At 41.8% G+C, this 72089-nt stretch overlaps 1 protein-coding gene and 1 long non-coding RNA gene across 2 annotated transcripts in view; both read left to right on the forward strand.

The window, feature by feature from the left end:
* Positions 1-710, forward strand: part of LOC100296529 (spermatid nuclear transition protein 3) — an 825-nt gene extending 115 nt beyond the window's left edge. The window contains exons 1-2 of the mRNA XM_002699622.6: positions 1-109; positions 292-710. The exon at positions 1-109 is cut by the window's left edge and continues 115 nt beyond it. Of these exons, the coding sequence (XP_002699668.1) occupies positions 1-109; positions 292-507 (325 nt within the window). The 3' untranslated portion in view covers positions 508-710. The remainder of the gene's footprint in view (positions 110-291) is intronic.
* A 34211-nt stretch (positions 711-34921) lies between these two features.
* On the forward strand, positions 34922-37687 carry LOC100848052 (uncharacterized). Its single transcript, XR_003033451.2, has 2 exons — positions 34922-37094; positions 37277-37687. It is a non-coding gene; the product is annotated as an uncharacterized lncRNA (long non-coding RNA).
* Positions 37688-72089: the final 34402 nt, after the last annotated feature.

The following is a 72089-nucleotide window of genomic DNA, read 5'->3' on the forward strand; positions in this document are numbered from 1 at the left end:
AGTAACTAAGAAGCCATGGCTGTCAAGAAGAGTTCCAATGCGGTTTGCTTCAAGGGTGAAAGGAAGAAAGAAGACGCTTTGTCAACGGAGATACAGAGGCAGTGTGAAGGTAAGATGACTCCAACTAAGCTCCCCATGTTCTCCATTGATTTTGCAGCCCAAGACCTCTACACTGCCCTTGCCTGGCACAAAAGCCCTCATCAGCCCACATCTCTTTTTCATGAAATCTCCCTTCCAACTGAGTTTTTATTCTCTTTCCTCAAAACTAATACCCTTGTCTTGTCTTTCCAGGCACGAAATATGACGATGAGGGTCAGAAGACCTCTACAAGGAACCATGAGAAAGAAAATCCAATCATATGCCACCCAATCGAAGAAGGTGAAGAAAACAAGAAAGCCAAACTGTTTTTTCTGTTCCTGTGCATGTAAGAAACTGAATCAAAGTAGAAAAAGATACCAAAATAGGAGGCAGAATCAAAGAAGGAGGCAGAATCAAAAGAGAAGATAAGCTCAGCCGTCCCAGAATAAGAGACCCTGGAGAAGTACAACCTGGGCAGCCAGTAACTGAATAGAAAAGGTCAGACAGTTTAGAATTGTGTCTCCAGAGGTCTGCTTTCTTAAAAATGGCCAACCAGGAAAAGACTGACTCTCACACTAACATAGTAAACTGATGGCTGTGATTAAAATAAACATCAAATGGTGAAAAGATGATATTTGTGTGTGTGTGTGTGTGTGTGAATTTTCTGATGGGAAGGTGGGGAAGGAAGATAAGAGGTGCGTACCTGAGAAGGGAGGGATATGGGGTCCCGAGAGATTGGGGAACAGACACTCAGGTCCACACTTAGATAGTTGAGGTCTGGACTGGGTCAGGAGTATGCACTGAAGATTGAAATCCCTGCTGAACAATTGATCTCAGGGTCAAGGAGAAGAGGTGTGGTGTTATTGCTTTTGTTTGCTGTGTGAAATGCCATTAATGTCTAGATTGCCAGAATCCAGATGGGAAGAGGGTTTCACATGGGGATGGTGAATGTGAAACTCCCCCTGAGAAAGACAGACAGAAATCACTTCCTGGCCACCTACCTCATAATGGGATTTGTTGCATCACTCACCTATGCTGTCAGTTAAAGTTGCTCAGAAGGCACAAAATGCTGATACAACTAAAACCACAACTAGCACTACCAAGGACTAAAATAATGTTTGGAGGGAAGAAACCAAATATTGATTAGGCCACTTTTTTGCAAAGAAATTGGTGGGAGAATTGTGTTCCCAAAGGCAGGACAGTGTGTGTGGTCCAATCCCGTGCAGGTGACAAATAGGATCACTATCCGCAGATAATTTTTTTTTTTTGGGGGGGGGGGCACTATGCAGGTTGTGGGATCTTAGCTCTCTGAAAAGTGATTGAAACCGTGCCCCTTTTAGTGAAACCACAGAGTCCTAACCACTGGACAGCCAGAGAAATGAATACACAGAATTTGATACAAGTATGAATATACAATGTAGTAAAACCTAGTCTTTTATTTGTCACCATACCCTAGCATTTCTAAATAACTACAGTCATAAAACATTCTTCCCCAATAAAGTCTTTTGTTAGTCCAAGTTCTACAAGTTTATCATAGTTAAGGCAGTGGCACCCCATTCCAGTACTCTTGCCTGGAAAATCCCATGGATAGAGGAGCCTGGTGGGCTGAAGTCCATGGGGGCGTGAAGAGTCGGACACAACTCAGCGACTTCACTTTCACTTTTCACTTTCATGCATTGGAGAAGGAAATGGCAACCCACTCCAGTGTTCTTGCCTGGAGAATCCCAGGGACGGGGGAGCCTGGTGGGCTGCCGTCTATGGGGTCGCAGAGTCGGACACGACTGAAGTGACTTAGCAGCAGCAGCATGGAATATTTAATTTGGTATTAACTTTCATTTTGAAATGTTTTAAAAGGCTCAAGGAGTAGTCAATCAAATATGGAGATATATAAGGCAGAGTCTCTGAGCAAAGGAATCCTATGTGTCTTCAGAAAACATTTTAGAAAAAACTAAAACACAGAGTTTCACCATCAGCATGAAGAGTTCAGTTCAGATTTTAAGTCAATGATATGTTATCTTTTATCTGGACTGCAGCTTCCTAAATCTTTCTGGCACTTTAAATCCTGAGAGACCCAGTTGATGATTCAAAGTCAGTCACTGAATGTGGTTTAAAATCAATAAGAATGAAAGACACCTTGGGTGTGCTGTCCTTTCAAAAGAAGTGGGAGCACTATCATGGCTTGCCTGAAGAAAATTAATTATCTAAAGCAGCTATCAGGATGATACAGGCAGAGAGATCTTATATCTACATATATGTCAGTGCTCTGATTCCAGATCTGTATATATTATCACAATTTAATACTATCACACTTTAATGCCCTTCTTTAGGACTTACTGAAATGCTTGATGTTATAGGGGAAGGTAACAGATTGCTAGGACTGAAGAGCTGAAAGTGAAAGTTGTTCAGTCTTGTCCGACTCTTGGTGACCCCATAGACTATACAGCCCATGGAATTCTCCAGGCCACAATACTGGAGTGGGTAGCCTTTCCCTTCTCCAGAGGATCTTCCCAACCCAGGTTTCAAACCCAGGTCATCCACATTGCAGGTGGATTCTTTACCAGCTAAGCCACAAGGGAAGCCAAGAATATGGGATTAGGTAGCCTATCCCTTCTGCAGAAGATCTCCCCAATCCAGGAACTGAACAGGGGTCTCCATCATTGCAGGCGAATTCTTTCCCAACTGAGCTAGCAAGGAAGCCCTGAGGTGGACCAAAAGCTGATGTTAGAGGGCTTTTTTCCTACAGTGTAGTTCTGATATATATATTTAAATATGCATGCTGAGCTAGCAGGGAAGCCCTGAGGTGGACCAAAAGCTGATGTTAGAGGGCTTTGTATCTCCAAAGTAGCCCTGATATATATTTAAATATGCCTGGGTGCCGGGGTCCTGCCCTGGCTGATCCAGGGTATTCGAAGCGGGGACGGCGTCGGCGACCTATTTATTTAAATATTTTATCAAAGATATAAAGAGTAATAGGATAAGGATAGCTCAGTAGGAAAATTCAGTGGAGAAAAGAGGCTGAGTAGCTTGGTTTACGCGGGAGACCAATAAAACTTCAAGACAAGAAGTTTGCACCACTTACGTAGGCCGCAGGCGTCCTTCCGTTCTCCCAAAGGAGAGGAGACACTGAGGCCTCCCTGGTCGGATCTTAGAAGCCCAGGCATAATTAGTAAGCATGGTGGGTTCCGCGCTCCAGATGGAGACTCAGCCAGAGTGAGAGAGAGAGCGACATGGGGAGACCAGTATTTCGAGAAACTGATCCCAATTCTTTATTTTCCAGAGTCTGTTTTTATACACTAAGATGTTATACAAAAGTCACGTGGGGACAGCAGTCCTGACTTTTATTAAAGTCAGGTGCTTCACACAAATGTATACAGAGGTCTTAGGGGTGTTACATCATCTTCTGGCCAGGGGGGCCTGCTGACAATTTACGACCTTCTCCTTGTGACAGCGGTCAGTCAATCAGGACACTTATTTCTCCAGGGCTGATTATTCTCAAAACAGACGCCACCCAAATAAAGTTACATTCCTATAGGGTGAGGGTGTAGTGGGTTTTAGTTACGGAAAGAATTTACTTAGCCTAAGGTCTAACGTGATTAATATCAAAGGTTAATACTTATTTCTTCTATATATTCATTAATGTGTGTAAGGGCAGGGGATGTGGAGACTTAGCAACAAACATTGGCTCAACAAATGAAAAACCCTTCACCAATACAATTTCTAATCAGCCCATTATACTTATACTAATAGTTTTCTAACTTTTCTAAGGAACCTGTTTTTAGAAGGTTTAAAGCATCTCGTGCCTCTCACGGTTGGGAGGCTGTGAGCAATCACATGTGGCCGGACGAGCCTGTCAGGCAGGCTAGAGAACCTTCAGAGGAGTTTGTAGGTTAAAACAAGAGTTTTTATTGACTGGAGCTCTAGGTTAACTCCTTCTCCGAAAGAGGTGGTGGGGGACAGCCCCCCGTAAAGTCAGAGGTGTAGGTAAGAGCACAAAGTAGTAAAGTAGGCAGGCTCTGGTTATGGGGGTAGACGCTCGAGGATTTCCAGGGGGACTCCTGAGGCTCGATCCTGCCTTTGCGTATGTCGAGCCTCCTTCCTCATGACCTTTGCCATGGGCGGAGTACCTCACTCTGGCCCCCAACACTTGGGTATACTGCCACCTTCCAGAAAGAAGTGAGGATGCATTGAGTGTAAAAAGGATTCACATACACTTAGGGTTAAAAGAGAAAATCATAAATAATAAGTCATGAGTTGAGAAAGGATATATCCAAGTAGGACAACAGTAAAAAATCAATATCAGACACCTGTAGTTCCCCTTGAAAAGGAATGTATATTGTGACTCAGACATGTCAAGTCCTATTGCAAAAGCTGTTTTGGATTTTGAGAGAGTTTTTTTTTTCACTCATTAGCACATAAAACAAACTCTTTGACTTCCACTTTTACAAGTTCCCTATGAATAGATTCCAACTGACCTCTCTAGCTGTGTCCATAACAACCTCTATTGACTAATACAATGATTTCTCTAAGACCTCTTGCATTCCTCTTTGCTTGTAGCCATCCTATCTTCTGTGACTCAGAAACTAGCAACCATCTAAGGCCAGCCTAATGATCATCTCCCAAAGAAAATTTCTAAATGATTCTCTTGAGTATTAATTTCTTCATGTTCTCTAATCACTTACTGTTTATTACATGAAGCTTTTATGATACTTTTTGAGTATGTATCTTACCAGAAACATATGCCAGAGAAGTAAATTGATTAGAAATAAACATTTTGGTGATATAAAATGTTATCAGAGGTTGAATTATCTAAGACTGTAAGGGAGAGAATCACTCTCTTCTGCCAAGTATGTCTAAGAATCTGTTTGAAAATATAATAAAATCCATAAACCAGAGAGTGTGTCAGAAGTCAAAGGAATTTAAATGAGGAGCTTCTTTTATCACTGGTCAAGAGGGACACCATGTCCTTGTATTAACACCACTTTGCATGACACCAAAGGCAAAAGCCAAAGCATTGCCCATGGACTCATGATAAGAGCACAATACTGCTGGCCCAGAGGCTTATCTTGCTTGGCAGAGGTCAAGAGCAAGTTTATGTTCTAAGAGTCAGAACACATCTGCCCAGGACCATACCATGTATAAGCAGGAATCAAGTGGGAGTCCCCAAACTTTACATGCTCCTGGTCAGGTCCCTCACACCAGTGCCTTTCCTACTGGCTTATCACCCATTTCTGCCTTGAGATGATCATGATTAAATTTCACCTTGCCATCTCCTCAGTTAATTGCAGTGGGCAAACTGGATACCTGAATGGAAAAGAATGAAATTGGACCCTTAACTTATACCATATAAGACTAAACTCAGAGCTGATTAAAGATTTAAATGTAAGATCTGAAACTATAAAACTACTAGAAGGAAACATACTGGAGAAGATTTATAACATTGGTCTAAGAAATGATTTATTGTATGAGACACCAAAAGCATAGGCAACAAAAGAAAAAATAGAAAACTAGGACTACATCACATTAAAAAGCTGCCTCCCCCAAAGAACACATCAAAAACACATCTATATAGAAGCCAAACTTATGGCTACCAAAGAGGAAGTTGTGGGGGAGAGATAAATTAGGAGTTGGGGATTAACATATACACATCACTATATTTAAAATAGATAACCAACAAGAACCTACTACAAAACCACAGGGAACTCTGTTCAACATTCTGTAACAACATATATGGGAAAATAATTTGTAAAGGAATAGGTATATGTATGTGTGCATGTGCAAGCTCAGTCCTTTCAGTCACGTCTGATTCTTTGCTACCCTATGGACTGTAGCCCACTAGGCTCCTCTGTCTATGGATTCACCAGGCAAGAATACTGGAGTGGGTTTTCATGGCCTCCTAAGGGGATCTTCCTGACCCAGGGATGGAACCAGCATCTCCTGCATTGCAGGCAGATTCTTTACCAACTGAGCCACATGGGAAGCCAATATACATGTATATGTAAAGCTGAATACTTTGCTGTACACCTGAAACTAACACAGCATGGTAAATCAAATATATTCTAATGAGAAGATAATATATCAATACATGGAACAATTATCTCAAAAAATTAACTGGAAAATTGCAGAAAGATTCCTGAATCAAGACTTTAAGAAAGACCACAAGGAATAGTGTAGGAAGGGAAAAGGAACATTCAAGTCCTGACCTGTGCCCCTGGAAGAGGACTCAGAATATAAGGGAGGTTACACAGGTGGAGATCTACCCTGGGTGTGAGTGGTTCAAGCTATATATTGGGCACACCAGGCCTGGGGTCTGACACAGGGAAGACAAGCACCCTTAGCTGGCTGCAGGGCCACGTAGACTAACAGGAAGGCTGTGGGAAGCCTGGACTCCCCCCTTGAAGATCACATGCTCAGGGGCTTACTCCCAAGGCACGGTGGAGAGGACAGATTTAGACCGCACTTAGGGCTTCCTGTCTTCGCCACAACTACCCACCCCTACACATGCCCTGCTTACTTCATATGGATGCTCTGCACTGGAGCAGGGGCTACCATGACGAGGCAGAGAGCTGGGATGTGGAAAGCAGAGGTGCATATGGCCCAGGGTGGCATCTCGATGGGACAGCTGGGGCCATGATCATGGAGGGCACTTACACAGGCAGCCCATTGGGAGAAGTCCTGATCTCTGATGGAGGCCAGACTGCCACAGCAGATGACCCAGTACATGCCCAGCAACCATGCAGGCTTCACCTACCCAATATCACCCCTCTTCATCAGGGCAGGGACAACAGAGGCTGGGGGAAGTCATCAGCTTGGAGGGACCAAGGGGTCTCAGATCAGAAGTTATGTTTAAGCAGGGTGGGAGAAGCTACTGCTAGTGCTAGCACAGGTGGCACATTGGAGGTAGCCTGGACCTCTGTCAGCAGCCAGCCTATAAACTATCTCCTCTTTTCCCTATGCACAGGCCCCTCTTGTCCCTCTGCAGCAAGGGTTGCAGTGCTGGGAGAAAGGAGGGCACATGCTTAGAGGGAACACAGCCAGCTCTAGCCTGACAATCAGGGCCTCTGCTCCAGAAACTTAGGACCCCACCCTCTCCCCAATAGGGCCTGAAAAGGCCACTGAGAATAGAGGAAGTCTGTACCTCACATCTGGCTCCAGCCCTGGCACCACCAATCTGCTACCAAGGCAATAGCTGCTGGCACACCTGAGGAAAGATGTGACTTGTGATCTATCAAATACAGCCCCCCCTCTCTGGGTACCACAGAGTGTACAGGATTGCTCCTTCACAAGAACACCCCTTCAAGACTATAATATATAATTGATTCACTTAAAATCAGAAAGGCAGAGACAAATGGGAAGACAGAAGGACTGGTCTCCATTGAAAGACTAAGAGAAAACCTCTGACACAGCAACCCAAAAGCAGAGATAAATAATGTACTAGGTAAAGAGTCTGAAGAATTAGTTATAATAATGCTAACTACAGAAAAATAGATAAACACAGGGAAAATTCTAATAAGGAACTAGAAAATATAAAAAACAACCAGACAGAACTGAAGAAGAGGGTAACTGATATGAAAAACACACAAGAATAAACAGCAGACAGGATTATACACAAGAATGCATAATAATGGAAACCACTCAACCAGAACAGCTAAAAGAAAACCCAAAATGGAACACGTGTACACCCGTGGTGGATTCATGTTGATGTATGGCAAAACCAATACAATATTGTAAAGTAACTAGCCTCTAATTAAAATAAATAAATTTAAATTAAAAAAAAATGAGATCAGTTTAAGAGACCTATGGATAACATTCAGCATATCAGCATTCATATTATCGGAATCTAGAAGGACAAAAGAGAGAGAAGAGGGTAAAATATATTTGATGAAATTATGGCTGAAAACTTCCCAAACCAGAAGGAAACACATCCATGAACACAAAGCACCAAACAAGATGAACCAAAACAAAACCATACTAAGATACAGTATAATTAAAATGGCAGAGGTTAGAAATCAAGAGAGGATTCTAAAGGCAGCAAGAGACAACACAGAATTACATAAAAGGGAACTCGCTTAAGGCTATCTGCTGATTTTTGTACAGAAACTTTGCAGGCCAGAAGGGAGGGCATGATCTACTGATATTTAAAGTGTTGAAAGAGAATTACTTACAAACTGGAATATCTATCCATTAAGATTGTCATTCAGAATTGAAAGGGAGATAAAGAAATTCTCAGACAAGCAAAGATCATAAGAGTTCATCAATACTAAACCAACCCTGAAAGAAATGTTAAATGATCTTCTCTAAAGAGAAAATAAGTAAGAATTTGTAGGAAAGGCAAAATTCTACTATTAAAGATACTAGCCAAAATATGGAAGCAAACCAATTGCTCATCAACAGATAAATGGATACAGAACCAGTGTTGTATACACAGACACGTGCACACACATACAATGGGATATTACTCAGCCACAAAAAAAAGAATGAAAATGTGCTATTTTAAACAATATGGATGGACTTGAGAGGAATTTTCCTTAGTAAAATAAGTCAAATTAGAGAACGAAAATGACAAATACTGTGTAATATCATTTAAATGTGGAATCCAAAAATACCCCAAACTAGTGAATGTAACAAAGAAGAAGCTGGCTTAAAACTCAACATTTAAAAAACAAATGTAACAAAGAAGAAGCTGGCTTAAAACTCAACATTTAAAAAATGAAGATATAGGTATCTGGTCCCATCACTTCATAGCAAATAAATGGAGAAACAATGGAAACAGTGACAGACATTATTTTCTTGGACTCAAATCACTGCAGATGGTGTCTGCTGCCATGAATTTATTTACTTATTTTTAAATTTAAATTTATTTATTTTAATTGGAGGCTAATTACTTTACAATATTGTATTGGTTCTGCCACACATAAACATGAATCTGCCACGGGTGTACACATGTTCCCCATCCTGAACCCCCCTCGAACCTCTCTCCCTATACTATCCCTCCAGGTCATCCCAGTACACGAGCCCCAAGCATCCTGTATTGAACCTAGACTGGTGATTCATTTCTTAGATGGTATTATACATGTTTCCATGCAATTACCCCAAATAATCCCATCCTCTCTCTCTCCCACAGAGTCCAAAAGACTGTTCTATATATCTGTGTCTCTTTTGCTGTCTTGCATACAGGGTTATTGTTACCATCTTTTAAAATTTCATATATATGCATTAGTATACTATATTGGTGTTTTTCTTTCTGGCTTACTTCACCCGGTATAATAGGCTCCAGTTTCATCCACCTCATTAGAACTGATTAAAATGTATTCTTTTTAATGGCTGTATAATACTCCATTGTGTATATGTACCACTGCTTTCTTATCCATTCATCTTCTGATGGACATCTCGGTTGCTTCCATGTCCTGGCTATTATAAACAGTGCTGAGATGAACATTGGGGTACACGTGTCTCTTTCAATTCTGGTATCTGTGGTGTGTATGCCAAGCAGTGGGATTGCTGGGTCATAGTTCAGTTCAGTCAGTTCAGTCACTCAGGCATGTCCAACTCTTTGCAAACCCATGAATTGCAGCACGCTAGGCCACCCTTTCTGTAACCAACTCCAGGAGTTCATTCAGACTCACATCCATCGAGTCAGTGATGCCATCCAGCCATCTCATCCTCTGTCATCCCCTTCTCCTCCTGCCCCCAATCCCTCCCAGAATCAGAGTCTTTTCCAATGAGTCAACTCTTTGCATGAGGTGGCCAAAGTACTGGAGTTTCAGCTTTAACATCATTCCTTCCAAAAAATCCCAGGGCTGATCTCCTTCAGAATGGACTGGTTGGATCTCCTTGCAGTCCAAGGGACTTTCAAGAGTCTTCTCCAACACCACAGTCCAAAAGCATCAGTTCTTTGGCACTCAGCTTTCTTCACAGTCCAACTCTCACATCCATACATGACAACAGGAAAAACCATAGCCTTGACTAGACGGACCTTTGTTGGCAAAGTAATGCCTCTGCTTTTCAAAATGCTATCTAGGTTGGTCATAACTTTTCTTCCAAGGAGTGTCTTTTAATTTCATGGCTGCAGTCACCATCTGCAGTGATTTTGGAGCCCAAAAAAATAAAGTCTGACACTGTTTCCACTGTTTCCCCATCTATTTCCCATGAAGTGATGGGACCAGATGCCATGATCTTCATTTTCCGAATATTGAGCTTTAAGCCAACTTTTTCACTCTCCTCTTTCACTTTTATCAAGAGGCTTTTTAGTTCCTCTTCACTTTCTGCCATAAGGGTGGTGTCATCTGCATATTTGAGGTTAATGATATTTCTCCCGGCAATCTTAATTCCAGCTTGTGTTTCTTCCAGCCCAGCGTTTCTTATGATGTACTCTGCATAGAAGTTAAATAAGCAGGGTGACAATATACAGCCTTGATGTACTCCTTTTCCTATTTGGAACCAGTCTGTTGTTCTATGTCCAGTTCTAACTGTTGCTTCCTGACCTGCATATAGGTTTCTCAAGAGGCCAGTCAGGTGGTCTGGTATTCCCATCTTTTTCAGAATTTTCCACAGTTTATTGTGATCCACACAGTATACGGCTTTGGCATAGTCAATAAAGCAGAAATAGATGTTTTTCTGGAACTCTCTTGCTTTTTCCATGATCCAGAGGATGTTGGTAATTTGATCTCTGGTTCCTCTGCCTTTTCTAAAACCAGCTTGAACATCTGAAAGTTAATGGTGCATGTATTGCTGAAGCCTGGCTTGGAGAATTTTGAGCATTGCTTTACTAGCGTGTGAGATGAGTGCAATTGTGCAGTAGTATGAGCACTCTTTGGGATTGCCTTTCTTTGGGATTGGAATGAAAACTGACCTTTTCTGGTTCTGTGGCCACTGCTGAGTTATCCAAATTTGCTGGTATATTGAGTGCAGCACTTTCACAGCATGATCTTTCAGGATTTGAAATAGCTCAACTGGAATTCCATCACCTCCACTAGCTTTGTTCATAGTGATACTTTCTAAGGCCCACTTGACTTCACATTCCAGGATGTCTGGCTCTAGGTGAGTGATCACACCATCGTGATTATCTGGGTCATGAAGCTCTTTTTTGTTTACTTCGTCTGTGTATCCTTGCCACCTCTTCTTAATATCTTCTGCTGCTGTTAGGTCCATACTATTTCTGTCCTTTATCGAGCCCATCCTTGCATGAAAGTTTCCCTTGGTATCTCTAATTTTCTTGAAGAGATCTCTAGTCTTTCTCATTCTGTTTTTTTCCCTCTATTTCTTTGCATTGATCGCTGAGTAAGACTTTCTTATCTCTTCTTGCTATTCTTTGGAGCTCTGCATTCAGATCTTTATATCTTTCCTTTTCTCCTTTGCTTTTCACTTCTCTTCTTTTCATAGCTATTTATAAAGCCTCCCCAGACAGCCATTTTGCTTTTTTGCATTTCTTTTCCATTCGGATGGTCTTGATCCCTGTCTCCTGTACAATGTCACGAACCTCCATCCATAGTTCATCAGGCACTCTATCTATCAGATCTAGTCCCTTAAATCTATTTCTCACTTTCACTGTATAATCATAAGGAATTTGATTTAGGTCATACCTGAATGGTGTAATGGTTTTCCCTACCTTCTTCAATTTAAATCTTCAATTTAAAGCCACAGTCAGCTCCCAGTCTTGTTTTTGCTGACTGTATAGAGCTTCTCCATCTTTGGCTGCAAAGAATACAATCAATCTGATTTTGGTGATGACCATTTGGTGATGTCCATGTGTAGAGTCTTCTCTTGTGTTGTTGGAAGAGGGTGTTTGCTATGACCATTGTGTTCTCTTGGCAAAACTCTATTAGCCTTTGCCCTGCTTCATTCCATATTCCAAGGGCAAATTTTCCTGTTCCTCCAGGTGTTTCTTGATTTTCTACTTTTGCATTCCAGTCCCCTATAATGAAAAGGACATCTTTTTTTGGGTGTTAGTTCTAAAAGGTTTTGTAGGTCTTCATAGAACCGTTAAACTTCAGCTGCTTCAGTGTTACTGGTTGGGGTATAGGCTTGTATTACTGTGATATTGAATGGTTTGCCTTGGAAACGAACAGATATCATTCTGTCATTTTTGAGATTGCATCCAAGTACTGCATTTCAGACTCTTTTGTTGATCATGAGGGCTACTCCATTTCTTCTAAGATATTCCTGCCCACAGTAGTAGATATAATGGTCTAGAACAAAGCTAGAACTAGAACTAGAACTAGAACAAAGAACTTGTTCTAGGTCTAGAACTAGAACAAAGCTAGTGGAGGCAATGGAACTCCAGTTGAGCTATTTCGTATCCTGAAAGATGATGCTGTGAGTGTTCTGCACTCAATATGCCAGCAAATTTGGAAAACTCAACAGTGGCCACAGGACTGGAAAAGGTCAGTTTTTATTTAAATCCCAAAGAAAGGCAATGCCAAAGAATGCTCAAACTACCACACAATTGCACTCATCTCACACGCTAGTAAAGTAATGCTCAAAATTTCCCAAGCCAGGCTTCAGCAATACGTGAAGTGTGAACTTCCTGTTCACGCTGGTTTTAGAAAAGGCAGAGGAACCACAGATCAAGTTGCCAACATCCGCTGGATAATGGGAAAAGCAAGAGAGTTCCAGAAAAACATCTATTTCTGCTTTATTGACTATGCCAAAGCCTTTGACTGTGTGGATCACAATACACAGTGGTAAATTCTTCAAGAGATGGGAATACCAGACCACCTGACTTGCCTCTTGAGAAACCTATATGCAGGTCAGGAAGCAACAGTTAGAACTGGACATGGAACAACAGACTGGTTCCAAATAGGAAAAGGAGTATGTCAAGGCTGTATAGTGTCACCCTGCTTATTTAACTTATATGCAGAGTACATCATGAGAAATGCTAGGCTGGAAGAAGCACAAGCTGGAATCAAGATTGCTGGGAGAAATATACATAACCTCAGATATGCAGATGACACTACCCTTATGGCAGAAAGTGAAGAGGAACTAAAAAGCCTCTTGATAAAAGTGAAAGAGGAGAGTGAAAAAGTTGGCTTAAAGCTCAACATTCAGAAAACGAAGATCATGGCATCTGGTTCCATCACTTCATGGGAAATAGATGGGGAAACAGTGGAAACAGTGTCAGACTTTATTTTTCTGGGCTCCAAAATCACTGCAGATGGTGATTGCAGCCATGAAATTAAAAGACGCTTACTCCCTGCAAGGAAAGTTATGACCAACCTAGATAGCATATTGAAAAGCAGAGACATTACTTTGCCAACAAAAGTCCATCTAGTCAAGGCTATGGTTTTTCCAGTGGTCATGTATGGATGTGAGAGTTGGACTGTGAAGAAAGCTGAGTGCCAAAGAATTGATGCTTTTGAACTGTGGTGTTGGAGAAGATCCTTGAAAGTCCCTTGGACTGCAAGGAGATCCAACCAGTCCATCCTAAGGATATCATTCCTGGGTGTTCTTTGGAAGGAATGATGCTAAAGCTGAAACTCCAATACTTTGGTCCCCTCATGCGAAGAGCTGACTCACTGGAAAAACTCTGATGCTGGGAGGGATTGGGGGCAGGAGGAGAAGGAGACGACAGAGGATGAGATGGCTGGATGGTATCACAGACATGATGGACATGAGTTTGAATAAACTCCTGGAGTTGGTGATGGACAGGGAGGCTGGTGTGCTGCATTTCATGGGGTCGCAAGGAGTCGGACACGACTGAGTGACTGAACTGAACTGAACTGATAGGCTTTTCCCTTATGATTTAAGATGCACTATAAAGATTCGTCTATTTATGTTAGGATCTCTGTAAACAAAGTCCCATCTAAAGTATTGGATCTAAGTGCCTGAAGTATTCTGACTCATACAAATTGCAGCATCTAAGATGATATGTCTGTCCTTAAATACTGGAAGTGAAAATAAGATTTCTCTGATCATTGATGCCTCCTAAGTTGCTAAGTCACTTCAGTCGTGTCTGACTCTGTGTGACCCCATAGACGGCAGCCCACCAGGCTTCCCCCTCCCTGGGATTCTCCAGGCAAAAACACTGGAGTGGGTTGCCATTTCCTTCTCCAGTGCATGAAAGTGAAAAGTGAAAGTGAAGTAGCTCAGTCATGTCCAACTGTTAGCGACCCCATAGACTGCAGGCTACCAGGCTCCTCTGTCCATGGGATTTTACAGGCAAGAGTACTGGAGTGGGTTGCCATTGCCTTCTCCTATCAAATACTAAAAAATTGAACAGGCAGGACTGGGGCTCTGACTGGTTATTTTCCCACTTGCTTTTAGAAATCTTCTTCCCTCAAATATACCATCATCATTCCTGTAGCAAGAACAATGCCTTTTCCTGAAGTTATCCAGAAAGTCAAAGGGAAAATTAAGTTATAAACTTGGTCCAGTTTTTTTCTTAGACGTGTGATATTCCCAAGTAATTTTACTTGTCTAGGTTTCAGTTCTTTATGTAAAATATTTTAAAAATATATGATTATCAAGAGGATTAAGTAAAAGTCTCCTGCATAGCATGTAAGATACTAACTCTCTCCAATACAGTTCCACAAAACCAGGAGTTATTCTCTATTATCCCGATTGATGTGCCCAGGAAAATCCTTGGCACAAAGTAGTTAATCAATAAATATTTCTGGAATGGATAAATTAATTTGATCTTATTTTACCTGACTTAAAGTTGTAAATAAAAAGCAAAAAGAAAAAGAAAACAAGACATACAGAAAAACATTTACATCGGTAAAAATGGGTAAAACTATTTCATGGAAACCGTGAGATCATAATATAGTTGCTTTGAATGGGAAACACCAAATCTGACCAAGTAGAAAATCTTAAAATATGCAAAAGAGGAGCATTCTGTGTCATAATTTCTATTCATCTCAGTTTTTAAATAAGCTTACAGTAAGAAACCAAAACAAAATAAACTTTCACCAGGAGGTAGGAGTTTTGAATATTTTTAATGCATTCTTATGTGTATTTTCTGAATTGTCTACTCTCTTCAATTAGTTTCATAAGCTAACACCATGTTTTGCCATTACCAAGTATGTCTCACCCCCAACTATGCCACCTGTGGTCACTGTGCTGCTGGTGTTTGTAATGTAGAAAGCTTAAATGCTAGGACAATTCTTTTTATGAATGAATGTTGCAAACAGGTCTATTTTTTATTTATCCGTGTATCAGACTGGAGATCCTCACATCATTTTACAAATCTTTTTCCCTTTCCATAAATTGATTTATTTTCCTCTTTCTTTTGCTTAAACATTAGCTGCATGTTCTTTTTAAAATGCCTCTATGTTTTAGTGATTTAGATATTTAGCCCTGAATTCATTTCAATTTTTCATCATCCACTGAAGTCTAATAAACTTCCTGAATAATTTAGTGGTTGCCCAAGCGTCTGCAATATAAATTTCCTACTGATCCAATTCACCTTTCAGATAACACTATAGCATTTCATGGATAATGAAGGTAACATAACAGATGTAACCAACTCTTCGTCCTGTCCATTATAACATTGCTGTCATTCATTTAACTTATCTGTATGCTATAATCACCTAATACATTGTTAGCATTATTACTTTGAACAGTTATATAGAATATCAATGAAGAAGAAGTAAAATATCTTACTTTCCCTTCATGTATTCCTTCTCTGATGGTTGCTTTCCTTACATAGATCGAAACTTATGACCCACATCATCTTTCTTCTTGAAGAACTTTTAGCATTACTAGCAGGGCAAACTTATTGGAGATAAATTCTTTCTCTTTTAATGATTCAGACTATATTTCCTCTTCACTTTCAAAGAATTATTTTGCAGGATATGGAATACTAGGTTGGTATCCATTTTCTTTAAATATTTTAATATTTCACTCTCCTCCTTCTTTGTTTGTGTGTATTTTTATGAGAAGTCCTCTGTACAGTTCTTGTTCTTGTTCTTCAATAGGTTAGGTTTCTTACCCTTTAACTTCTTTCAAGTTTTCCCTTAATCCTAGGTTTTCTCAAGGTTTAATATTGTATTCTTTTTATGGTACTTTATTATTGGAATATAATTGCTTTACAAAATTGTGTTAGTTTCTGCTGCACAACAATGTGACTCAGCCATATGTATACATATGGTATGCTTCTAAATACATATGAGAATATATATACATATATAAGCATATAAAATCTATATGTATGTAATTTTGGACTTTATCCTGCTTGGTGTTTTCTGAGCTTTTTTGTGTGCATGGTTTAGTGTCTGTCATTAATTTTGGAAAGTTCTCAGCCAATATTACCTCAATTATTTCTTCTACTCCATTCTCTACTTTACTTCTAATATTCTAATTATGTGTATGTTATATTTTTTTGAAATTATCCCAGAGTTCTTGGATGTTCTGTTCTGTTTCTTTGTTTCTTCTTTTTTTCTTTGCATTTCAGTTTAGAAAGCTTTTTTTATTGATGCAACTTTAAGCTTACACGGAGAAGGCAATGGCACCCCACTCCAGTACACTTGCTTGGAAAATCCCATGGACGGAGGAGCCTTTAGGCTGCAATCCATGGGGTCGCTAAGAGTCGGACACGACTGAGCGACTTCACTTTCACTTTTCACTTTCATGCACTGGAGAAGGAAATGGCAGCCCATTCCAGTGTTCTTGCCTGGAGAATCCCAGGGACGGGGGGAGCCTGGTGGGCTGCCGTCTATGGGGTCGCACAGAGTCGGACATGACTGAAGCGACTTAGCATAGCATAGCATTAAGCTTACAAATTTTTTCCTTGACTGTTCAATTTATTTATGTGTCCAACAACGCTACTATTCATTTCTATTATGGTATGCTGGATTTCTGTCATTTTCTTTTAACATATTATTCGCATTTCCATCTTTCTACTAACATTGCTCATCTGTTCTTGTACATTTTCCACTTTTTCTATTAGCGCTGTTAACATTTTTATTAAAGTTATTTTAAATTCCGTGTCTGATAATTCCAAAATCTGTATCATACCTGAATCTTATTGTGATGACTTGCTAGTCTCATTAGACTGTGTTTTGGTCTTGCCTTTTAGGGTGCCTTGTAATGCTTTGTTGAAATATAGATGATATAGCAGGTAATATGGAATATATTAATTAGAATTCTCCAGGTAGACAGACCAAAACATTCATTCAGGTTTTCCCATAAGATGTTATGGACTATATATATTATATATATTTCATGAACCTTGAAAGAAGTAATTGATAAGTTGGGCTTCATTAAAGTGAAAAACTTCTGTTCTATAAAATGCAATGTCCAGACCATGCGAAGACAAGCTGCAGACTGGGAGAAAATATTTGAAAAAGACACATTTCATAAAGGACTGTTATCTAAAGCATACAGATAACTCTTAATACTCAAAAATAAAAAAAATCTGATTACAAAATGAATCAAAGATCTTAACAGACACTTTGCTGAAGAAGATATATAGAAGGGGAAAAAATATGAAAAGATACTCCACATCAGGGAATATGTCATCAGAGAAATGCAAAATAACACAACAGCGAGATACCATTACACATCTATTAGAATGACCAAAATCAAAAACACTGACGTTACCAATGGATGTGAAGTAAGGATGTACAACAATAAGCACTCTTTTTTAAATTAATTAATTAATTTTGATTGAAGGCTAATTACTTTACAATACTCTGGTGGTTTTTGCCATATATTGACATGAATCAGCATGGGTGTACCTGTGTCCCTATCCTGAACCCCTCCCACCTAACTCCCCATCCCATTCCTCTGGGTTGTCCCAGTGCACCAGCTATGAGTGCCCTGCTTCATGCATTAAACTTGGACTGTTCATCTGTTTCACATATGGTAAAATAATGTTTCAGTGCTATTCTCTCAAATCATCCCACCCTCACCTTCTCCCAGAATCCAAAAGTCTTATTCACTACAGGTGAAAATGCAACACAATATAGCCACCTTAGAAGACAGTCTTGTGTTTCTTACAAAACCAAGCATATGTTTAACATACAGTCAAGCAATTGTGCTCATTGGTATTTATCCCAAGAAGTTGAAAACTTAAGTCCATACAAAATAATTTATATACAAATATTTGTGAAAGACTTATTCATAATTGTGAAAACTTGGAGGCAACCAAGAGGTCCTTCAGTAGGTGAATGGATAAACTGTGGTACATTCAGATAATGAAATATTAATCAGTCCTAAAAGTTAATGAGCAATGAAGCCATGAAAGACATGGGGAAATCGTAAATGCATATTACTAGGTGAAACAAGCCAATCTGAAAAGGCTACCTGCTGTATGATTCCAACTATAGAACATTATGAACAAAAGCAAAAGTCTAAAGAATGAAAAGATCAGTGGTGACAGAGGGGTGTGGAGGGATGAGTAGGTAGAGCACAGAGAATTTTTAGGTCAGTGAAATTAGACTGTATGATACTATAATGATGGATACATATCATTATACAGGAGGTCAAATTCATGGACTATGCAATACCAAGAGTGAACCCTAATGTAGATTAAGGAATTTGGGTGAAAATGATCTACCGATGCAGATTCATCAACTGGAACAAATGTACCACACTTGTAGGGGTTGTTGAGAATCATTTCAGTTCCTTTGCCTTGTCGTGTCTGACTCTTTGCGATCCTATGGACTGCAGCACACCAAGCTTCCTTGTCCATCACCGAGTGCTGGGGTTTACTTTGACTCATGTCCATTGAGTCGGTGATGCCATCCAACCACCTCACAGTCTATTGTCACCTTCTCCTTCCGCCTTCAATGGTTCCAATGAATATTTAGGAATGATTTCCTTTAGGATAGACAAGTTGGATCTCCTTGCTGTCCAAGGGACTCTTAAGAGTCTTCTCCAACACCACAGTTCAAAAAATTCTTAGGTGCTCAGTTTTATTTATAGTCCAACACTCACATCCATACATGACTACTGGAAAAACCATAGATTTGACTAGATGGACTTTTATTGGAAAAGTAGGGTCTCTGCTTTTTAATATGCTGTCTAAGTTGGTCATAACTTGTCTTCCAAGGAGCAAGCCTCTTTTAATTTAATGGCTGCAGTCACCATCTGCAGTGATTTTGGAGCCCCAGAAGACAGTCTGTCACTGTTTCTATTGTTTGCCAATTTCTTTCCCATGAAGTGTTGGGACCAGATGCCATGATCTTAGTTTTCTGAATGTTGAGTTTTAAGCCCACTTTTTCACTCTCCTCTTTCACTTTCATCAAGAGGCTCTTTAGTTCCTCTTCACTTTCTGCCATAAGGTTGGTGTCATCTGCATATCTGAGGTTTTGATATTTCTCCCAGCAATGTTAATTCCAGCTTGTGCTTCATCCAGTCAGGCATTTCTCATGATGTACTCTGCATATAAGTTAAACAAGCAGGGTGACAATATCCAACCTTCATGTACTCCTTCTCCTATTTGGAACCAGTCTGTTGTTCCATGTCCAGTTCTAACTGTTTCTTCTTGACCTACATACGGATGTCTCAGAAGGCAGGTCAAGTTGGTTGGTATTCCCATCTCTTTAAGAAGTTTCTACAGTTTTCTGTGATCCACACAGCCAAAGGCTTTGGCATAGTCAAGAAAACAGAAGTAGATGTTTTTCTGGAATTCTCTTGCTTTTGCAATGATCCAACAGATGTTGGCAATTTGATCTCTTGTTTCTCTGTCTTTTATAAATCCAGGTTGTACATCTGGAAGTTCACCATTCTCGTACTTTTGAAGCCTGGCTTGCAGAATTTTAAGCATTACTTTGCTCTTATGTGAGATGAGTGCAATTGTGCAGTAGTTTGAACATTCTTTGGTATTTCCTTTCTTTGGGATTGGAATGAAAACTGAACTTTTCCAGTCCTGTGGTCACTGATGAGTTTTCCAAATTTGTTGGCATATTGAGTGCAGCACTTTCACAACATCATCTTTTAGGCTTTGAAATAGCTCAACTGGAGTTCCATCACCTCCACTAGCTTTGTTCACAGTGGTGCTTCTTAAGGCCTACTTGACTTCACATTCCAGGATGCTTGGCTCTAGGTCAGTGATTACAGAATCATGGTTATCTGGGTCATGAAGATCTATTTTGTGTAGTTCTGTGTATTTTTGCCACCTCTACATAATATCTTCTACTTCTGTTAGGTCCATACCATTTCTGTCCTTTATTGAGGCCATCTATGCATGAAATTTTCTGTTCTTATCTCTAATTTTCTTGAAGAGATCTCTGGCCTTCCCATTCTATTGCTTTCTTCTATTTCTTTGCATTGATCACTGAGGAAAGCTTTCTTACCTCTCCTTGCTATTCTTTGTAACTCTGCATTCACATGGGTATATCTTTCCTTTTCTCCTTTGCCTTTCATGTCTTTTCTTTTTTCAGCTATTTGTAAGGCCTCCTAAGAAAACCATTTTGCCTTTTGCATTTCTTTTCCTTGGGGATTGCCTGAATCACTGCCTCCTGTACAATGCTGTGAACTTCCGTTTATAGTTTTTCAGGCACTCTGTTTATAAGATCTAATCCCTTAAATAATCATAAAGGATATGATTTAGGTCATGCTTGAATTGTCTAGTGGTTTCTCTATTTTCTGCAATTTGAGTCTGAAATATCAATAAGGAGTTCATGAATTGAGCCACTGTCAGCTACCGGACTTGTTTTTGCTGACTGTATAGAGCCTCTCCATCTTTGGCTGCAAAGAATATAATCAATGTGGTTTCAGTATTGACCATCTGGTCATGTCCATGTGTAGAGTCTCCTCTTGTATTGTTGAAAGAGGGTGTTTGCTAAGACCAGTGTGTTCTCTTGGCAAAACTCTGTTAGCCTTTGCCCTGCTTCATTTGGTACTCCATGGCAAAATTGGCCTGTTACTCAAGGTATCTCTTGGCTTCCTACTTTTGCATTCCAGTCCCCTATAATGAAAAGGAAATCTTTCTTGGGTGTTCTAGAATGTCTTGTATGTCTTCAGCAAACCGTTCAACTTCAACTTCTTCCGCATTACTGGTCAGGGCATAGATTTGGATTACTGTGATATTGAATTGTTTGCCTTGGAAATGAACAGAGATCATTCTGTCGTTTTTGAGATTGCATCCAAGTACTGCATTTTTGACACTTTTGTTGACTATGAGGGCTACTCCATTTCTTCTAAGGGATTCTTGCCCACAGTAGTAGATATAATGGTCATGTGAGTTAACTTCACCGATTCCAGTCCATTTTAGTTTGTTGATTCCTAAAGTGTTGATGTTCACTCTGGCCATCTCCTGTTTGACCACTTCCAGTTTGCCTTGATTCATGGAACTAATATTCCAGGTTCCTATGCAATATTGCTCTTTACAGCATCAGACTTTACTTCCATCACCAATTAAATCCACAACTGGTTGTTGTTTTTGCTTTGGCTCCATCTCTTCATTCTTTCTGGAGTTATTTCTCCATTGATCTCCAATAATATATTGGGCACCTACGAACATGGGCAGTTCATCTTTCAGTGTCCTATCATTTTGCTTTTTTATACTGTTCATGGGATTCAGAGTGCAAGAAAATCAAGTTGTTTGCCATTCCCTTCTCCAGTGGACCATGTTTTGTCAGAGCTCTCCGCCATGAGCTATCTGTCTTGGGTGGCTTTACACGGCATGGTTCATAGATTAATTGAGTCAGACAACACTGTGGTCCATGTGATCAGATTGGTTAGTTTTCTTTGATTGTGGTTTTCATTTTTCCTGCCCTCTGCTGGAAAAGGATAAGAGACTTATGGAAGCTTCCTGATGGGAAAGACTCACTGAGGGGGAACATGGGTCTTGTTCTGATGGTAGGGGCCATACTCAGTAAATCTTTAATCCAGTTTTATGCTGAAGGGCTGTGTTCCCTCCCTGTTATTTGACCTGAGGCCAAACTATTCTAGAGGTAATTAAGATAATGTCACCTCCTCCAAAATGTCCCATGCAGGCACTGCTACACTCAGTGCCTCCAACCCTGCAGCAGGCCACCACCAAACCACACCTCTGCCAAAGCCTCCTGGACACTCACAAGCAAGTCTGGGTCATTCTCTGTTGGTGTCATTGCTCCTTTCCCTGGGTCCTGGTACACATAAGTTTCTGTTTGTGCCCTCTAAGAGTCTCTTTCCCCAGTCTTGTGTAACTTCTGGCAGCTCTATTGTGGGTTTAATGGTGACCTCCTCCAAGAGGGCTTATGCCATAACCTGGTCTACTGCACCCAGAGCCCCTGCCCCTACAGCAGTCTACTGCTGACCTGTACCTCTGTGGGAGACACTCAAACACAGTTCTGTCTCAGTCTCTGTGGATCTCTGGGTCCTGGTGCATACATGGTTTGTTTGAGCCCTTGCAAAGTCTCTGGCGGGTATGCAATTTGATTCTAAACATGATTTCGCCCCTCCTACCATCTTGCTGGGGCTTCTTATTTGCACTTTGACATGGGGTATCTTTTTTTAATGGGATCTGACATTCTCCTATTGACGGTTGTTCAGCAGCGAGTTGTAATTTTGGAGTTCTTGCAGGCGAAGTTGAACGTATGTCCTTCAAGCCCGCTATCTTGGAGAAAATACTGAGAATGGAGAAGGCTATACATGTGTGGACACAGGGAGTATATGGGAGATATCTGTACCTTCCTCACAATTTTGCCATGAATCTAAAACTACTCTAAAAATAATGATCCTAAAAATGAAACAAATAAAGAATATATATTCACGGGTCACTTAATTTGTCTAAGGCTTCTAGGGCACCCAAAGTTGGATAAGCTATGTCCTTGATCCAGGTGACTGCTCTCAGATCCTACCACTCTTCTTTAAATTCTCCTATTCTCTATCAGGTTGCAGGGGGGTAGTGAAAGTATAAAAGAGAAGCACAAAGAAGTTCCTTTTTGGTGATGAAACAGCTCTGTATCTTGACTGTGCTGGTAGTTACATGCACTTAACACATTTGACCACATATCCAGGCACTATGGCTAAGCCAAGTTGACAAATAAAGTTAACCATGACAGGGACTGAGATTTATAAATTGCCTTTATTGTGAGCTTTGTTGGATAAAAAACAAATATGCTCTAAAGTAATGAGGGAGTTGATTTGAAAAGATGATTACAATATGTATAATGAACAAAATCTGAAAGTGTCTCCTAGTCAGCCAGAAAGGAATTTAATTTTTGTAACAAGGAATTAACAAGGCTAGAAAGAATTGTTTATGGAAGAGTGACGTGAACCAGTGGCATGATCAGACAGTTTATATGATGTTTAGGCTCATAAGATGCTGTGAGAGGAAACTAGAGTCAAAAATGTTTTTCCTGACAGTCCACACATTCTCAAGAAGGATCCATTTGGGAGTGTTGCTTCAAGGTTCATTTGTTATTTGTTTAAGCATCCCAATATTTGTTTAAACTTAGGGCTTCCCTGGTGGCTCGCTCAAGATGTGGGAGACCCGGGTTCAATCCCTGGGTCGGGAAGATCCCATGGAGAAGGAAATGGCAACCCACTCCAGTATTCTTGCCTGGAGAATCCCATGGATGGAGGAACCTGGTAGGCTACAGTCCACGGGGTCGCAGAGAGTTGGACACGACTGAGTGACTTCACTTTCACTTTCTTTGAGGGATGAGTTAAAGTTCAGAACCATATACACAGAAGACAAACTTTAAAATTTGTTCAAGTTACAGTTCTCACAAATCACTGGGGCAAACAGTTCAGCTAATTAATGATTTACAAGACAAACAATGTGAAATTGGAGGGTCTGTGCCTGAGTTGTTCTAGGTAAACAAGGGGATGACCTACAAATCTTAGCTAGGTTATCAGGGAAAGAGTTACACTTAGCTATTTCTCAGACCACAAAACATGGTGGGATTTCTTTAATAATAATGGTTTTACAGGATCACAGGGCTCTGGTAAATTTCAAAATTGCCAGGTTTCATGTTAATCTGATTATGATTTAGACTTATTTAAGATCTCCTCTTGATAAGAGGCTTCAAAGACCTCTAGTTCTGTCCGTGGATTTCTCTCTTCTGTTGCCTTAGGTTTCCCTAATAATGCCTTCTTAAATAACAGCAGCAAATTATAAATTTGAGCTATAATCTACTGTTGATTAGGTGGGAAAGTATTCAGTTCAGTTAAGTTGCTCAGTTGTGTCTGACTCTTTGCAAACCCATGGACTGCAGCATGCCAGGCTACCTGTCCATCACCAACTCCTGGAGTGTGCTCAAACTCATAGCCATCAAGCAGGTGATGAAATCCAATTATTTATCCTTCTGTCATTCCCTTTTCTTCCTGCGTTGACTTTTAACCATCATCAGTGTTTTTTCCAATGAGTCATTTCTTCACATCAGGTGGCCAAAGGACTGGAGCTTCAGGCTCAGTATCAGTCCTTCCAATGAATATTCAGGACTAGTTGCATGTAGGACTAACTGATTTGGTCTCCATGCAGTACAATGGACTTTGAAGAGTCTTCCCCAACACCACAGTTCAAAAGCACCAATTCTTCAGTGCTCAGCTATCTTTACAGTCCAACTCTCACATCCATACAAGAATATGGGGAAAACCAAATCTTTGACTAGATGGACCTTTGTTGGCAAAGTAATGTCTCTGCTTTTTAATATTCTGCCTAGGTTTGTCATAGTTTTTCTTCCAAGGAGCAAGCCTCTTTTAATTTCATGGCTGCAGACACCATCTGAAGTGATTTTGGAGGCCAAGAAAATGTCTGTCACTTTTTCAGTTGTTTCCCCATCTATTTTCCCAGAAGTGATAGGACCAGATGCCATGATCTTCATTTCTTTGAATGCTGAGTTATAATCCAGATTTTTCACTCTCCTCTTTCACTTTCGTCAAGAGGTTTTTCAGTTCTTCTTCACTTTCTGCCTTTAAGCATGGTGTCATCTGTATATTTGACTTTATTGATATTTCTCCTGGCAATCTTGATTCCAGCTTGTGTTTCATCCAGTTCAGCATTTCTCATGATGTACTCTGCAAATAAATTAATTAAGCAGGGTGACAATACAAAACCTTGACATACTCCTTCCCCAATTTGGAACCAGTCTGTTATTCCATGTCCAGTTCTAACTGTTTCTTCTTGACCTGCATACAGATTACTCAGGAAGCAGGTCAGGCGGTCTGGTATTCCCATCTCTTTAAGAGTTTTCCACAGTTTGTTGTGATTTACACAGTTAAAGGCTTTGGCATAGTCAATAAAGGAGAAGTAGATATTTTTCTGGAACTCTATTCCTTTTTTTGATGATCCAGCAGATTTTGCCAATTTGATCTCTGGTTTCACTGCCTTTTCTAAATTCAGCTTGAACATTTGGAAGTTCACAGTTCATGCATGGTTGAAGCCTGGCTTGGAGAATTTTAAGCATTATTTTGCTAGAGTGTGAGATGAGTGCAATTGTGTGGTAGTTTGAGCATTCTTTGGCATTGCCTTTCTTTGGGATTGAAATGAAAACTGACCTTTTGCAGTTCTGTGGCCACTGCTGAGTTTTCAAATTTGCTTTCATATAAGTGTATCACTTTCACAGCACCATCGTTTAGGCTTTGAAAAGCTCAACTGGAATTCCATCACCTCTACCAGCTTTGTTCATAGTGATGCTTCCTAAGGCCCATTTGACTTCACATTCCAGGATATGTGGCTCTAGGTGAGTGATCAGACCATCTTGATTATCTCGTTTGTAAAGATCTTTTTTCTATAGTTCTTCTGTGTATTCTTGTCACCTCTTCTTGATATCTTCTGCTTCTGTTAGGTCCATATGTTTTCTGTACTTTATGTAGCCCATCTTTGCATGAAAAGTCCCCTTGTTATTTCTAATTTTCTTGAAGAGATCTCTAGTCTTTCCCATTCTATTGTTTTCCTCTATTTCTTTGCACTGATCTTATCTCTCCTTGCTGTTCTTTGGAACTCGGTATTCAAATGGTTATATCTTTCCTTTTCTCTTTTGCCTTTCATGTCTTTTTTTTTTTTCAACTATTTGTAAGGCCTCCTCATACCACCTTTTTGACTTTTTGCATTTATTTTTCTTGGGGATGGTCTTGATCACTGTACAATATCATGAACTTCCATCCATTATTCTTCAGCCACTCTGTCAGATCTAATCCCTTGAATCTATTTGTCACTTATACTGTATAATCGTAAGGGATTTGATTTAGGTCATACCTGAGTGGTCTAATGGTTTTCCCTACTTTCTTCAATTTCAGTCTAAATTTGGCAATAAGTGTTCATGATCTGAGCCACAGCCAGCTCCTGGTCTTGTTTTTGTTGACTGTATAGAGTTTCTCCATCTTTGGCTGCAAGGAATATAATCAATCTGATTTCAGTACTCACCATCTCCTCCTGTCCATGTGCAGAATTTTCTCTTGTGTTGTGGGACGAGGGTGTTTACAACGACCAGTGCCTTCCTTTTGCAAAACTATGTTAGCCTTTGCCCTGCTTCATTCTGTACTCCAAGGCCAAATTTGCTTGTTACACCAGGTGTTTCTTGATTTCCTACTTTTGCATTCCAGCCCCCTATAATGAAAAGGACATCTTTTTTTGTTGTTGTTAGTTTTAGAAAGTGTTGTAGGTCTTCATAGAACCATTCAACTTTAGCTTCTTCAGCATTACTGGTTGGGGAATAGACTTGGATTTCTGTGAGACTGAATGGTCTTCCTTGGAAATGAACAGAGTTCATTCTGTTGTTTTTGAGATTACCTCCAAGTACTCCATTTCAGACTCTGTTCTTGATTATGATGACTACTCCATTTCTTCTAAGGGATTCTTACCCACACTAGTAGATATCATGGTCATCTACTGAATGAGTGAGTTAAATTCACCCGTTCCAGTCCATTTTAGTTCACTGATTCCTAAAATGTCGATGTTCACTTGATGGCACCTCCTGTTTGACCACTTCCAATTTGCCTTGATTCATGGACCTAACATTCCAGGTTTCTATGCATTATTGCTCTCACAGCATTGGACTTTACTTGTGCCATGCTGGATTGACTGGGAGCAGATACCCCACACCTGCTGCTCAGCACTTGAACAGCAGTTACGCAGTGCTGGAGTGACTGTGAGGAGATATCTCACATCCAAGGGAAAAGGAGAAGCCCCAGAAAGATGGTAAGAGGAGCGAGATTGCGTTTAGAAACAAACCCCATAACTTTCAGAGACACTCAGAGCTCAAACACACCTGGTTTGAGCACGCCAGGACCCAGACACCCCACAGAGACTGAGACAGAACTGTGTTTCAGTGTCTCCTGAGGAGGTATGGGTCAGCAGTGGACTGCTGTGGGGGCAGGGGCTCTGGGTGCAGCAGACCTGGGTTTGGCATAAGCACTCTTGGGGGAGGACACCATTAACCCCAACATAGAGCCACCAGAACTTGCACAGGTCTGGAGAAACAGATTCTTGGAGGGCAAAAACAGAATCCTGTGTGTACCAGGACCCAGGAGAAAGGAGCAGTGACCCTACAAGAGACTGACCCAGACTTCCTGTGAGTGTTCAGGAGTCCATGGTGGAGGCGTGGGTCAGTGGTGGCCTGCTGCTGGGTTGGGGGCACTGAGTGTAGCAGTGCCTGCATGGGACCTTTTGAAGGAGATTGCCATTGTCTTCATTACCACTAGGATAGTTTGGCCTCAGGTCAAATAACAGGGAGGGAACACAGCCCTTCAGCAGAAAATTGGATTAAAGATTTACTGAGCATGGCCCCTATCATCAGAACAAGACCCATGTTCCCCCTCAGTGAGTCTCTCCCATCAGGAAGCTTCCATAAGCCTCTTATCCTTCTCCATCAGAGGGCAGATGGAATGAAACCCACAATCACAGAAAACTAACCAATCTGGTCACATGGACCACAGCATTGTCTAACTCAATTAAACTATGAGCTGTGCCATGTAGGGCCACCCAAAAACAGACGGGTCATGGCGGAGAGCGCTGACAAAATGTGGTCCACTGGAGAAGGGAATAGCAAACCACTTGCCTTGAAAACCCCATGAACAGTATGCAAGGGAAGAAAGATAGGACACTGAAAGATGAACTTCCCAGGTCAGCAGGTGACTAATATGCTATCGGAGATCAATGGAGAAATAACTCCAAAAAGAATGAAGAGACAGAGCCAAAGCAAAAACAACACCAAGTTGTGGAGGTGACTGGGGATGGAAGTAAAGTTCGATGCTGTAAATAAACAACTGAACCTAATATATAAATGAATTAGAAAAGGAAAAATAAATGGAGCCCCAAATCCTCAGAATTAAGGCAGTAATAAAGATCAGAGGGGACAATAATAGAATAGAGACCCCCCCCACCCTTCCCTAAAGTAAAAAAGATCAATGAAAGAAAGATATATATTTTTTGAAAGATAAACATAATAAGGAAGTCCTTAGCCAGGTTAATCTAAAATAAAAGAGAGATGACTGAACTAAACAAAATAATAAATGCAAAGGATAAATTACTAACAATATCACAGCAATATGAAAAAAGTCATAAAATAATACTATAAATTTTATAGTTTTTTTTTTTTTTTTGTCCAACAAATTGGACAACTTAGAAGAAATTGACAAATCTCTAGGAACTCACAGCATTCCAAAACTGAATCAGGGAAAGTGTATAACTTGAACAGATGAACCACTAGCAGTGAATTTGAACTTATATTTTAAAATCTCTTTAGTTCAGTTCAGTTCAGTCACTCAGTCATGTCCGACTCTTTGCGACCCCATGAATCCCAGCACGCCAGGCCTCCCTGTCCATCACCAACTCCCGGAGTTCACTGAGACTCATGTCCATCGAGTCAGTGATGCCATCCAGCCATCTCATCCTCTGTCGTCCCCTTCTCCTCCTGCCCCCAATCCCTCCCAGCATCAGAGTCTTTTCCAATGAGTCAACTCTTCGCATGAGATGGCCAAAGTACTGGAGTTTCAGCTTTAGCATCACTCCTTCCAAAGATATCCCAGGGCTGATCTCCTTCAGAATGGACTGGTTGGATCTCCTTGCAGTCCAAGGGACTCTCAAGAGTCTTCTCCAACACCACAGTTCAAAAGCATCAATTCTTCAGCGCTCAGCCTTCTTCACAGTCCAACTTTCACATCCATACATGACCACTGGAAAAACCATAGCCTTGACTAGATGGACCTTTGTTGGCAAAGTAATATCTCTGCTTTTGAATATGCTATCTAGGTCGGTCATACTTTCCTTCCAAGGAGTAAGCACCTTTTAATTTCATGGCTGCAGTTACCATCTGCAGTGATTTTGGAGCTCCCTCAAAATAACAATAAAAATAAAGTCTAACACTGTTTCCACTGTTTCCCCATCTATTTCCCATGAAGTGATGGGACCAGATGCCATGATCTTCGTTTTCTGAATGTTGAGCTTTAAGCCAACTTTTCCACTCTCCTCTTTCACTTTCATCAAGAGGCTTTTGAGTTCCTCTTCACTTTCTGTCATAAGGGTGGTGTCATCTGCATATCTGAGGTTATTGATATTTCTCCCCGCAATCTTGAGTTCAGCTTGTGTTTCTTCCAGTCCAGTGTTTCTCATGATGTACTCTGCATGTAAGTTAAATAAGCAGGGTGACAATATACAGCCTTGACATACTCCTTTTCCTATTTGAAACCAGTCTGTTGTTCCATGTCCAGTTCTAACTGTTGCTTCCTGACCTGCATGCAAATTTCTCAAGAGGCAGATCAGGTGTTCTGGCATTCCCATCTCTTTCAGAATTTTCCACAGTTTGAGATCACACAGTCAAAGGCTTTGGCATAGTCAATAAAGCAGAAATAGATGTTTTTCTGGAACTCTCTTGCTTTTTCCATGATCCAGTGGATGTTGGCAATTTGATCTTTTAGCAAAATAAAATTCAGGTCCACACAGCTTCATAACAGAATTTTCCAAGCATATAAAGAATAGTTTATATCCAAACTTCTCAAACTATTCCTAAAAACTGAGAAGATGGAGTATCTCCAAATTCATTCTACAAAGCCACCATTATCCTGACACAAAAACAAGACTAAGACACCATCAAAAAGAAAATTAAATGCTAGTATTTCTGCTGAATACAGATGATAAAATTCTTAACAAAATATTAGAGAACCAAATTCAACAACACATTGAAACCATAACACACCATGATCAAGTTGGAGTTATTCCAGGGGTACAAAGATGGTTCAATATCTACAAATAAAAAAAATTATATGATTATCTAAATAGATGCTGTAAGACCATTTGGCAAAATTCAATATTCATTCATTACAAAAACTCTCATCATACTTGATATGGAGGGAATATATCTGAACATAATAAAGGTCATTTATAACAAACCCAACTAATATATTCAGTTGCAAAAAGCTGAAAGCTTTTCCTCTAAAATCAGGAACAAGATAAGGATGCCTACTCTTGCCACTTCTAAAATAATGGATGTTCTAGCCTCGTAATCATTCAAGGAAAAGAAATAAAAATTATCCAAATTTATAGGAAGAAGTAAAACCATCACTACTTGCAGTTGACATGATACTATATGCAGAAAATTATAAACCACCACCAAAAAACTATTATAATTAATAAATGAACTCAAAATGAATTCAAGCCCTAAATGAAAGACTAGAAACTATAAAACTCCTAGAATAAAAACATAGGAAGAGCACTCTTTGACATAAATCATAGCAATATTTTTTTTCATCTGTCTCCTAAGGCAAAAGAAACAAAAGAAAAAAATGAAATCTAATTAAATTTAAAAGCTTTTCCACATCAAGCAAAAACATTTACAAAATGAAAAGACAGTCTACTGAATGGGAGTAAATATTTGCAAATGACATGAAAATAAGGGGTCAACACAAAATATATAAACAGAGTATACCACTCAATATTTAAGGAAAAAAATACTAAACAATGGGAAGTTCTGAATTTATCCAAAGAAGATATGTAGAGGACTAATAGGCAAATGAAAAAATGCTGAACATCACTAAACATCAAAGAAATGGAAATCAAAATCACAAGAAGATATCACCTCACACCCATCAGAATGGCTATCATCAAATCAAAATGTCTGAAAATACAAATGTTGGCAAGGATGTGGAGAAAAGGAAGCCCTTGTACTTAATTGGTGGGAAAGTAAATTTGTACAGTCACTAAGGAAAACATCATGGAAGTTTCTAAAAAAACTAAAAATAGAACTACCATGTGACCCAACAATTCCACTCCTGTTGCTGCTGCTGCTGCTAAGTCGCTTCAGTCATGTCCAACTCTGTGCAACCCCATAGACGGCAGCCCACCAGGCTCCCCCATCCCTGGGATTCTCCAGGCAAGAACACTAGAGTGGGTTGCCATTTCCTTCTTCAGTGCATGAAAGTGAAAAGTGAAAGTGAAGTTGCTCAGACATGTCTGACTCTTAGCAACCCCATGGACAGAAGCCTACCAAGTTCCTCTGTCCATGGGATTTTCCAGGCAAGAGTACTGGAGTGGGGTGCCATTGCCTTCTCTGATCCCATTCCCAGGTAAATATAAGAAGAAAATGAACACTAATTTGAAAAGATACATGAACCTCAATGTGTATTACAGCCATATTTACAGTAGAAAATATATGGAAGCAACCAGTGAACAAGACACACATGGTTCCCGTCTTCATAACACTAGTATGGGATAAGCAAGCATTTGAACACTATAGTAATCCTTAGAAATAATGGCAGATACATGTTCGTTGAGATAGAAAAATTCTCCCAGCATATTGTATAGAAAAGGATGGCTACAATATAACATACAGTTTGATTCAATTTGTCTAAATTAAAAAAAAAAAATCACTGATGTATATATGTTCATCCAAATATAAGTGTATTACATATATATTTAGCATTATACAACATATATAATATATATGTTATAGATATTTAGATAGAACAACAAAGACAAAATATTAACAGTATATATTTCTATTGACACACTTATTGATGTTCTCTAATTTCATTTTTATACTTCCTTTTGAATTTCCATATTGCTTTGCCTCAAGTATATATTTACAGTTAGAAACCATTAATAATGCTCCTTCAAAGCAGAGTAACCCAGACATTAAATTAACGTATGCCCAGCTGTCCCTTCAAGTTCTTCTCTTTACCTTTAAGGCCATGTTTCTTCACAATTTGCCCTTCATACCTTATTCCAGTCATATTCAATGCGTGTATAACCAGCTTTCTTGGGTCTCAGTGCCTTTGCATTTTCTCCCCCACTGTCTGGGGAGCACTTTCACACCTTGTCACTTGGTGATCTATCTACTTTAGGTGGTTCAGGCTTCATCTCGGATGTCTTTACTTAAAAGTACCCTTCCCCCACCTCGTTGCCATCAGACTGTGACAAATGCCTCTCCTCTTTACCACTAGACCCCAGTGTGGTTTGTGTACTGTGAACCAATTCATTACATAAATGAAATGATATGTTTAATATTACTTTCCTCCTTTTCCTGCCCTGTTCTCTCTCAACAGCAGCTCATCACTTCCTAGTCTCGTCCTCACTCATATGGTCCCACTTGCACAAGCCTTCTTGTTCTATTGGAAGGACACAGACAATACCAATCGGGGACTTTTGCCCTGGCTATTGCTTCTCCCCAGAATTATTTCCCCGAGATAACCACAAGGTCAGTCCCTCATGTCTTTAACTAAGTTTTTGCTCAAATGTCCTGGATTAAAAAGGCCTTCCCTCACTAACGATTAGGAGGAAAAACTCATTTCTCATAACCCAAAAGGTTCTGTCTATACTTTGTAATAAAACTATTTTGTCATTAATGTTAACCTCCCATCTTCCCTGACTAGAAGGTAAGCCCCATGAGAGCAGGGTCATGGACACTAGTTAGCAATGTGCCCCTTGTACCCACAACAGTGCCTGCAACATTGCAGGGTGTTAATTAATACCTGTTAAGTTGGAAATAAACATTACACCAAAGAATTTATGTCCATTTTTACAAATTAATAAAAATAAATCCAGACTAATATAAGAGAAATTGATTTGAAATTACTACAGTGATAGGGTAATCCCTCATACTACCAAAGTAATGGTGCAAATTATCCAAGACAGGCTTTAACAATACTTGAACCAAGAACTTTCAGATGTTCAAGATGGATTGACAAAAGGCAGAGGAAAGAGAGATCAAATTGCCAACATCCTTTGGACCATAGAAAAAAGCAAGAGAATTGCAGAAAAATATCTCTTTCACTGACTATGCTAAACCATCTGACTGTATGGGTCACAAGAAATTGTGGAGAATTCTTAAAGAGATGGCAATACAAGACCATCTTACTTGTATGCAGGGCAAGAAGCAACAGTTAGAACCAGACATGGAACAACAGACGGGATTCAAATTGGGAAAGGAGTACGTCAAGAGTGTATATTGTCACCCTGTTTAATTTACATGCAGAGTATATCCTGCAAAATGTTGGACTGGATGAAGCCCAAGATGGAATGAAGGTTGCCTGGAGAAATATCAATAAACTCAATATGCAGATGACCCCATTCTTAAGGTATAAATCAAAGAGGAACTAAAGAGCCTCTTGATGAGGGTGAAAGAAGAGAGTGAAAAATCTAGCTTAAGTCAACATTCAAAAAAAAGAAGACCATGGCATCCAGTCCATCACTGCATGGCAAATAGATGGGGAACAATGGGGAAAGTGGCAGACTTTATTTTCTTGGGCTCCAAAATCACTGAAGATGGTGAGAGCAGCCTTGAAATTAAAAGATGCTTGCTCCTTGGAAGAAAAGCTATGACCAACCAAGACAGCATATTAAAAAGCACAGACATTACATTACTGACCAAGGTCTGTAGGTCAAAGCTAAGGCTCTTTTAGTAGTCATGTACTGATGTGACAGTTGGACAATAAAGAAAGCCCAATTGATACTTTTGAACTGTGCTGTTGGAGAAGACTCTAGGGAGTCCCTTGGACTGCAAGGAGATCAAACCAGTCAATCCTAAAGGAAATCAGTCCTGAATATTCATTGCAAGGACAGATGCTGAAGCTGAACCTCCAGTAATTTGGCCACCTAATGTGAAAAGTGACTCATTGGAAAAGATCCTGATGCTGGGAAAGATTAAAGGTCAGAGAAGAGGACGACGGAGGTTGAGATGCTTGGATGGCATCTCTGATTCAATGGACTTGAGTTTGAGCAAGCTGCAGGAGTTGGTGATGGACAGGGAAGCCTGGTGTGCTGCAGTCCATGTTACACAGAGAGTCAGACAACACTGAGCGACTGAATTGAACTGTTTGTGATAGGGAGAATGCTTTGACTACAAGTTCTTCACATGTCTCAAAATAAAACAGAAAAGGATGTTTCTTTAACATGGAAGGATAAGCAGGGCAAGCAGCAACTCTGTGTGTGTGTGTGTGTATGATGGGGCAAGTGGTGGTTATGGATGAGCAGACAGCATGACAGAGCAATTTAACAGGAAGTGTTTCTCTCTGTAGTCAGTTGATTCCCAAAATGAGCTATTAAGGGAGACAGAAAAGCCTGGCTCTTAGTGCTTGCTCAAGCTTAGGGGAAAGCTAAAGTTCAGAGGAGAGAAGCTTGGCTAAAGTTTAGCCAAGCCAAGTCAGTGGGTATGTTATGGATCATTGTGAGCACTTGACCAGTCTCGCTGTTGTTTAAAAGAGGTACAGTCTGTCCTTAGACTGTATTGTTGTTACTGAAATGGCAAGTCCATGTGCCTGATGCAAAATGAGGCCCTTCAAAACTAAACCTTAGAGTTTGGAACAGAGAAAGGTTTATTACAAATTCATACAAGGAGATGGGTGGCTTATGCCCTAAGTACCCAAAGTTATTGAAAGTTTTCAGTAAATCCATTCAATAACAAATGTTAGAGAGAGTTGAGGCTAGTTGTTGCAGACTTCTTGGTGTCAGACCCTTTGTTCTTAAGGTGAGGTCATGGTCAGGTAATGAAGTTCCTGTAAATCTCTATCAGATGAATGTTATTCTCTGTGCTAACAAGAAAGGGCAAAGTTTCAAGGCATAATTTTCACCCTGAAATGTCCCAGTCCTGGTTAAGGGGAAGCAGATCTCAGTCAGCAGCTCCTTCAGGGCCAAGTTCCCACATTCTCTCCAGGTCTCATTCCTGACAGAGCCAGGCGCCCAACCCAATAGGTCCTCAGTCTCCTCAGGCTGTCCAAATAGGGAGATTAGTTCTCACAAACTGAGACCCAGAAAGACGTCCACTGCTAGCAGGTTGCAGAGACAGGGATGGGGGAGAGCGTCATCACTCCTCAAGGCCTGGGCCAAGGCTAGTGGAGGGCCTTAGTGAGGGCTCTGGAGCACTACAGGATACAGTGCCCAGTCTGTTCCCTGGGCACTCGAGAACACCTGCTGGCCCAAAGCTGGATGAGCTTCAAGGCCTCTAGAAGAAGGCCTGAGTCTGCCTCTTATCTTACTTTCCACCTGATGACCACCACACCACCCTTGACTCAATCACTTCCCCACTGGTCCCTCATTGACAGTAATTTATGGGTAGAGCAAAATGTGTTGCTGACCAATAGTTGAGCAGGGCAACTAACGGTCACTCATTGACAATTGGCTGCTTGTGAATGGGGCCCTCTGAGGCACCAAGCAAGGCTGAGCAACACCTGTTGCCTAGGAACAGGGTGGATTGAAAGGAAGCACATTAAAGGCTATCTTCTAAGGACTGTGCTCATCTTGCTCTGTTCAACCGTGAATAGAATAAGAATCACTGTGAGGTTAAGGTTGGTCAAAATAGCTTTAAAGGTGGTCTGGCCTTCATAATCATGTTGGCTTTGAACAATTAGCTATACTATATGCTGAGAATGCGGTCAAGTGACAGTTGTTGGAGGGGCATAGAGATAAGCACTGGTGACAGGTAGGCCTGGGAATACAATGAAAAGAATGATGTGCAAAAGTTAAATTAGCATGTGAAATCAAAATCTGAGGTTGGAAAGGAGTCAATCAAAAAGATTCCAGCATGCCGGACCCAAAGTGTCCTTATGTAACAGAGCAGCATGAGCACAGCCCTTAGCAGGTACCCATCACTGTGCCTTATTACTCTGCATCCTGTTACTAGGCAATGGGTCTTGCTCAGCCATTGGTCAGGGCCTCACTGGGCCCCGCCCACAAGCAACCAACTATCAATGAGCTACCTACTGGTACTTGTCTTGTTCAGCTATTGGTCAGCACCACAGTGGGCCCTGCCTACTCGTAACAGTCAATGAGGGACCACTGGGGAAGTGATTCAGTCAAGAGTCAGTGGTGCGGTGATGACCTGACTCTTGCCTTTGAGGACCTTATTTTTTTTTTTTTTTAATTCAGGAATGTATTTCTGGTAGATGGGGCAAGTTGAGTTTCCCTACTCAATGTGAGAGTTGAAGTGTCCCCAACAATACTAGTGGAGGAGACATTTAACACTTTCTTTGTTGTGATGTATAATCTTATGGAGACTGTGTATTGACCTTGGGGCAACAGACTGAGGATTCACCAAGTCTGGGGGTCTCTAAAGCTCATTGGAGTAGAAAAACATCCAATCTGTTCTTAATTACCTTTTTCACTTTGAGCTCTTGCTCTTAAGTTCCTTAAGTCCCTCAAGAATACCCAACAAGAAGAGGGTGGTCTAGAGTTGAAGTTACTAGAGGACTCTGAATTTCTGAAGTGGGATGGAAAGTGTTTTTCAGAGATTCATAGAGGGATGGAAGAGTCAGGAGTGTTGAAGGCAGACATAGAAGTCAGAGAATAAAGGGAACTGAAGGAAAGTCTGAAGGTCATGAGAAGAAGCACCATGCCCCTGAATCACCACTCCCCAGAATCAGACACACAGAGGTGTCAGGGGTGGGAAAGTTATAGCATAGGCCTCGCTTAGCATCCACTATCCCATGTTGATGGGCAAAGTGGTACATTGTGATGTCTAATTCCCCCAAGCCATCATTGGCTGGGGGAGTGCCTAGCTGACCAATCAGATTGAAGGGTGTAGCTCCTCATTGTCCTGAGAAGGTATATATAGGGAGGTCAGAGGCATAGATTTTGGGTTAGGCCACTTCATGGTATCATCATGACTAAGGTAACCAGGAAGCCATAGCAGCCAAGAAGAGTTGCAAAGTGGTTTGCTTCAAGGATGAAAGGGAAAAAGAGGACCCTTTGTCAACGGAGATACAGAGGCAGTGTGAAGGTAAGATGACTCCATCTACACTCCCCATGTTATTCGTTGACTTTGCTGCCCAAGTCCTCTACACTACCCTTTCCTGGCACAAAAGCCCTCATCAGCCCACATCCCTTTTTCATGAAATCTCCCTTCCAACTCAGTTTTTATGCTCTTTCCTCAAAGTTAGTAACCTTCCCTTGCCTTTACAGGCACAAAAGACGACCATGAGGTTCAGAAGACCTCTACAAGGAACACTGAAAATGAAAATCTGATCATATGCACTCAATTGAAGAAGGTGAAGAAAACAAGAAAGCCGAAGTGTTTTTCCTTTTCCTGTGCATGTAAGAAACTGAATCAAAGCAAAAAAAGTTACCGAAATATGAGGCAGAGTCATAGAAGGAGGCAGAATCAAAAGTGAAGATAAGTTCAGCCGCCCCAGAATGAGAGACCCTGGAGAAGTACAACCTGGGCAGCCAGTAACTGAATAGAAAAGGTCAGACAGTGTAGAATTGTTACTCCAGAGGTCTGCTTTCTTAGAAATGTCCAACCAGGAAAAGACTGACTCTCACACTAACAGTAAACTGATGGCTGCAATTAAAGATGAAAGAGTGAAAAGATGATATTTGTGTGTGCGTGAATTTTCTGATGGAAGGGAGGGAAAGAAGGGAAGAGGTGGGTACCTGAAAAGGGAGGGATATGGGGTCCTGAGAGGTTGAGGAACAGACCCTCAGGTCCCCAGTTAGCCAGAGAGTAGAGGTCTGGACTGAGTCAGGAGTCTGCACTGAAGATGGATAACCCTGCTTAACAATTGATCTCAGGGGCAAGGAGTAGTGGTGTGGTGTTACTGCCTTTGTTTGGGGTGTGGAATGACAATAGGGTCTAGATTGCCAGAACCCAGGTGGGAGGAGGGTTTCACATGGGGATGGTGAATGTGAAGCTCCCCTGACTGTGAAACTCTGACTGTGAATATGAAACTCTGCCCCAGGAGGGGCAGAAATCACCTCCTGGCCCCTCTACCTCATAATGCGGTTTGTTTCGTCACTTGCCTATGCTGTCAGCTACAGGTGCTCAGGAGGCACAAAATGCTAATACAATTAAAACTCACAAGTAGCACTCCCAAGGACTAAAATGATGTTTTGGGGGAACAAAACATTCAATTAGGGCACTGTTATGCTAAGAAATTGGTGGGAGAAGTATGTTCCCAAAGGCAGGGCAGTGGGTGTGGCCTAACTGCAGTGCAGATGACAAACAGGATCACCACACAGATATATATATATATATATATATATATATATATATATATATATTTTTTTTTTTTTTAATTGGGGGAGGCACTATGCAGGTTGTGGGATCATAGTTCCCTGACCAAGGATTGAACCTGTTCCCCTTCTAGTGAAAACAAGGAGTCCTAACTACTGGACAGCCACGGAAGTTTGTACAGAAACTTTTGATACAAGTATTAATATACCACTGAGTAAAAGCTGGTCTTTTATTTATCACCATACTCTATAATTTCTAAATAACGACAGTGGTAAAACATTCTTCCACAATAAGTCTTTTGTTAGTCCATGTTCTACAAGTTTATCATGGTTTAAAAGTAAGAGTATGGAATATTCAGTTTGGTGTTAACTTTCATTTTGAAATGTTTAAAAAGGTTCCAGGAGTAGTCAATCAAATGTGGAAATATATAAGGCAGAGTCTCTGACCAGAGGAATCCTGTGTGTTTTCAGAAAAATTTTTAGAAAAAACTAAGACACAGAGTTTCACCAACAGCATCAAAAGAGTCGGGTTCAGATTCTAAGTCAGTGATATGGTATTTTTTGTCTGTACTGCAGCTCCCTAATTAAATCTTTCTGGCACTTTAACTCCTGGGAGATCCAGTTGATGATCCGAAGTCAGTCACTGAATGTGATTTAAAATCAATAAGAATGAAAGACACCTTGGGTATGCTGTCCTTTCAAAGGAAGTGGAAGCACTTTCATGCCTTGCCTGCAGAAAATTAATTACCTAAAGCAGCTACCAGGATGATATGGACAGAGAGACCATATATCTACATATAGGTCAGTACTGTGATTTCAGATCTGCATATATAATCACCATTTAACACTATCATACTTTAACACCCTGCTGTTGGTCTTACTGAAATGCTTGCTGTTATAGGGGAAGGTAACAGATTGTTAGGCCTGAAGAACTGGAAATGAAAGTCACTCAGTCCTGTCAGACTCTTGGCAAGCCCATGGACTGTAGTCCACGGAATTCTCCAGGTGAGAATCCTGGAGTTGTTAGCCTTTCCCTTCTCCATGGGATCTTCAAACCCAGAGATTGAACCCAGGGCTCCCAAATTGCAGTTGGATTCTTTACCAGCTGAGCGACAAGAGAAGTCAAAGAATACTGGAATGGGGAAGTCTATCACTTCTCCAGTGGAACTTCCTGACACAGGATTGAACCAGGATCTCCAGAATTGCAGATGGATTCTTTCCCAACTGAGCTATCAGGGAAGCCCTGAGGTGGACCCAAAGCTGATGTTAGAGGGCCTTGTTTCCCCAAAGTAGCCCTGGTATATATTTTAAAATACACTGATACACTGTCACTTTCCAGAAAGAGGTGAGGATGCATAAAGTTTAAAAAGGATCCAAGGACACCTAGGGTTAAAAGAGAAAAACATAAATAATAAGTCATGAGTTGAGAAAGGATATATCCAAGTAGGATAACACAAAATATCAATATCGGTCGCCTGTAGCTCTCCTGGAATAGGATGGTATATTGTGATTCAGACATGTCAAGTCCTATTGCAAATGCTGTTTTGGGTTTTGCAGTGGCAGTTTTTGCTCATTAGCACTTACAAAGAGTAGTACAAACTCTTTAGACTTCCACTTTTACACGTTCCCTATGAATAGATTCCAACTGACCTCTCTAGCTGTATCCACAACAATCTCTATTGACTAATACAATGATTTCCCTTCTGCTTTCCTCTTTGCCTGTGTCCATTCTATCTTCTGTGACTCAGAAACTAGCAACCATCTGAGGCCAGCCTAATGGTCACCTCCCAAAGAAATTTCCTCAATCATTCTTTTGAGTATTATTTTTTCATGTTTTATAATCACTTACTGTTTTTTACATGCAGCTTTTATGATAGTTTTTTGAGTATGTATCTTATCAGAAACATATGCCAGAGAGGTAAACGGATTAGAAAGCAACAGTGTGGTGATTTAAAGTATTATGAGAAGTTGAATTATCTAAGACTGTAAGGGAGAGAACCACTCTCACTGCCAAGTATGTCTAAGAATTTGTTAGAAAATGTAGTAAAAACCATAAACTAGAGAGTGGATCAGAAGTCAAAGGAATTTAAATGAGAAGCTTCTTTTATCAGTGGTCAAGAGGAACATCATGTCTTTGTATTAGTGAAAGTGAAAGTGAAGTCACTCAGTCGTGTCCGACCCTCAGCAACCCCATGGACTGCAGCCTTCCAGGCTCCTCTGTCCATTAGATTTTCTAGGCAGGAATACTGGAGTGGAGTGCCATTGCCTTCTCTGTGTCCTTGTATTAAGGCCACCCATTTGAATGACACTGAAGGCAAAAGCCAAAAGAGTGCCCATGGACTCATGATAAGAGCACAATACTGCTGGCCCAGAGGCTTCTCTTGTTTGGCAGAGGTTTATATTCTAGGAGTGAGAACACATCTACACAGGACCACATCCACATATCAGCAGGAATCAAATGGGAGTCCCCAAACTCTACATGGTCCTGGCAGGTCCCTCACCCCATTACCTTTCCTACAGGCTTGTCACACATTTCTGCCTTGAGAAGATCATGATTAAATGTCACCTTGCCGTTTCTTCAATTAATCACAGTGGGCAAACTAGACATCTGAATGCAAAAGAATGAAATTGGACCCTTACTTTATACCATACACAAAACTAAACTCAAAGTTGATTAAAGATTTAAATGTAAGATCCAAAACTATAAATGTACTAGAAGAAAACATACTGGAGAAGTTATATAGCATCCATTTTAGATATGATTTACTGTATGTGACACCAAAACACAGGCAACAAAAGGAAAAATAGAAAAAGTAAGACTCAGTTTAATTCCATCAGTCAGTCGTGCCTGACTGCAACCCCATGGACTGCAGCATGCCAGGCTTCCCTGTCCATCAACAACTCCTGGAGTTTACTCAAAGTAATGTCCCTTGAGTCTGTGATGCCATCCAACTGTCTCATTCTCTGTCATCTCCTTTTCCTCCTGCCTTCAATCTTTCCCAGCATCAGGGTCATTTCAAATAAGTTAGTTCTTCCCATTAGGTGGGCAAAGTATCAGAGTTTCAGCTTCAGCATCAGTCCTTCCAATGAATATTCAGGACTGATTTCCTTTAGGATGGACTGGTTGGATCCCTTTGCTATCCAAGGGATTCTTAAGAGTCTTCTCCAACACCACAGTTCAAAAGCATCAATTCATTGGTGCTCAGCTTTCTTTATAGTCCAACTCTCACATCCATACATGACTCCTGGAAAAAGCTGCCTCCCCCAAAGAACACATCAAAAACACATCTACATAGAAGCCAATCTGACGGTTACCAAATGGGAAGTTGGGAGGGAGGAGGGATAAATCAAGAGTTGAGGATTAACATACACACCACCATATTTAAAATAGATAACCAACAAGGACCTACTTCAAAACCGCAGGGAACTTTGCTCAACATTCTATAATGACATAAATGGGTAAAGAATTTGTAAAGGAATAGGTATATGTATGCGTGTGTGCCCGTGCTCAGTCATGTCACTCATGTTTGATTCTTTGCGACACTATGGACTGCAGCCTGCTAAGCTCCACTCTCCATGGGATTCTCCTGGCAGGAATACTGGAGACGGTTGTCATGGCCACCTGAGGGGATCTTCCTGATCCAGGGATTGAACCTCCATCTCCTGCGTTGCAGGCAGATTCTTTACCAGCTGAACCAAGTGGTAAGCCCAAATATATGTATATGTAAAGCTGAATCACTTTGCTGTACACCTGAAAGTAACACAACATGGGAAATCAACTATACTCAAAAAAAAAAAAAAAAAGAATACATCAATATGTGGCACAATTAACTCAAAAAACTAATTGGAAAATGCAGAACGATTCCTAAACCTAGGCTCTAATAAAGATCCTCAGGGAATAGGATAAGAAGGGAAAAGGAGCATTCAGGTCCTGACCTGTGCCCGTGGAGAGGACTCAGAATGTAAGGGAGATTACACCCATCTGCCGTCGGTGTGAGTGGTTTGAGCCATATATTGGAAACGCCAATCCTGCGGTCTGACACAGGGAAGACAAGTGCCCTTAGCTCGTTACAAAGCCATGTGGACTAACAGGAGGACTGTGGGAAAGCTTGGACTTCCCTCTCCAGGAGCATGTGCTCAGGGCTTGCTCCCAAGTCAGGGTGAAGAGGACTGATTGAGACCACACTTGTGGCTTCCTGTTTTCTCCACAACTACCCACCCCTACACATGCCCTGCTTACTTCGTGTGGTTGCTCTTCACTGCAGCAGGGGCTGCCATGATGAGGCAGGGAGCTGGGATGTGAGAAGCAGAGGTGCATCTGGACCAGGGTGGCATCTGGGTGGGACAGCTGGGGCCATGCTCATGGAGGGCACTTACACAGGCAGCACATTGGGAGAAGTTCTAATCTCTGATGGAGGCAAGACTGCCACAGCAGATAACCCAGTACATGCCCAGAGCCCATGAGAGCCTCACCTACCCAATAGAAACCCTCTTCAACAGGGCAGGGGTGGCAGAGGCTGGGGGAACTGATCAGCTGTGAGGGACCAAGGGGTCTCAGACCAGAAGCTATGTTTAAGCAGGGTCGGAGACGCTACTGCTGGTGCTGGCACAGGTGGTGCTTTGGAGGTAGTGTGGATCTCTGTCAGCAGCGAGTCTATAGACTAGCTCCTTTCTTCCTAATGTTCACAGGCCCCTCTTGTCCCTCTGTGGCAAGGGTTGAAGTGCTGGGAGAGGGGAGGGCACACACTTAGAGGGAACACAGCCAGATCTGGCCTGACAATCAGGACCTCTGCTCCAAAAACTTGAGTCCCCACCCTGCCCCCACTAGGTTTGAGAAGGCTACTGAGAATACAGGAAGTCTGTGCCTCACATCTAGCTTCAGTCCTGGTAGCACCAATCCTCTCCCAAGGTGATAGGTGATGGCACACCCTGAGGAAAGATGTGACTTGTGGTCCATCAAATCCAGCCCCACCTCTGGGTACCACACAGACTGTACAGTCATGCTACCCCACAAGGACATGCCTTCAAGACCATAATAGATAATTGATGCACTTAAATTCACAGAAGCAGAGAAAAACTGGAAGGACTGATGCTGACATTGAAACTCTAATACTTTGGCCACCTGATGTGAAGAACTGACTCATGTGAAAAGGCCCTGATGCTGGGAAAGACTGAAGGCAAGAGGAGAATGGGACGACAGAGGATGGGATGGTTGGATGTGATCCCAGACTCAAAGGATATGAGTCTGAATAAACTCTGGGAGTTGGTGATGGACAGGGAAGCCTGGCATGCTGCAGTCGTGGGGTTGCAAAGCACTGGACACGACTGAGTGGCTGAACTGAACTGAGATAAGTGGGAAGACAATAGGGCTGATCTCCATTGAAAGATTGAGACCAAACCACTGAACAAAGAGGAAAAAAAAAAAAAACAGATAAATAATTTACTAGGTAAAGATTCAGAAGAATTAGTAATAATAATGCTAACTGAACTAGATAAAAATAGAGAAGCACCATGAAAATTCTACCAAGGAACTAGAAAATAGAAAAAAGAACCAGCCCGAGCTGAAAAAATACAGCAAGTGATATGAAGAACACACAATAGAAAACAGCAGACAGGATAATTCATAAGAATTCGTAATAATGGAAATCACCAATTAGAATAGATAAAAGAAAAACCAAAAATTAAAAAAATGAGAATAATTTAAGAGACCTATGGATAGCATTAAGCATATCAGTAAGGGCTTCCCTGGTAGCTCAGAGGTTAAAGCATCTGCCTGCAATACAGGAGAGCTGGGTTTGATCCCTAGGTTGGGAAGATCCCCGGGAGAAGGAAAGAGCAACCCACTCCAGTATTCTTGCCTGGAAAATCCCATAGACAGAGGAGCCTGGTGGGCTATACTCCACAGGGTAGCAAAGAGTTGGACACGACTGAGTGACTTCACTTTCACAGTCCAAGGGACTCTCAAGAGTCTTCTTCAACACCACAGTTCAAAAGCATCAATTCTTCGGTGCTCAGCTTTCTTCACAGTCCAACTCTCTCATCCATACGTGACCGCTGGAAAAACCATAGCCTTGACTAGATGGACCTTTGTTGGCAAAGTAATGTCTCTGCTTTTCAATATGCTATCTAGGTTGGTCATAACTTTTCTTCCAAGGAGTAAGCGTATTTTAATTTCATGGCTGCAGTCACCATCTGCAGTGATTTTGGAGCCCCCAAAAATAAAGTCTGACACTGTTTCCACTGTTTCCCCATCCATTTCCCATGAAGTGATGAGACCAGATGCCATGATCTTTGTTTCTGAATGTTGAGCTTTAAGCCCACTTTTTCACTCTCCTCTTTCACTATCATCTAGAGGCTCTTTAGTTCCTCTTCACTTCTGCCATAAGGGTGGTGTCAGTTGCATATCTGAGGTTATGCATATTTCTCACCAGCAATCTTGATTCCAGCTTGTGCTTCTTCCAACCTAGCGTTTCTCAGGATGTACTCTGCATAAAAGTTAAATGAGCAGGGTGACAGTATACAGCCTTGACATACTCCTTTTCCTATTTGGAACCAGTCTGCTGTTCCATGTCCAGTTCTAACTGTTGCTTGCTGAGCTGTATATATGTTTCTCAAGAGGCCAGTCAGGTGGTCTGGTATTCCCATGTCTTGAAGAATTTTCCACAGTTTATTGTGATCCACACAGTCAAAGGCTTTGGCATAGACAATAAAGCAGAAATAGATGTTTTTCTGGAACTATCTTGCTTTTTTGATGATCCAGCAGATGTTGGTAATTTGGTCTCTGGTTCCTCTGCCTTTTCTAAAACCAGCGTGAACATCTGGAAGTTCACGGTTCACATATTGCTGAAGCCTGGATTGGAGAATTTTGAGCATTACTTTATACTGTGTGAGATGAGTGCCATTGTGTGGTAGTTTGACCTCTTTGGCATTGCCTTTCTTTGGGATTGGAATGAAAACTGACCTTTTCCAGTCCTGTGGCCACTGCTGAGTTTTCCAAATTTGCTGGCATATTGAGTGCAGCACTTTCACAGCATCATCTTTCAGGATTTGAAATAGCTCAACTGGAATTCTATCATCTCCACTAGCTTTTTTCATAGGGATTCTTCCTAAGGCCCACTTGACTTCACATTCCAGGATGTCTGGCTCTAGGTGAGAGATCACACCATCGTGATTATCTTGGTCATGAATATCTTTTTTGTACAGTTCTTCTGTGTATTCTTGCCATCTCTTCTTCTTAATATCTTCTGCTTCTGTTAGGTCCATACCATTTCTGTCCTTTATCAAGCCCATCTTTGCATGAAATCTTCCCTTTGTGTCTCTAATTTTCTTGAAGAGATCTCTAGTCTTTCCCATCCTGTTGTTTTCCTCTATTTCTTTGCATTGAACATTGAGGAAGGCTTTCTTATCTCTCCTTGCTGTTCTTTGGAATTCTGCATGCAGATGCTTATATCTTCCCTTTTCTCCTTTGCTTTTCACTTCTTTTTTTTTTTTTTTCCACAGCTATTTGTAAGAATGCATAGTAGTGGAAATCACCAATCAGAGTAGCTAAAAGAAAATCCAACAAAAAAAAAACGAGAACATTTTAAGAGACTTATGGATAACATTAAGCATATCATCATTCACATTATAGGCATCTCAGAAGGACAAAAGAGAGAGAAGATGGTAAAATGTATTTGATGAAATTATGACTGAAAACTTTCCAAACCAGAAGAAGGGAACAACCAAGTACAGAAACCACACAGAGTATGCAACAAGGTGAACCAAAACAAACCCCCACTAACATATAGTATAATTAAAATGGCAGAAGTAAGAAGTAAAGAGAGTATTCAAAAGGCAACAAGAGACAACACAGAATCATATAAAAGGGAACTCCTGTAAGGCCATTTGCTGAGTTTTGTATAAAAACATTGCAGGCCAGAATGGAGTGGCATGATATATTGATATTTAAATTGTGGAAAGAGAAATATTTACAACCTGGTTTATCTCCCCAGTAAGACTTTCAATTCCAAATTGAAAGAGAAATAAAGAACTATTCAGTTCAGTTGCTCAGTCGTGTCCCTATCATACCGACCCCATGGCTTGCAGCATGCCAGACCTCAGACACACACACACACACACACACACACACACACACACAATGGGATATTACTAAGCCACAAAAAAGAACGAAAATCTGCTACATGCAACAACGTGGATGGGCTTGTGAGGTATTTTCATTAGTGAAATAAGTCATATTAGAGAAAAAGAAAGACAAAGACTGTGTATTATCATTTATATGTGGACTTTAAAAATACAACAAACTACATAATGTAAATGACCAAGACTTGCCCATGAGCCTCCAGGAGTTTTCAGCGGAGGCATAGGTCAGTGGTGGCCTGCTGCAGGGTTAGGGGCACTGATTGCAGCAGTGCAAGCAAGGGACCTTTTGAAGGAGGTTCCATTATCTTCTTTACCTCTAGGATAGTTTGGCCTCAGGTCAAATAAAAGGGAGGGAACACAGCCCTGCCCTTCAGCAGAAAATTGGATTAAAAATTTACTGAGCCTGGCCCCACCCATCAGAACAAGACCCAGGCTCCCCCTCAGTCAGTCTCTCCCATCAGGAAGCTTCCATAAGCTTCTTATCCCTCTCCATCAGAGGGCAGAGAGAATGAAACTCACAATCACATAAAACTAAACTACTGCACAGTTGCACTCATCTCACACACTAGTAAAGTAATGCTCAAAATTCTCCAAGCCAGGCTTCAGCAATACGTGAACTGTGAACTTCCAGATGTTCAAGCTGGTTTTAGAAAAGGCAGAGGAACCAGAGATCAAATTGCCAACATTCACTGGATCATCGAAAAAGCAAGATAGTTCCAGAAGAACATCTATTTCTGCTTTATTGATGATGCCAAAGCCTTTGACTGTGTGGATCACGATAAACTGTGGAAAATTTCTGAAAGAGATGGTAATACCAGACCACCTGACTGGTCTCTTGAGAAACCTATATGCACGTCAGGAAGCAATAGTTAGAACTGGACATGGAACAACAGACTGGTTCCAAATAGGAAAAGGAGTACGTCAAGGCTGTATATTGTCACCCTGTTTATTTAACTTATATTCAGAGTACATCATGAGAAACGCTGGGCTGAAAGAAGCACAAGCTGGAATCAAGATTGCCGGGAGAAATATCAATAACCTCAGATATGCAGACGACACTACTCTTATGGCAGTAAATGAAGAGGAACTAAAAAGCTCTTGATGAAAGTGAAAGAGGAGAGTGAAAAAGTTGGTTTAGAGCTCACATTCAGAAAACAAAGATCATGGCATCTGGTCCCATCACTTCATGGGAAATAGATGGGGAAACAGTGTCAAATGCCGGGGTCCAGCCCCGGCTGATCCAGGGTATTTGAAGGAGAGATGGCTTTGGCGACCTATTTATTTATTTATTTATCAAAGATATAAAGAGTAATAGAATGAGGATAGCTCAGTATGAAAATTCAGCGGAGAAAAGAAGCTGAGTAGCTTGGTTTATGCGGAAAATCAATATAACCTGTGACACCAGGTTAGCTCTGACCACGGAGGCCGCAGGCGCCCTCTCGAATAGCGGAAGGTGCCCCACCTTAGACACCTTCTCGAGTGGGTCTTAAAAGCCCAGGCAAATAAATGGTCGCAGAGGACCTCCGCACTCCAGATGGAGACTCAGCTGTAAGTCAAGGAGTAAAATGACATGGGGAGACCAAGCTTTGGTGAGCAAGGCCCGTAGCTTTATTTTCAACAGGGGTTTTTTATACCCTAAGTTACACATAGAGAAAAATAGGGGATGCAAAGTCAGCAGTCTTTGATCCTTATCAAAACCAGGGTTTCTATCCTGCAAATTTATCATATACAAATGGTTTAGGTGATTTACATCATCTTCTGGCCAGAAGGCCTATTAACATTTTATGACTCTTGACAAAGACTTATTTTCTCTAAGAGTAATTATTTTAAGGTTTGGCGCCATCTTCCGAAGGTGTTAGATAAAGTTGCATCCCTATAAGGCGGATGCGTAATGGGTTTACAACAAAGGAAAGAATTTATTACCTTAAGGGTCTAAAGTTGCTAACACCAAGGCCACTACTTATTCCTTCTACATACCAACTATATTAATTAATACATATTCAAGGATACAATACAGGGGATGTGAAAACTTGGAAACAAGCATTGGCTCATCAATGAAATCTTTTACTAGTTTTATTCTGACAGTTTCTAACTCTCTGAGAAGCTCCAAGCTATTTGAATATCTTAAGCTTCCCATGCCTCTCAAGGCTGGGAGACTGTAAACATGCATAGCTGTAGGAGCCCAGGTAAACTTGTCAGGTGAGTTAGAGAGCTATCTGAGGGGTTTAGATTTAAACACTCCTAATTGCCCAGGAACTTTATTAATTGGAGCTGTAAGTTAACTCTTTGACAGAGAGAGCGAGATGGTGGTGGGGGACAGCCCCCAGTAAAGTCAGAGGTGAGAGCACAAAGCAGTAAAGTAGGCAGACTCTGGTTTTTTTGGGGGTAGATGCTCGAGAATATCCAGGGGGACTCCTGAGGCTTGATCCCCGCCTTTGCGTATGCCGAGCCTCCTTCCTCATGACCTTTGTCGTGAGTGGAATGCCTCACCGGCTCCCGGCAGTCAAACTTTATCTTTTGGGGCTCCAAAATCACTGCAGATGGTGACTGCAGCTATGAAATTAAAACACATTTACTCCTTGGAAGGAAAGTTATGACCAACATATATAGCATATTCAAAAGCAGAGACGTTACTTTGCCAACAATGTCCTTCTAGTCAAGGCTATTGTTTTTCCAGTGGTCATGTATGTGAGAGTTGGACTGAGAGGAAAGCTGAGTGTCTAAGAATTGATGCTTTTGAACTGTGGTGTTGGAGAAGACTCTTGAGAGTCCCTTGGACTGCAAGGAGACCCAACCAGTCCATTCTAAAGGAGATTAGTCCTGGGTGTTCTTTGGAAAGAATGATGCTAAAGCTGAAACTCCAGTACTTTGGCCACCTCATGCAAAGACTTGACTCATTGGAAAAGACTCTGAGGCTGGGAGGGATTGGGGGCAGGAGGAGAAGTGGAAGACAGAGAATGAGATGGCTGGATGGCATCACCGACTCGATGGATGTCAGTCTGAGTGAACTCTGGGCATTGGTGATGGACAGGGAGCCTGGCATGCTGCAATTCATGGGGTCGCAGAGAGAATGAAACTCACAAGCACACAAAACTAACCAATCTGATCACATGGACCAGAGCCTTGTCTAACTCAATGAAACTATGAGCCATGCAGTGTAGGGCCACCCAACAAGGGCAGATCAAGTAGGAGAGCTCTGACAGAATGTGGTCCACTGGAGAAAGGAATGGCAAACCACTTCAGTATTATTGCCTTGAGAACCCCATGAACAGTATGAAAAGGCATAAAAACAGGACACTGAAACAAACTCCCCAGGTTGTCAGGTGCTACTGGAGATGAGTGGAGAGCTAACTCCAGAAAGAATGAAGAGATGGAGCCAACGCAAAAACAATACCCAGTTGTGGATGTGACTGGTGTTGGAAGCTTTCAGTCTGTCCACCCTCTGATGGAGAAGGGTAAGAGGCTTATGGAAGCTGCCTCATGAAAGAGACTGACTGAGGGGGAAACTGGGTCTTGTTCTGATGGGTGGGGGACCATGCTCAGCAGATCTTAAATCCAATTTTCTATTCAAGGGCGGGGCATGTTCCCTCCCTGTTATTTGCTGCTACTGCTAAGTTGCTTCAGTCCTGTCTGACTCTGTGGGACCCCATAGATAGCAGCCCACTGTCCCTGGGATTCTCCAGGCAAGAACACTGGAGTGGGTTTCATTTCCTTCTCCTGTTATTTGACCTGAGGTCAAATATGGTAGAGGTAATGAAGCTAATGGGACCTCCTTCAAAATGTCCCATGCAGGCACTGCTACATTCAGTGCCCCCAACCCTGCACCAGGCCACTGCTGAACCATGCCTCTGCCAGAGACTCTCCTGGACACTCACAAGCAAGTCTGGGTCAATCTCTTTTGGGGTCACTGCTCCTTTCTCCTGGGTCCTGGTACACACACGTTTCTGTTTGTGCCCTCCAAGAATCTGTTTCCCCAGTCTTGTGTAAGTTTTGGCAACTCTATGGTGGGGTTAATGGTGCCCTCCTCCAAGAGGGCTTATACCATACCCAGGTCTACTGCACCCAGAGCCCCAGCCCCTGCAGAAGTCCACTGCTGACCCGTACCTCTGCAGGAGACATTCAAACACAGTTCTGTCTCAGTCTCTGTGGATGCTCTAGGTCCTGGTGCACACAAGGTTTGTTTCAGTCCTCAGAGAGTCTCTGATGGATATGGGGTTTGATTCTAAGTGCAATTTTGCCCATCCTACAATCTTGCTGTGGCTTCTTTGCCCTTGGACATGGGGTATCTTTTTTGGTGAGATCCAACATTCTTCTCTTGATGGTCGTTCAGCAGCAATTTGTAATTTCGGAGTTCTTTCGGGAGAGGTTGAGCGCATGTCCTTCTACTCTGCCATCTTGGAGAAAATGTTGAGAATGGAGAAGGCTATACATGTGTGGACACAGGGAATATATGGGAAATATACCTTCCTTACCTTCCTTACAATCTTGCTGTGAATCAAACTGCTCTAAAAATAATGACCTTAAAAATGAAACAAATAAACAATAATCATTCACATGTCACTTACTTTGTCAAAGGCTTCTAGGGCACCCAAAGTTGGATAAGCTACATCCTTGATCCAGTTGACTGCTCTCAGGTCCTTCTACTCTTCTACTTAAAATTCTCTCATTGTTTCAGGGTGAAGGGGGTAGTGAAAGTATAAAAGAGAAGCACAAAGAAGATCCTTTTCCGTGACAAAATAACTCCACATCTTGACTGTGCTGGTAGTTACATGAACTTAACACATTTGACCACCTATCCAGGAACTATGGCTAAGCCAAATTGACAAATAAAGTTAACCATGGCAGGGACTGAAGGCTATAAATTGCCTTTTATTGTAAGCTTTTTTGGATAAGAGATAAATATGCTCTAAAGAAATGAGGGAGTTGATTTGAAAAGACGATTACAATAGGTAAAATGAACAAAATCTGAAAGTGTCTCCTAGTCAGCCAGAAAGGAATCTTATTTTTGTAGCAAGGAGTTATCAAATATCCATCTATTTAAAGCTATGTTTTTCCCAGTAGTCACATATAGATGTGAGAGTTGGACTCTAAAGAAAGCTGAGCGCTGAAGAATTGATGCTTTTGAACGGTGGTGTTCGAGAAAACTCTTGAGCATCCCTTGGACATCAAGGAGATCCAATCAGTGCATCCTAAAGGAAATCAGTCCTAAATACTAATTGGAAGGACTGATGCTGAAGCTGGAACTCCAAAACTTTGGCCACCTGATGCGAAAAACTGACTCCTTTGAAAAGACCCTGATGCTGGGGATGATTGAAGGTGGGAGGATAAGGAGACAACAGAGGATAAGATGGTTAGATGGCATCACCGACTCAATGGACATGAGTTTGAGTAAGCTCCGGGAGTTGATGATGGACAGGGAAGCCTGGCGTGCTGCAATCCATGGGGTGGCACAGAGTCAGACATGACTGAGCGACTGAACTGAATACTGAACTGTGTGAATGTAACAACAACAACAAAAAGCAGACCTACAGATATAGAGGACAAATTAGTGTTTACCAGTGGGGAGGGGCAAGATAGCAGTATGGGATTAACACATACAAACTACTATGTGTAAAATAGATCAGCAAGGAGGACATATTGCAAAACACAGGGAAATATAGCCATTTTTTTTCGTAATAACATTAAATGTAGTATAATCTCTTAAATAGTGAATCACTATGCTGTATTCTGTTATTAATACAGTAAGCCAATTATATTTCAATTAAAAACAAAGTGAAAATGCAACCTAAAGAAATGGAGATAGGTTTTACATATCATACATCTGATGCGGCATTGTTGTTGTTTAGTCGCTCAGTCATGTCTGTCTCTTTGTGACCCCATGGACTGCAGCATGCAGGCCTACCTGTCCATTACCAACTCCCGGAGCTTACTCAAACTCATATCCATTGAGTCGGTGATGCCATCCAGCCATCTCATTCTCTGTCATCCCTTTCCCATCCTGTCTTCAATCGTTCCCAGCATCAGGATCTTTTCTAATGAGTCAGTTCTTCCCATCAAGTGGCCAAAGTATTGGAGTTTCAGCTTCAGTCCTTCCGATGAATATTCAGGACTGATTTCCTTTAGGATTGATTGGTTTGATCCCTTTGCAGTCCAAGGGACTCTCAAGAGTCTTCTGCAACACCACAGTTCAAAATGATCAAGGTTTTTTTTTTTTTTTTTTTGAATGCTGGTGTGGGTGTGTGTCATTTGCTGGGTTGTGTCTGACTCTTTGCCACCCCACGGACTGCAGCACACCAGGCTCCTCTGTCCAAGGAATTCTACAGACAAGAATACTGGAATTGGGGAGCCATTCTCTTCCCCAGGGGATTTTCCTCACATAGGGGTCAAACTTGAGCCACCAGGGAGGCTCACACCCATCAGAATGCTGCTGCTGCTGCTGCTGCTCAGTCGCTTCAGTTGTGTTCGACTCTGTGTGACCCCATAGACGGCAGCCCACCAGGCTCCCCTGTCCCTGGGATTCTCCAGGCAAGAACACTGGAGTGGGTTGCCATTTCCTTCTCCAATGCATGAAATTGAAAAGTGAAAGTGAATTCGCTCAGCCGTGTCCGACTCTTAGCGACCCCATGGACTGTAGCCCACCAGGCTCCTCCATCCATGGGATTTTCCAGGCAAGAGTACTGGAGTGGGGTGCCATTGCCTTCTCCTCCCATGAAAATAGCTATCATCAAAAGGACAAATGAAAGTGAGTTCTCGCAGGAGGGTGTGGAGAAAGGAAACTCTCCTGCATTGCCAGTGGGAATGTAAATTGGTGTGGCCAGTAGAGAAAGAAGTGTGATGTTTCGTCAGTAGATTAAAAATATGTACAGCTATATTACCCTGCAATCTCAATTCTAGGTATCTATTAGAGGAAATAAAATCAGGATCTAGAATAGATACAAGCAATCTCATGCTTATTGCAGCATTATTCACAACAGACAATAAGCGGAAACCAAATAAACGTCCACTAACAGGTGAATGGTTAAAGAAAGTATGAGATATGCATACAAAGGAATATTATTCAACATTGAAAGGAAAGGAAACTCTGTCATATGCTACACTATGGTTGAAACTTGAGATCATTAGAAGTGAAATAAACCAGTCACAGAAGGAGAAATACTGAATGATTCCATCTGTATAAGTTATCCAAATTAGTCAGACTCAGAGAAGCAGATGGCAGAATGGTGGTTGGCAGGCTTTGGGAGTTGCCTTGCAATGGGTACTGAGTTCTGCACCTAGATGAACGATTTCTAGATGTCTGCTGTACAACAGTGGACATCTATTTAGCAAGAGTGCACTGTACACTTAAAAGTTTGAGTTTAAATGTTATATGTTTTTACCAGAATGAAAAAGAAAAACATACATATCCTCCTGCTTTTTATATATGTTAATGACAGTTATGAAAAGAAGCCAAGAGTCCTGAGTCAAGCATTCTTCATTTCCTGGACTCTGAAAGGCATTCTGCATCCTATTTTCTGACGATTTGTCAGACCTGCCCTCAACTCCTGAAACTCATTCTCTGGAAACCTTGGAAATGATCAGCATCAACACAATGCCTCCATTTGCAAAATATCTCATGTTTCTACAGCATAGACTCCATTGCCCCTCATCCTTGTTGCAGGCATTTACAGACCCTTGGCTGGCTGTCACTCTCTCACACACAACTCTTGTCTTAATTACGGGCAATTTCAATATAAGCAAAGATGGTCCAAACAGTCCCCTGTCCTCTCATTTCCTTTTCATCTACTCCAGTGAACTTACTTTCCACCCCCTTACTCAATCATTCCCACGTGTGTGTGTTCAGTTCCTCAGTTGTGCCTGACTCTTTGCATCCCTATAGATGTAGCCCTCCAGGCTCCCCTCTCCATGGAATTTTCCAGGAAAGAATAGTGGAGCAGGTTGCCATTTCCTGCTCCATGGGATCTTCTCAACCCAGTGCCACCTGAGAAGCCCAGACATTCCCATGGCCATATCCTAAGACTTTATTCTTTCCAATAATGATGACTCTTTCACAGTCTTATTCCTTAACTGTAACCACCTAGCTTTTGGAAATGGGAATTGTGGAAGAGTTGTGGTTATTGGAAAGAATAAAGTCTAAAACATTCCTCAATCACTCTATGATCTGTAATACACTGAACCTACAACATTTTGTTATCTGTCACTTCACTTATATCCTCAGATACCTAAGTATTCAGATTATTTATAGTCAGTTATCAGAATCAGTAATTGCATGCGTGTCTCCTTCCAATGGCACTGTTGTTCTCATGTGGGTAAATCATTACTATGATAGGTTAATATTTCAAAATTCCCAGTACTACATGAACTAAAGCATTGTGGATGTATTAGAGAGGGTGCATCTGGGTTACAAGAATGGAATTGGCAAGACATTGACAATGGGAGATTAGAAACAATAAGTAACTAAGGATGACTTCTATTTTCCTATCTTGGAACATGGAGTATAGATTGTGGAGACATTAACTGGCTTAAGTGAATACAAGAAGGGACATTCATTTGTATGGGAGAAGATAATGTGCTTCCAGTTCCATTGTGTTTTAATTGCCTCTGTGTCATTCAGATGGGGATATCCAGCTTGTAGCTGAAAAATATGGCCAAAGACCTCAGAAGACAATTCAGAACAGAAGTTACTGAAGTATATAGTAAGGAAGTTAAATCCATATGAATGAAGGAAATCATTTAAGGTAAACCATATAAAACAAAACAAAAAGCAGAGACTACATCGAGATCAAAATAAAACCTGCTTTGGGAATGTTTGGCTTATTTTTATTTTAATTTTTATTGATATTAATTACAGTGTGTAGTCAACATACTATTATCTAATTCTCTCCCCAAAGAGGGAAATTATAGAAAAGTAGAGATATATTTAACTGTATAATAACAAGCTATATAATTCTTCTGAAATACACATTTATTGCATAGGTTCAAAGAGACGGATTGTGACACTTCCCAGTTGGATGGTGGTAAAGAATACACTTCCAGTGCAGGAGATGTAAGAGATGCAGATTCAATCCCTGGGTTGGGAAGATCCCCTGAAGTAGGAAATGGCAACTCACTCCAGTATTCTTGCCTGGAGAATCCCATGGACAGAGGAGCCTGATGGGCTACAGTCCATGGGGTCGCAAAGTCAGACTCAATTATACATATGCACAGGAAGGGATAGATTATAAGAAAAACTGTTTTCTGATTAGAACATGACCTTACATGGGAAGAAGATGTACTGCTTTATTTCATTCTCATAGATCTAGTTCCTATGGGCTTCTTTTCTTATGATTTAAGATGCACTCTCGGAGAAGGCAATGGCACCCCACTCCAGTGCTCTTGCCTGGAAAATCCCATGGATGGAGGAGCCTGGTGGGCTGCAGTCCATGTGGTCGCTAAGAGCTGGACATGACTGAGCGACTTCACTTTCACTTTTAACTTTTATGCATTGGAGAAGGAAATGGCAACCCACTGCAGTGTTCTTGCCTGGAGAATCCCAGGGATGGGGAAGCCTGGTGGGCTGCCCTCTATGGGGTCGCACAGAGTTGGGCACGACTGAAGCGACTTAGCAGCAGCAGCAAGATGCACTACAAATTTTCATCTATTTATTTTAGGATCTCTGTAAACAAAGCCCTGTCTAAAATATTGGATCTAAGTGCCTTAAGTATTCTGACTCTCATACAAATTCCAGCATCTAAGATGATAGATCAGATCAGATCAGTTGCTCAGTCGTGTCCGACTCTTTGCGACCCCATGAATCGTAGCATGCCAGGCCTCCCTGTCCATCACCAACTCCCAGAGTTCACTGAGACTCACGTCCATTGAGTCAGTGATGCCATCCAGCCATCTCATCCTCTGTCGTCCCCTTCTCCTCTTGCCCCCAATCCCTCCCAGCATCAGAGTCTTTTCCAATGAGTCAACTCTTCGCGTGAGGTGGCCAAATACTGGAGTTTCAGCTTTAGCATCATTACTTCCAAAGAAATCCCAGGGCTGATCTCCTTCAGAATGGACTGGCTGGATCTCGTTGCAGTCCAAGGGACTCTCAAGAGTCTTCTCCAACACCACAGTTCAAAAGCATCAATTCTTCGGTGCTCAGCCTTCTTCACAGTCCAACTCTCACATCCATACATGACCACAGGAAAAAACATAGCCTTGACTAGACAAACCTTTGTTGGAAAAGTAATGTCTCTGCTTTTGAATATGCTATCTAGGTTGGTCATAACTTTCCTTCCAAGGAGTAAGCGTCTTTTAATTTCATGGCTGCAGTCATCATCTGTAGTGATTTTGGAGCCCAGAAAAATAAAGTCTGGCACTGTTTCCACTGTTTCCCCATCTATTTCCCATGAGGTGATGGGACTGGATGCCATGATCTTCGTTTTCTGAATGTTGAGCTTTAAGCCATGTCTGCCCTGAATACTGGAAGAGAAAAGAGGATTTATCCGAAATCATTGATTGCCTTTTAAATCGTAAAAAAAATTGAACAGGCAAGACTGGGGCTCTGCTTGGTTATTTTCCCATTTGCTTTCGAAATTTTCTTCACTCAAATGTAGCATCATCATTCTGTAACAAGAACAATGCCATTTCCTGACGTTATCTAGAAAGTCAAATGAAAAATTAGGTTATATAATTGTCCCTGATTTTTCTTGGATATGTGATGTTCACAAGTCATTTGCTTGCTCTAGTGCTCAGTTCCTTATGTTAAATGTTTTTAAAATATGTAATTATCAAGAGGATTAAGTAAAGAACTGCTTCATAACATGCATGATATTAACTCCTTCCAACAGAGTTCCACAAAACCAGGAGTTCTTTTGTATTGTCCCAACTGATGTGCCCAGGAGAATCCTTGGCACAAAGTAGGTAGTCCACAAATATTTCTGGAATGGATGAATTGATCTTATCTTATTTTACCTGACTTTAACATCTTTCAAATTGCAAACTAAATAAAAAGCAAAAAAAAAAAAAAGATATATGGAAAAAAATTCACATCAATAAAAATAGGTAAAACTATTTCATGGAAGCCTGAGATCACAATAGAGTTGTTTTGAATGGGAAACACAAATCAGACCAAGTAGAAAATTTTTAAATATGAAAAAGAGGAATGACTCTGTGTCATAATTTCTATTCATCTCAGTTTTTAAATAAGCTTCCAGTAAGGAACCAGTCAATTCTAAAGGAGATCAGCCCTGGGTGTTCTTTGGAAGGAATGATGCTAAAGCTGAAACTTCAGTACTTTGGCCACCTCATGCAAAGTGTTGACTCATTGGAAAAGACTCTGATGCTGGGAGGAATTGGGGGCAGGAGGAAAAGGGGACGACATGGGATGAGATGGCTGGATGGCATCACTGACTCAATGGACGTGAGTTTGAGTGAACTCTGGAGTTGGTGATGGACAGGGAGGCTTGGCGTGCTGCAATTCATGGGGTAGCAAAGAATCAGACATGACTGAGTGACTGAACTGAACTGAACAGTAAGGAACAATCCCAACGAAAGGCAATGCCAAAGAATGTTCAAACTAGCATACAATTGCACTCATCTCACATGCTAGTAAAGTAATGCTCAAAATGCTCCAATCCAGGCTTCAGCAATATGTGAACCATGAACTTCCAGATGTTCAAGCTGGTTTTAGAAAAGGAAGAGGAAGCAGAGATGCAATTGCCAACATCTGCTGCATCACGGAAAAAGCAAGAGAGTTCCAGAAGAACATCTATTTCAGCTTTTTGGACTATGCAAAGCCATTGACAGTGTGGATCACAATAAACTGTGGAAAATTCTAAAGGGAGGGGAATACCAGACCACCTGACCTGCCTCTTGAGAAATTTGTATGCATGTCAGGAAGCAACTGATAGAACTGGACATGGTACAACAGACTGGTTCCAAATAAGAAAAGGAGTACATCAAGGCTGTATATTGTCACCCTGCTTATTTAAATTCTATGCAGAGTACATCATGAGAAATGCTGGACTGGAAGAAGGATACGCTGGAATCAAGATTGCCAGGAGAAATATCAATAACCTCAGATATGCAGATGACACCACCCTTATGGCAGAAAGTAAAGAGGAACTAAAAAGCCTTTTGATGAAAGTTAAAGTGGAGAGTGAAAAAGTTGGCTTAAAGCTCAACATTCAGAAAACGAAAATCATGGCATCCGGTCCCATCACTTCATGGGAAATAGATGGGGAAACAGTGAAAACAGTGTCAGACTTTATTCTGGGGGGCTCCAAAATCACTTCAGATGGTGATTGCAGCCATGAAATTAAAAGACACTTACTCCTTGGAAGGAAAGTTATGACCAACCTAGAAAGCATATTCAAAAGCAGAGACATTACTTTGCCAATAAAAGTTCGTCTAGTCAAGGCTATGGTTTTTCCTATGGCCATGTATGGATGTGAGAGTCTGACTGTGAAGAAGGATGAGTGCTGAAGAATTGATGCTTTTGAACTGTGGTGTTGGAGAAGTCTCTTAAGAGTCCCTTGGACTGCAAGGAGATCCAACCAGTCCATTCTGAAGGAGACCAGCCCTGGGATTTCTTTGGAAGAAAAGATGATAAAGCTGAAACTCCAGTACTTTGGCCACCTCATGCGAAGAGTTGACTCATTGGAAAAGACTCTGATGCTGAGAGGGATTGGGGGCAGGAGGAGAAGGGGACGACAGAGGATGAAATCGCTGGATGGCCTCACTGCCTCGATGGACATGAGTCTGAGTGAACTCCGGGAGTTGATGATGGACAGGGAGGCCTGGCGTACAGCGATTCATGGTGTTGCAAAGAGTCAGACACGATTGAGCGACTGAACTGAACTGAACTACCCAGAAGGGCTCTCCGTGGAGGATCTATCCAAGCCCCTGCTCTCTCTGAGAAGCAGCTACGACCTCTCTCCCCATCACGCCCATGACTGTACTCAGGATATTTCCAGCCCCTGGACATAAGAACAAGCTGATTTTCATCATTACCCCTCCTTGAGTGCCTGTACACTCTTCACAACCCTATGCTTGTTTGAGATATATGGGAGTGAAGAGTGAGAAAAAAATCATCTTTAATTTTTCTCCTCTCCAAATATGTACTTCTTTCCCTCTGTGCACTGTCTGTGGTCACATTGTGAGGAGAGGACGAATGAAATCGTTCCGAGGATGGTAGAGGCACAGATGACTCAAGGGTCATTATGACATCAAGGAAGGCAGCTCAAGAACTCCTGCGACTCCATGCATGACACTCGCCCAGAGGCCACCACAAAGATGTTTTTTGAGCGTTACTCTACCTAGACCGTCCGGCTCACAGAGCACCTAGTTGAACTCAACCTAATTGGGCAGGGCACTGCACCCAGGATTTGCAGAAGGAATACTTACCCTTCCACCCTAACATCCACACATACTGCTGCTCATCATGTATATTCTGATGCTACAACAAACATATATCCAAGCACCATCAAATGTTGATCCTCTGTCATCCAACCTGCATCTCCTCTCCTTGAGGATATGTTCAGCTGGCCTACACATATCTAGAGATATCTGTGAACACAGGTAAATGCACAAAGTCAAGTTGAATGTGATTCTAGTAGCATTAATTTTTCAATTCTCTACATTATACATAGTCACATTTTCATATGTGGACTACTGAGATCATAATCGAGGTTTGTTTGTCACCTACGTGGCTTCCTGGACCTCCCTAATATCTTGGACTAATATCCCTTGGAGCCCCACACCCATCCATTGTCTATAGCCTACCAGTCATGGTGATATTGTTGCACATTACTCTACTCAGTAAGCCTCTGATTACAGGTTCTTTATGTGGTGACTATACCCAACATTTATCTATGCACCTAGAATGTTGACCACGACTATCAAACGTGGATCACCCCCTCTCACAGGATCTCATCACCTGACCTACATGTATCTGTACCAGGATGTGATAGCTTGGATAAAAGCTCACTCTGTTTAGTTACTTTTCTACTAGGAAGTGCAATTCCATTATCTAACCTGTAGGTGCTGAAACTATTAGGAATACTCAAGCATTGGAAGCACCCTCAAAAGGCCTACAAACCGGCTGGCTCCCTGGACCCACAAGATATCATGGGAAGCAGCCCGCAGACCCATGCAGCTCCAAAACTAGAACTGCTCCAAGGTCAGGCAAAAATCAGGTTCCCAGTGAGGCTCATTCTACAAAGACACGGAATGTGTAGTCGAAGTATACATGATCTGATATTCTCTAGGCAGGGCATTGCAAACAGCAGAGATCTCAGATATGTATTAACCCAAGACTCCAGGCTGTCATACAGGCAATTATGATCAATCCACCTGCTGCTTTCTATAGGCTGCTCACAATATAGATCCAGACCCCTAGAGAATAATCACCTACCTATTGTAACCTGAATCCCTCCTTCAATAGGTATCCATCATCCACGTCTCTGCCTTCCGGATATGTATGAAACCCGAGACAGAGTGAGAAGACTTATAGTATTTCTCACTTATGTTCTCAGGAATCATTTCACCTTCTGAAATATCTTTGTGTTCACGTTGTGCAGGTAGGACTAATGAAATAGTCTTGAGGATTCCTCAGCCACAGATGACTCCCTGGATCATTATGTTATAAGGACAAGCAGCTCAGTGAAACCTGCAAATCCATCCACGTCATTTTTCCAGAAGACACCACAAACGATTTTCTTGTGAGTGTTACACTATCCATCCAGAGCACAGTACACTGGTTCTACATGAACTGCACCTGTCTGGCAGCTTGGCTTCCAGGTGGAGGATTCCCCTTTGACCCTCATACCCTCACATATCTTTCCTCATCATATTCTGATGCTGCAATAAAGTTTTTCCAATTTCCTTTTAAAATATAAACATACTCTCATCCAACTTGCATCTCTTTTTCCTTAAGAATCTCTTCAGGTAGTCTACAAGTATCCGAGGAAATGTGTGATCATAAGGGAAATGATCAGTAAGTATGATGAACGTGATTCTAGTAGCATTTATCTTTCTATTCCCTACTTTACATGGGCATATTTTCAGATCTGGGCTAGTGCAATCATAATCGACACAAGCTCAACATCTTTGTGGCTTCCAGGGCCTTCCAAACATGTTGGATGAATGTCACCTGAAGCCCACACCCACCCCTGGTCCACTGGCCACAATTAGTGAAGATCTAGGTGCACAGTACTCTATTCAGGAAGGCTCTGTTTACCAGTAGTTGAAGTAAACAGAACCTCTCCAGGCAGGGCACTGCACACAGCATGGCCTCAAGGTGGAGATCCTGCTTGACCCCCTCACATTCTAGAATGAAACATTCCTCATTATTCCTACCAAGTCCTTGGACCTTACCCAAGTTTTATGTATTAAGGTTGAAAATGGTGATTCACCGCCCTCACATTTGCATCCCTCCCTCACTAGACCATCCTCACTACTTCTACATACTGTACACACTCAGAAGAATGAGGACCCAGAGAGAAATGGGTGTTTCAGACCTCTCTTCATTTCAAAGGAATTTCCCTTTTCTATTCTAACCTGTACCCATTCAATGTTTAGAAATGGAATTCATAAGTGATACTGAAGATTTCAGAGACTCAGGTGTTTGAAGGATGCTCATAACTTTCTGGAGGGAGCTAAGAACATTGGAGTTTCATACTTAAAACTGCACCCAACACAAATAACACCACACCAACGTGCCTGGAGTGTCCTACTCACCCAGACAGGCACTGTTCACACATTGTCAAAGTCAACAGTACCTGTCTGCTAGGACACTACACAGAGCAAATCTCTAATGTGTAGCCACAACCCAGTCCCTGTTATGCTCTTCCAAGTAGCTTCCATATCTCTTGCCTCCACATCCTGATGGCTCCATGCAAGATATAACCAGACACCAAGGGAATACCCATCCAGTTTGTGAATTGTTTATCCATCCTCAGGGACTGTCCCCTGAACTCCCCTTAATACTTACTTCAGATGAAGGAGGATCAGAGAAAGAAAAGCATCTCATATTTCTCTATTCTCTTCATAGGTATCATCCTACCCTCTGTAAACTCTCTGTGTTCACATAGTAAGGAGTGGACCACACATCTTTCTGAGGATGCTAGAGGCACAGATGACTCCAGTGTCATTATGACATCAAGACAGGCAGTTCATGGTCACTCACAAATCCATCCACATTGCTTGTCCAGAGGCCACCACAAACGATGTTCTTTTGAGCCTTACTCTGCTCAGGCAGGTGTGCTCACAGGAAGTCTACGTGAACAGCACCTGGCTGGGCAGGGCACAGCACACCACATGGCCTCAAAGTGGAGGATCTGATTAGTTCACTTTCCATGCTGTTCTTCAATTTTATTATCTCCTCTCACAATACCTTGGTCACTGCACTCAGTATTTGGCTCCAGACATAGAAAAAATTGTCCCACTACCATCAATCTTACATCCAAACTCTTTGAGGATATTGTCACCTTCTAAGTGTATCTGTACAGAGATAAGGGACATTGGAAAAAGTTCACTCTCTTACAATTTCCTCCCTTTTCTAACCTATAGGTGCAGATATGATATTAGAAATATTCAAGCACTGAAAGTATCCTCAAAACGCCTGGAATGCAGTGGCTCTCTGGACCCTCATAACATCATGGCAAGTAGCCAAGGACATACACAGCTCCAACACTAGAACTGCTCCAAGGTCGACCACAAATCATGTTCCTAGTGAACCTTATTCTACCAAGACAGATACTGACTACACTAGGTCTACAGTATCAGTACCTGTCTAGGCATGGCATTGCACACAGCAGGGCTGTCTCTGATCAATCAACCCAAGACTCTGGGCTGTCTTAGAAGCACCTATGATTTCTGTCCCATTACATCCTGATTGCTGCACTCAAGATATAGCTGGACCCCTCAAGAAGATCCACCCACTGCTTTGTAACCTGCATCTATCCATCTCTAGATATCCACCGTCCACTTCTCTTGCCTACTTGAGATCTAAAAAAATCGAGAGAGAGAGAGAAACATCATATTTCTCTCTTCTCAAAGGAATCAATTTTCCTTCTGTAAGCTCTGTTTTCACAGTGTGAAGATAGGACTACTGAAATTATCCTGAGGATGCCAGGGCCATAGATCCCTCTCAGGGTCATTATGACATCAAGGTAGGCAGCTCAAGGAAACCTGCAACTCCACCCTCATTACTGATCTGAGGCCACCACAAACGATGTTCTTGTGAGTCTTACTCTACCCAGGCAGGTCCTTTCACTGAGTTTAAGTGAAAAGCACCTGTCTGCGCAGGGCATGGCACACTTCTTGTTCTGGATATGGAGGACCTGCTTAAGTCCATTTCCCATGCTCTTCTTCAATTGTCTTCTCTCTTCTCAACACACATTGATGACTGCCCTCAAGACTTAGATACATACACTGAAAATGTTGACCCACGGCCCCGAAGCTTGACTCTGACCTCATCAGGATCTGATTACCATTTTATGTGTATCTGCATGAGATGCATTACCATGGGTAAAAGCTTATTCCCTTTAATTTCTTTTGTAATAGGAACTTTATTTCCCTTGTCTATCCTGTAGGTGCTGATACTATTAGGAATATTCAAGCATGGGAAATATCCTCAAGATGCCTATGACCAAGTGCCCCCCTGGACCCTCATGACATCATGGCAAGAAGCCCAAGGACCCATGCAGCTCCAGCACTAAAACTGCTCCAAGGTCAAGCACAAATGACATTTCTGTGAGCTTTACTCTACCCAGACAGATACTGATTACACATGGTCTACATGATTAGTATCTGTCTAGGCAGGGCATTGTACACAGTAGGACTGTCTGATCAGTGTCTCTGATCACTGTCCCTGGGCTGTCTTAGAAGCACCTATGATCTCTGTCCATCACATCCTGATGGTTGCACTCAGCATATATCCATACCCCTAGAGAATATCCACCCACTGATTTTAACCTGCATTTCTTCTTCACTTGATATCCACCATCCCTATTTCTGTGCCTACTGGAAATGTAAAAAAAAAAAAAAAAAAAGACTGAGAGTGAAAGAGAGAGAGAGATTGAATACTTCTTGTACTCCTCCTTTTTCCACTTAGGAATCATCTTTCCTTCTGTACACTCTGTGTGTTCACACTGAGAGCAGAAGACCAACAAAATCATCCCAAAGATATCAGAGCAACAGATAAGCTCAGGGTTATTATGGAATCAAAACTGGCAGGTAATGGACACTTGTAACTCCACCCATATCAATGTTACAGAGGCAACCACAAACAATGTTCTTGTGAGCCTTACTCTACCCAGGCAGGCTCGGTAGTCTGTGTGAACAGCACCAGACTGGGTAGGGCACTGCTCCAAGGGGAAGGACATGCCCTGTGTCCTTTTCACTATCCCATGTAATTTTGAGAACCCTACCCACTACATCCCTATGACTGCACAAACAAGATTTTCTATACTCCTAAGAAATGTTATCCTCAGTTCAGTTCAGTTCAGTTCAGTCTCTCAGTCCTGTCCAACTTTTTGCGACCCCATGAATCGCAGCATGCAAGGCCTCCTTGTCCATTACCATCACCCATAGTTCACTCAGACTCACGTCCATCGAGTCAGTGATGCCATGCATCCATTTCATCCCCTGTCGTCCCCTTCTCCTCCTGCCCCCAATCCCTCCTAGCATCAGAGTCTTTTCCAATGAGTCAACCCTTTGCATGAGGTGGCCAAAGTACTGGAGTTTCAACTTTAGCATCATTCCTTCCAAAGAAATCCCAGGGCTGATCTCCTTCAGAATGGACTGGTTGGATCTCCTTGCAGTTCAAGGGACTCTCAAGAGTCTCCTCCAACAACACAGTTCAAAAGTATCAGTTCTTCGGTGCTCAGCTTTCTTCACAGTCCAACTCTCACATCCATACATGACCACTGGAAAAACCATAGCCTTGACTAGACGGACCTTTGTTGGCAAAGTAATGTCTCTGGTTTTGAATATGCCATCTAGGTTGGTTATAACTTTCCTTCCAAGGAGTAAGCATCTTTTAATTTCATGGCTTGCAATCACCATCTGCAGTGATTTTGGAGCCCCCCAAAATAAAGTCTAACACTGTTTCCACTGTTTCCCCATCTATTTCCCATGAAGTGATGGGACCAGATGCCATGATCTTCGTTTTCTGAATGTTGAGCTTTAAGCCAACTTTTTCACTCTCCACTTTCAATTTCATCAAGAGGTTTTTTAGATCCTCTTCACTTTCTGCCATAAGGGTGGTGTCATCTGCATATCTGAGGTTATTGATATTTCTCCTGGCAATCTTGATTCCAGCTTGTGCTTCCTCCAGCCCAGTGTTTCTCATGATGTACTCTGCATAAAAGTTAAATAAGCAGGGTGACAATATACAGCCTTGACATACTCCTTTTCCTATTTGGAACCAGTCTGTTGTTCCATGTCCAGTTCTAACTGTTGCTTCCTGACCTGCATATAGGTTTCTCAAGAGGCTGGTTAGGTGGTCTGGTATTCCCATTTCTTTCAGAATTTTCCACAGTTTATTGTGATCCACACAGTCAAAGGCTTTGGCATAGTCAATGAAGCAGAAATGGATGTTTTTCTGGAACTCTCTTGCTTTTTCCATGATCCAGCAGATGTTGGCGATATGGTTCCTCTGCCTTTTCTAAAACCAGCTTGAACATCTGGAAGTTCACGGTTCACATATTGCTGAAGTCTGGCTTCGAGAATTTTGAACATTTCTTTACTAGCGTGTGAGATGAATGCAATTGTGTGGTAGTTTGAGCATTCTTTGGCATTGCCTTTCTTTGGAATTGGAATGAAAACTGACCTTTTCCAGTCCTGTGTCCACTGCTGAGTTGTCCAAATCTGCTGGCATATTGAGTGCAGCACTTTCACAGCATCATCTTTCAGGATTTGAAATAGCTCAACTGGAATTCCATCACCTCCACTAGCTTTGTTCATAGTGATGCTTTCTAAGGCCCACTTGACTTCACATTCCAGGATGTCTGACTCTAGGTGAGTGATCACACCATCATTATTATTTTGGTCATGAAGATCTTTTTTGTACAGTTCTTCTGTGTATTCTTGCCACCTCTTCTTAATATCTTCTACTGCCCTTCAATTTCATCCCACTCTCTTTGGGGACCTCCTCGCCTACTCTCTGTACACCTGTGGAAATCTGATATCCCAGAGTAAATCAGCCTGTTCTTGTTCTATGCCAATCTATTGAGAGTTATCCTTCCCTTTTCCTGTCATATGTGTTCAAAATTTTCAGCGTGGATCACTGAAATCACAGTCATGAGGCCAGATGTCTATGTGGCTCCCAGAGCCCTCCTGACTTCGTGGAAGCCAGCTCTGAGACACTTGCAGCCATCAGTGGTCCGGAGGCCACCACAAGTGACAATTCTGTTGCATATTACACAACCCAGAGAGGCTCTGTGTACACCTAGTCTAAGTGAACAGCACCATGTGGACAGCACAATGTACACAACATGGCCTCATGGTAGATGACCTGCTTAGTCCCCACTTCTTACTCTGCAATGAAGTTTCCTTATCTCTTCCCCTCATATCTTTATGACTGCTCCCAAGATTTAGCCATAGACCTAGAAGAAGTTGACCCTTTTCTGCCACTGCCCTCAATCATGAATCCCAGCTCTTTCAGGATCTCGTCACCTGTTCTATGTGTATCTGCACAAGGATGAGTTACCATGGGTAAAAGCTTACTCCCTTTTAATTTGTTTTCTGATAGGAACTGTGTTTCCATTTTGTAACCTATTGGTGCTATTGTATTCAAATACTCAAGCACTGGAAGCATTCTCAAAATGCCTAGGACCCAGATGGCTCCCTAGACCCTCATGAGGTCATGGCAAGAAGCCCAATAACACATGCATTTTCATTACTAGAACTGCTCCAAGGTCAAACACAAATTATGTTTCTTGTGAAACTTACTCTACCCAGACACTGTTTCCACGAAGCCTAAATGATCAGAAGCTGTCTAGGTAGGGCACTACACACAGCTCAAAAGTAGATGGCTCAAAAGCAGAAGAGTTGGTCAGTACCCTCCCACTCATCTTCTCAAGTATAGATGTCATCTCTCTTCTTACCACATCATAATCACTGTATTCAAGATATTCCCATTACCCACATCCAGAAAGCAAATATCCTGGCTGGCTTTACCAGCACAATGCTCTACAGCACTTCCTAACATTATGAGACACTGTTTGGTTTGGCTTGAGTTTAATTTTTCAGTGTATCAGACTCCTAAACTGTATGACTCAGTTCAGTTCAGTCGCTCAGTCATGACCAACTCTTTGCGACCCCATAAATCGCAGCACCCCAGGCCTCCCTGTCCACCACCAACTCCTGGAGTTCACTCAGACTCACATCCATCGAGTCAGTGATGCCATCCAGCCATCTTATCCTCTGTCATCCCCTTCTCCTCCTGCCCCCAATCCCTCCCAGCATCAGAGTCTTTTCCAATGAGTCAACTCTTCGTATGAGGTGGCCAAAGTACTGGAGTTTCACCTTTAGCATCATTCCTTCCAAAGAAATCCCAGGGCTGATCTCCTTCAGAATGGACTGGTTGGATCACCTTAAACCGCAAATACTAAGAAAATCAACAAGTTTAGAGAAATGAAAAGACATTTCAGTAAAGTGGGCAGACAAAACACATACCAACACACTTGTTTAAGAATACTGACTTCTCTACATACCAATGATAATCAGAAGAAATAATGTGATGACAGAACCATAGGGAAGGAAAAATGTATAAAATAAATTGTTTGATTAGAATTTTAACAAGGACATGAAGACCAATTTGAACACAGCTAGAACTATTTTACAAAGGTTTTAAAGGTGGATTAATTGATATATATATATATATATATATATATTAATTGATATATATATATATGTATACATATATATGAATGTGGATGGAGAGAGTCAATATTGTAAATATTTTTTTTTCTCCAAGCAATTCATGATTTAGTTATTGTGCCAAAACTCTCAACATGATTTGAGAGGAAATTGCCTAAGTGGAAAAGTTATAGAGTGTTTTTTGAAATCACAATAAGAAGGCATACTTGTCATGTGAAATGGCACTGTAAACTACAATAAAGAATAGAGTGGAGAGTAGTTAAGGGCTCAAGAGTTTAGAGTTCAGGGGAAGAAAATGGAGGTTTCAGACATTAAGGGATAAGTTATGTATCTGGAGAAGAAAAGTAAACTCAGAACCTTACTCTGCTTCAAACAACTGCATCCCACATAAGGGAAAAACTTGAACTCAAGAACAAAATGATTTTTATTAAAAAAAAAAAAATCCCAAAACATGTCTAGTGTATATCCCATAGCATATATTTGACTGTGGAAATGCTTCCCACGTGGTGCTAGTGGTGAAGAACCTGCCTGGATGCAGGTTTGAACCCTGGATCAGGAAGATACCCTGGAGGAGGGCACAGCAACCCACTCTAGTATTCTTGTCTGGAGAATTCCATGAATGGAGGGGCCTGGTGGGCTATGGTTCATAAGGTCACAAAGAGTCAGACAGGAATGAAGTGATTTAGTATGCACATGGAAATTCTGCAGAAGTAGAGGCACCAGGCTATGAATAGAGTATGCAACAGAGATGTGTTGATGGAGGTAAGTTGATGTCATTGTTTCTCAGTGATGGAGGGAAGGGAGAGGTATTAATTTTACTCCATAGATCTTTGCTTGTCTTATTTAGGATAAAACAAGTACTACAAAAATATTTTTAAATATTGACAAATATTTTAATTCAAATTAACTTGGGACACACACCAAGCTTCATTTACTTAGAAGGAAGAAAAACAAGAAAAATAGGAAGCAAGATGAAAGTTAACATGGAAGAGATGAGAGAGAGAAGAGGAGAGAAAAGGAAGAAGGGACGATAGGAGAGGAAAGAGAGAAGGAAAGAGAAAGAGAGGACAGGACAGCACAAGAGGAAAGAGGAAAGGAGGCAGGGGAGAAGAGAGAAGAGGAGACAAGAGGAGAGGGGAAGGAACAAGGGGAGAGAGGAAGGAAAATAGTGAAAAAGAAAAGAAAAGAAGGAAGAAGGAGAAAAGAAGGGAATGGAAGGGGAAGTGATGGGAGAGGAGGGGAGGAAAAATGAGGGGAGAGATGAAAAGGAGAGAACAAAAGAGGGAGAAGAGGAGCAGAGAAGGAAGGGATGGGAGAGGAGGAAGGAAGGAAGAAAGGATGGGGAGGGAAGAGGAAAGAGAAGAGAAGGAAGTTTCACAAAAGAGAAGGAAAGAAAGCAAGCAGGCTGAAAGGTAGGAGAGGGGAGAAGGGAGGGGAAGGGAGGAAAGAACTGTAGAAGAGAGGGAGAAGGAGGGAAGGAGTGGGAAGAAAGAAGGAAGGAAGAGAAGGAGGGAAGTAAGAAAGGGGAGAGAAGGGGCAGGAGAGAGGAGAGGAAAGGCTGGAAGGAAGGGAAAGAGAGGAAGAGGAGGAGTTAGGAAAGGAGGGGAGGGGGCTGGAGGAGATGCTGGGAAATCACCATAAGCTGAGGCAATTGTCCCAGGTTTGCTGAAGTACCAGACTTTGCATTAAGCACTCTGACCAGGATGGTCTCTGTGCTGCTCACTGTGCATGTGTGCACACTGTGCACTATCCTGTGACGGATACGTGGATCACTGTATTCCATCATTACTCTTAGCTTGATTTTCATCGTGAGGACAAAGGGAGCCAATACAGGTGAAAATAGTTCTGTAAATTAGGAAATGGAATGAAAAAGTGAGGGATGTAAATTATCACACTGTTTCTGGGTCTAACTCACCACTTTACATCCCCGTTTTCTCACTGAGAGCCCACCTGCCAGGCTGTGAGCACCAGAGAGGAGCCCTGACAGCTCCCTTTCACACCCAGGTTTAACTCTTTTTACCAACAGGTCACAAGCATGTTGGAGTCTCATGATGCTTTCCTGAGCACCTGGGGGGCCAGGGGCCACCCCCACCACTTGCCCAGTGCCAATCTCATGGGAGAAGATCTCTATCTGGTGAGCTAAGCAGCTACAAACCCAGGGCAATGGAGAGGAGGCAGTGCAGGGGTCTGGAAACTCCACCAGCAGGGCTGCTGCCTGACTTGCTGGGTAGCCACATCCAGCCCCTCCTGTTCGTGAAGAGACTGCTTTTCTCCAGGTCAATGTCTCCAAATGCCTCCCATGGAAAAGATAAGATTACCTCCCTGAAAACTCAAGAACATCAGGTGAAGCTCCCTGAGAATTTGAAAGATGGTCCCACAAAATGGGGCTGACAGGAAAAGACTCAGCACAAAGTGTAGAGAGCAGCCCTTAACAACTAGAAGAAAGGATGTACAGCCTCAACAAGGAACCAGCTCACATGTATCCAGGACAAGAATGAAGACTCGTGAATACACATGAGGGCTTGAAAGGAGAAAACAAACATGCCTGGCCCTGCTGGGCATCCAGACAGTCCAGAGTCCACTGCTCTCAACTGGAGCTCTGCTCTGAAGGCAGGACAGGCCAAATGATTTATGTACCAAACAGTATGAACCCTGCTGCAACAATACACTAGTGAGAAAATTCATGAAACTGGCCACAGAAGCAAGGAATGAGGGGCACTGGCCATGGCAAATTGTTCACAGTTCAGGTACCAAGGAAACATGGGTGTTGACATAGACAATGGATCAGAGTTGAGCTCAGGAGATATCAAGCATATGGAATCATATGGAATGTTTGTTGGTATGTGGAAGAGGGGACAAGTGGATCCCCACATCTCACCAAAATTCTCAAAAAATATCCAGAAAGTGTTTTGAGAAATCTGAAAAGATTCTGCACAGGTGTTAGACTTTACAAAAGGAAGCATAAAAGCTTCATGCACATGGTTTTTCTCAGTCATCAGAACAACTCCTAGAGCAGAGACACTCCAGCCTCGCCCACCCACCCATCCGCACTTCAAGCCAGAAAGCCCATGCCCAGCCAGCCCAGTCCGGTCTACCCCAGCGCAGCCCAGCCCAGCCCAGCCCCAGAGCACAGAGCTGCCCAGCAAGGAAAGCCAGGCCCGAGCAGCAAGTCACACTCGGTGGGAGGGATGGCTGGCCTTGGAGACCACCACATGTCTGCTCCTGCATCTTGCCAGTATCTCACCCCTTAGGATGAGGAAGTGATACTTATGTAAGTAAAATATCGAAGAATATATGCAGCAAGGTAAACATGAATGCACTTGTCTGCTCCTACTGAAGCCCTCAATTTCTCTACACGTTTAATTCTCTCACCTCTAAAAGTCAGATAACACCTGGTCTTTGAAAAACAACAAAAAAGTACCTTCAAGAAGCTATGAAGTAAATCTATACAGTGCTGCTGAGGGATTTAGCAAAGCTTTGAATAGGTGCAGCAGCACAGGAGCGGCTGAGAGGAGTTACCCCACGTCCAAGTTCGGGGCGGCAGCTGACAGGAGCTCTGCCACGTTCAAGCTCAGGGGCAGCGGCTGAGAGGAACTACCCCATGCCCAAGGTAAGGAGCAGCAGCTATGCTTTGCTGGAGCAGCAGTGAAGAGATACCCCATGTGCAAGGTAAGAGAAAGCCAAATAAGATGGTAGGTGTGGAGAGGAGGCATCAGATGGCAGGCAGACTGAAACTACAGTCACAGACAACTAGCCAATCTGATCACAT

Source organism: Bos taurus, chromosome X (genome assembly GCF_002263795.3).
Source record: "Bos taurus isolate L1 Dominette 01449 registration number 42190680 breed Hereford chromosome X, ARS-UCD2.0, whole genome shotgun sequence".
NCBI classification, from domain to species: Eukaryota; Metazoa; Chordata; class Mammalia; order Artiodactyla; family Bovidae; genus Bos; species Bos taurus.